This window comes from Homarus americanus, unplaced genomic scaffold (assembly GCF_018991925.1).
Source record: "Homarus americanus isolate GMGI-L3 unplaced genomic scaffold, GMGI_Hamer_2.0 scaffold18703, whole genome shotgun sequence".
NCBI classification, from domain to species: Eukaryota; Metazoa; Arthropoda; class Malacostraca; order Decapoda; family Nephropidae; genus Homarus; species Homarus americanus.
The window spans coordinates 1319292-1391380 of record NW_024749779.1 but is presented as its reverse complement, the minus strand read 5'-3'; the positions used below and the strand labels follow the sequence as shown (position 1 = coordinate 1391380).

Genomic DNA, 72089 nt, shown 5'->3' with positions numbered 1-72089 from the left:
ATCATTCATAATTTGGCATAGTAAAAACAAATGAATGCCTGAGCCTTGGTTTGTCTGGAAGCATACTTTTTTATTGCATGTATTTTACTTACACTGTTGGCCGAGCAGTACTAGAAATCTCGCTGTGAAACGTCGGGTACTGAGATAAGTCAATGTTCGTTGTAATGTTAACTATAAGGTTAGGTTAGCTTAGGATAAAATTGTTTAGATTTAATTAAAAGTATAACTAACCTTAAATTTCGTTTATGGTGATACTATAGTGATTAGTTTTTCAGGTGGATAGAAGGTTTATTTGTGGGTTTTTCCTGGTTCAGATGCATTTTTTTTCTTTAAGGTGGAGATAGTGTACATATATTTTTTTTCTTTTCTGTTTAACTTAAATGGAAAGTTTATTTCTGGTGAAGGCGAGAGTCATGCGGGGTTTTTTCAACGTTATACATTATTTAGTTTTTTCGTCTGTTAACAGATAATGCGGATGTAATTTTTGTTTAACGCGCCATATTGTTAACAATATAATGTTTTAACATCCCAATTTTCGGCTTCCTTCTAAAGAAAATTCTGAGTTTTGTCATTTTATTACAAAATCTATATAATAAGATTATTAAAGTATGTATAAACTTTGTTTTGGGGGCTGTTTGTTTAAGCACAGGGTATAAACCCCAACTGAGCTAGGAAAGGCTAATTAGTAAGGCTGATATATGGTGATGTTTTCCATTAGTGACGTCATGTTAAACTAAATCAAGTTTTAACCGAGTCCTTTTGCTGTCGACTGTATGATCACATATAAAAGGACTTGATGCCTGCAAGCAGTTTATATACAGATGAATGTAGGAAAGAAAAGCCACAGCCTGAGAAGTTTTTCATGGTCATCACCAAGGTAAAGCCCTACGCAGACCTAACGTAACGTGCTTATGGCTCGGCCCTTGATATTTAAGGGACCCGATGAGAGATGTGTCGAAAGGGGAAGACGGGACACACACAAAAAAATAAGTGGTTCAAAAACTTACATTGTACCTCATATTTGTTAATATTTTGTTTTGGAAAAAAGAAAACTTGAAAGTTAAATAATCATTTTTGATGAAGTGATCGGAGCACAACTCTGATTTTGTCAAGATTTTCTTGAAGTTTTCATTAAGTTTGACAACCCAACACGGGCGCTGCGTCACAAGTATTCTTCACCCTCTTGACAATCAGTGCTGTCGTTTAATATTGGTAATATTGCCTTAAGGCATTTTCTTCCTTCCTTTACCAGGTCGGGTGTGATATCCATTCTTGTTAAGATAACTTTGTTTTCTAAATTCGAGATAGATGTTAAGAGTGTACCTTAAACAACAGACGGGTGTGTGGTGCCTCAGTTAATAGTGACAGCTGATATTAACTAGTTATGGACTTGGTAGTGTTCTGCAATGCTTTCAACAAATCTAATTATGATAATTTCGTCATTAGATATTCCTCTATCACACTCAGTGCATTCATAATTCACGAAAAATATTATAAGAAAAGAATATTAAGAAATTCTGTTGAAGACGCCATTGGCATTCCACCCAAGGCTCCTCATCTCAGGGGTTCCCGACACCACCACTCCAAAGGTAAGAAGCTCCCTTCTGGGTCCATTCAGGAGAGTGTTCCCTCATTCACGCCTCACACCCTCCCCCCTCCTCCTCCCTCTATTCTTAGGTAGTCGTAGGCTCAATACAAGGCGCTCACCACCTCGTTTTCCGCTCTTCCGTCTTCCACTCGCCTCCTCAAAGGACCTCTGGCTGCTATGCTACTCCTGCCTCCTCGTCCAGGTGAGGGCTGCTATTCATACTTGCTAGGGGAGGGAGGGTGGGCGGCGCCTCACCTCAGGTACAGGAGCACCCAGCGTCGAGAATTCCTTTTCGTTTATTAACCCTCGCCCAGAGAGTGAAGGGATTATTGAAGTCTCTTTATCTGTATCTATACATAAATAAAAATATTCCAAAAAGCGGTTCATCTTTTCTAATGAAACTCGGTTGATTGTTGGAGGAAGTATGAATTGGCAAAAATATCTTTCCCAAATATTGTATAAACACACGAATACTTTCCAGTGTCCTCTAGTAATGCGCTATATCCAGTGGCAAATCGTAAAGTATAAATAAAATAACAATATAAACGCCATAAAAGAAAGAAGTAGTTCAATCTCTCACTAACTAACGCAATACTATGAAATAAAGCATCACGCCGTCGGCAGATGTTCATTTGTTTGTTTATGTGATGCCATTTCCTGGTGTTATGACGAGAATATACGAATAACCTTCTAAAGCTTTGACAATCAGGAAAAAGGATTAGATTTCCTTTGTAGATAGATGACGCTGTTTACTCACACCGTTTATAGTGTCACCGTGCCATTTGTAGCTTCACACTCCACATTGTTTACCCTCTTCTTCATTTATTTATTTCACACTTTTTCACACTTTCACATCTTCACTCTCTCTCTCTCTCTCTCTCTCTCTCTCACACACATACATTCACTTCTCAATCAACCTTGCATCCACACACTTGGTTACAGTCTCTTAAAGCTTCCCTCTCTTTTCACACATTACCTCCACGTACCTCTCATACTGCCTTACAAATTATCACACTAATTTACGTGCTCAGACTTTCTTCACAAGGTCTTAACTATGAGAATTCTCCAATTTCCTCATTTAAGCTCGTGATCCACTCAATTCTTTGACTTCCTCATACTTAACAAACTTCTTCACACTTTTTATACATACCTCTCGTACTTCCTCATACCCCCTCACGTTTCCTCACACTTTCTTATACTACCTCACACTCCCTCATACTCCCTCATACTCCCTCATACTCCCTCACGTTTCCTCACACTTTCTTATACTCCTTAACATTCCCTCATACTCCCTCATACTCCCTCACGCTTCCCCACACTTATTTATTCTACTTTACGGTTTCTTATACTCCATCACACTTTCTCATATTTCCTCACAATTCCTCATACTACCTCACACTTCCTCATACTACCTCACACTTCTTTATACTACCTCACACTTTCTTTCACTTTCTTACTCACTTTCCTCACACTTCCTTATCCTCCTTTTTCATTCTGATACTCCCTCATACTCCCTCACACTTCATCATACTTCATCACACTTCCTCATACTCCCTCACGCTTCCCCACACCTCCTTATCCTCCTTTACGTTTTCTTATACTCCCTCATACTCCATCACACTTCCTCATACTCCCTCACACTTCCTCATATTACCTCACACTTCCTTATATTGCCTCACACTTCCTTATCCTCCTTTTTCATTTCTGATACTCCCTCATACTCCCTCATACTCCCTCACACTCCCTCATACTCCATCACACTTCCTCATACTCCCTCACACTTCCTCATATTACCTCACACTTCCTTATATTGCCTCACACTTCCTTACACTTTCACAGCATCAATATAGTCCCTCACTCATCAAGTCAGCTGAGCGTCAGATTCGAGTTGAACACAAAACCATTTCTAAGTGATAAAATTACCCTCGGGGAAAAGTCTACTTTGATTTAAAACATCCATTCCCACCAAGAAGTTCTCCATTTTGTTTTGAAAGTAAAAGTTTGGAGAGTTTTTTATTACGAAAGTTCCTCGCCGTGTTTGAACTGACAGATGAACCCTTCAATGTCGGAGGAGAGGGAAGCTATTTTTTTCTTCTTCATCCCGAACACATTTTTACGAACTCAGAGTTTATTACGAAAATTTCAGTCGCATTGTGTATAGGAACTTATGATACGTTAGTTATCGTATGTTAGAGAGGCGTTGATTGGATCAAGGTATCATCACTGGTGCGTAAGTGCGCCGTTCATTGGCTGTATGCAATTAGTGTATGTATGATTGGAGATGATAAGCGGAAAGTGTGTGGATTGGCATGTAAGCTCGACTTTAATTGGCATATGCACTCGTGTTTCCGATTATATCTAAGTAGGGCGGTAATTAGTTGACCTTAGTATATTTTATCTCACTCTTGTGGCTAACCTAACCTGACCTGTAGATCTATATTTGTTTCTTCTTTGTAGCCTTACTTGTTCTATCACAACTAAAGGGGAGGCTACTGGCCATCGAAACTAAATTTTTCTAATAAAATTTTTCTTTTTTTTTGTGGGTTTCGTTTCCAGTGATGACATTATCGTTATTATGGAGACGTAGATGCTGAAGTACTCCTGACTGGTCATAAGTCAGCCAGATTATGAGTCAAGGTCCCAGTCAACGTCCCAGTCATGAGTCAAGGCCCCCGTCATGAGTCAAGGTCCCAGTCATGAGTCAAGGTCCCAGTCAAGGTCCCAGTCATGAGTCAAGGAGGTCCCAGTCAAGGTCCTAGTCATGAGTCAAGGTCCCAGTCAAGGTCCCAGTCATGAGTTAAGGTCCCAGTCAAGGTCCCAGTCATGAAGGATATTGTTAGACACGGGCAATTAACACGCTGGTGTACACCTGAGGGCGATGGAGAGTCGCAGGTAACAACATGAGGGGAGCGGCACACCTGTAATAATGATAACTACAATATTTATGTTACATATTTAGTCATTTGTTGTATATGTGGACAGATACATACACAGATACATACAAGTATAAGTCTGTCTGCAGGTCACATGGTCTTAGTACAGTAATGAATTAGTTCTTATAATTTTTAGCAGAGTTGAAATTAATTTATTGGGGCCTCCTAGTACTGAGGTCCGGAACGTTCAAGGGTGACACTGTTTTCGTCTCTTACATAAAGACCAATTTGTCATTTGAGTGTCATCGAGATTCGCCCTTGTTGTGTTTCTACGCCTCAAGTGTTTACATGTAGAGGTGTTAATTAACCCGAGTCCATACAATTACGGGGATTGTAGTAGGCAAATAATTCATCTAATCCTGTCTCACAATGATGCAGAGTGACGCAGTTGGGAACTCGCTAATTATCCAAGAGACACAAGGAAAGGGAATACAATAGCAATGGCACGTGTGAAGGCTACCCGACACCACCACCCACCTCCACACCTAACATGGACGACCCCAGCACCCAACTCTACACTTGATGCAGACGACCCCAGCACTTACATGAACATTCCCAACCCTCAGAATAGATCACCACAGCGTCGTCCAAAAAAATATTTTCTGTCGAATAACGAACTAAATGAAATGAAACATGATAAGAACACGACAATCAAACGACTTATGACCTCGTAACGAAAGAGAAAAATACTAATGCAAAGTAATAAATTTACTAGATGAAATCTCCATATACAGTTGAAAACTATTTAAACCTTAGCCTGATAGACATGTCGTTTTGAAATCATTTCACCATTTTGTTTTCGTTAATCGTCTGCCAGAGGTTCGAAACCCTTTAATCCTGTTGATAAAGGATCCAATTCCCTAGACCCACCCTTCAAAGCTCTCTACACAGACGCCAAAAACACGCTTCTCATTCATAATAATCGTATGTAAATGAGACCAGATCCTACAAACACCTCAGCCTTTGGTATACACAAGGAGGATCCCCCCCCCCCACGATCGTCGTTTGTTTTTGCCGAGCCATCCAACAAGATCCTCGCTCCCTCCCGTCACAGCCAGGCGCGTCACCACCACCACCTGGACCACTCTACCAGATTTCAATTAATTGTATGAATTCTTGATAAATGGCAGTCGTAATGACAATCAGAAATCTAATTTGTCGTCCAAGTTAGGTTTTGTTCTTCTTAATGTTCCTAGAAGTTGAATAGAACAACTTGTGACTGTTTTATTGTGTTAGAGGTTCATTATTTCATAACCAGTGGTAGGTATTGTAAAACATAAATATATAATATATCACTGGAAATGACAATACAATTATTTATAGTATATTATTAGGCAAGTGTAGTAGCGTGCAGTTGGTTGTCAAGTTGTTTTAGTTTAGACTTCTCTGTGCAGGTAAACGATAGCAATTATGATATTGGACTGTGATATATTGCTTCAGGTGACAGTGATTGGTCATAATGATTGGTGGGGGGAGGGGGGAGGCTTGGTCAAGAGGATAAGGCACTTGGACCTTCTCAGAACTTGCTGGAATAATAAATGTGGGATGAACTTTTCACCAGGTGGACAAGGGCACTTATGTCTTTGTCCACCTGATCAGGAAGCTCTGTTATGGCGACGTCATCACTTTTATAATTTTTGTTGGGGACTTCGATCCGTACTTTCAGCTATTGTCACAGGTAGCAGATATTTTTTTCTGGTTTTCCAATAATTGACCGTGGTGGACCTTAGGAATCGATAAATTCCACGACAGGGGTGTGTTTAGCCGACGCAACTTCGTAATCAAGCAAAGTCTTAACAGGAAGAGCGGCGTCGTTAACCAGCTCCTTTTTTTTTTTTACTCCGATACGGACAGGCACATCCTTCGACCCTTATGCTTCTCTTGGATGCCTTTCACGGTGGAGCCCCCTGGACCAATCACAACACCTAACAGGTTGTTAGGGGTGTTGACGATGACCTGCGTCGTTTCCTCAACCCATTGGGCCCTCATGTGGGCGACCGATGGGACAAGTTGGCGAGTCTTCCGACGCTGATCCTTCCTGAGACTCACCGTTTGGCTCGTCTCTTTATTCTCAGGCCGATTTACCCTCCTCCCCCTCCCCCTCTCTCAGCTCCCCTCTCTCCTATCCCAATTCTCTCTTGGCTCTCTCTCTTATAGCCCCTCTCTCTATCTTTTTGCCACAAGTTATCTTCAATCATATGGCAGCCACGAGTCTTTTAAATCACTTTCAAATATAATTCCCGTGACCGTTTAAGTTGAGTTAAGGACAAGGGGGGACATGTGTGTGTCTTCTGTATTATGTATGTCAGTCTGTTTGTATATGTATATGTGTGTGTAGGTGGTGCGGATATAAGCAGTGGGAGGTGGGAGGCAGTAGGTGGTGTAGAGGTGGGAGGCAGTAGGTGGTGTAGAGGTGGGAGGAAGTAGGGTAGTGTGGAGGTGGGAGGCAGTAGATGGTGTGGAGGTGGGAGGCAGTAGATGGTGTGGAGGTGGGAGGCAGTAGATGGTGGAGGTGGGAGGCAGAAGATGTGTGTGGAGGTGGGAGGGTGGTGTGGAGGTGGGAGGCAGTAGGTGGTGTGGAGGTGGGAGGCAGGTGGAGGCAGGTGTGGAGGTGGGAGGCAGTAGATGGTGTGAGGTGGGAGGCAGTAGATGGTGTGGAGGTGGGAGGCAGTAGGTGGTGGAGGTGGGAGGCAGTAGGTAGAGGTGGGAGGAAGTGGGGTGGGAGGGGAGGCAGTAGATGGGTGGAGGAGGCAGGTGGTGTGGAGGTGGGAGGCAGTAGGTGGTGTGGAGGTGGGAGGCAGTAGGTGGTGTAGAGGTGGGAGGCAGTAGGTGGTGTAGAGGTGGGAGGCAGTAGGTGGTGTGGAGGTGGGAGGCAGTAGATGGTGTGGAGGTGGGAGGAAGTAGGGTAGTGTGGAGGTGGGAGGCAGTAGGTAGTGTGGAGGTGGGAGGCAGTAAATGGTGTGGAGGTCGGGGAAAATGTACAGTACATGAGTGTGGGTGTGTAAACAAGAGCGTCTGCTGTAAATTATTCGGGTAGGGACACAAAGTACCTCTACTTACTGCAGTGTGTTGGTGTTACGAGCCGCCTCCCCGTGATGCTGTGATGCGGTGTGGTGCTGGGAGTGAGGAAGGTTACACTGTTGTATGTGTGTGGCGTATAATATCTTGTCTCATTATTTCCACAGGTAATTTTTATAATGGCGACTCCTGAGGTTTCTGGTGCCTCTTTCGGAGTGTCATATCCCCCACCCCTTACGTAGAGACCGGCAACATTACCTTCTACTACACCATCCCCACCTCTCCCTCACTCTCCCAGTACCTCTCACACACTCTTCTTTCATTAATCTATTAGACCCGACGTCAACATCGCGCTCGGGCCCCTCCACGCCAGATTTACCTATTTGCTTTATCAATCCTCGGGTTTGCCCTCAGCCATCGGTAATGGATCAACTTCAAACATCACCATGCCCCCCTCTCTCCCTCCCTCCCTCCCGTGGCTCTGCTCTCCGGCGTCTCCCGTGTGTGTGTTTGGATCTCCCGCTCCTTGCATGTGACGACTCAGACACCTCGACAGAGGGAGCGGAGACGTGGGGTGACAGGGTTGGGCCCCGCGCTGGGACCTCCTCGCCCCCTCTGGCTTCCTACCACATTTTCCTTTATTGCCAAACACTCGTGTGGCGTTGCTCAAACACATTGCCAATCACTCTGATGTTTGGCCAATTTGGCGGAGCATGCCCTGGCGGGGAGGGCTGAGAATCAAGAGCCAAGTGGGTGTGGTTCCTGTCATATATTATGTCTCTTATTATATTATTGTAACACATCTTCTTTGACCTTTAGTATAGAGTGAGTTTCTAAACACATAATATGATGCTCGCCGTACATTTAGGTTTATACCATAACACACTGTGTGGTGACTGTTTTAGAATTTGTGTTAATGTTTGTTGGATAAAAGCTATATTGACCTAAATAACTTAGTGGCCACTGCACCTAGATGTAGCCTGTGGAGCATCCCTCTCTTGCTCCTGATAGTCTTGTAAAGGCATATTTTTAAGAGATCTTCAGACAAATTTACACATCCTTTGAGAAAGTTTTTCTTACAACATTGACGCGTTAAGGCTCCAACATAAAAGTTCTGTTGACGAAGCACTAAGAAATCCCTTATTCTGTGAGCGTTGTCTGGGAACGTAAGCCCTCCAGGTTTTGAAAAACTTCTCTTTAAACGTCAGCCAGAGAAGATGAGGTGGCGGCCGTGGGTTATAAATGGCTGCAAGAAGAGGGGGACAGCAGACCAGGAGAAGAACACACAAAGATTTACTGGACACACATGTTAGTCGGGAGGGGGGGCACCTGCGTCACACACACACACACACACACACACACACACACACACACACACACACACACACACACACACACACACACACACACACACACACACTGTTGTAAGGTTTGAGAGAATGTGGTCGTTGCCCATTATTATCTTCAAGAAAATATGTCACTATATCCAATTCGGGCTGATATATACCTTGAGTTTTCTTCACTCCCAAATGAAGTAAATTCTGTGTGACTTAATATGTACAAGTATGTTGAGTTAACTGAAAACTTTATTGCTTTGGTCTTTGGGTAACTTTTTTTTATCAAAAGCTTGTGGGTTGATTGTACAGTTATTTTAAAAAAATTGGGTGACAGTGTTTATGAGTCGTGAAGGCCAAGATATTGTAATAATTTGCTTTAACTACATTCAACACTTTATCTAAAAACCAACTGGGGTGTTCTAATTTTCCCAACTAAAGTCTTGACGCAACACTTCTTTTTATTTACTCCGTGTGGTGTTAAACATCTTGATATATGTCACTGAACTCTCACTGTAGAAGAAGATAAAACATAGAAAACAAGAGCAACTTAACAGTAACTTACTGTAGTGACGACCTGGGGATGACGGTGCTCAAGGGTGAATTTAAATTTGTTGAATAAGAAATTTAAGTTGATAATATTAATCCACGATAAAGTGTTCTGTCTCCCTATTTTTAAAACATGATTACAAATACTTCAATCTCTTCTCATGATAACTGTTAAGTTGCTTGTGTAGCTCCGACGCACAAGTTGACTACCAGCCAAGAGCGACTGGGAATCTCACATCAACTGTGTTGTGTGTGTGGCCAGCCGGTATGAGGTCCTCACCGCCAGCGTTTAAAGACTTAGTTAAATAGTGTTTTATATTTTATAAAATATATTTAAAGCTCTATGAAATCTGTTTTCCTTGTGTTGGGACTAATCGTCCTGGGTAAGCCTAGAGCCTCATTTAGAGCTACCCCCACCCTACAGTGTCATTCCCTGACCGACTCCCCCGTCTTGGATGACCTGCTGCACGACATCCTCACCAGCAGCACGCGCGCACACTCATATCTCCTCAGCATTCGGAAGGACGTCACCGACGCCGCCTTTCCTGAAGGTCTAAGTTACGAGGAGTCTGAGGATATGATGGAAGGATAAGACCTCCTTGCCTTCTCCAGCGTGCCCACCCTACAGTCTGGGGACATTAGAGCCTCCCTGCAATTAGCTCTGGTGTGGCTGGAGCGGCTGCAGAAGGCAGTATAAGTCCTGTGGCCAGAGTGGGTAGAGGACAACGCCTTCTGCTATCTGGGTGACATTGACGTGTACCTAAAGGACGTTCAGTGCTCCTTGGCTCACTTCCTTCAGGCCTCTGCCTCTTACTCTACCTCGCCCACCAGAGAGGATTCCCTCGTGCAAGACGATGAGATACAAGGGCCCGAGGAAAGTGATGAGGGCGTCATGAGCGCTGAGGAGGAGACGAGCCTGAGGACTGAGAGTGGCTCCGGACGCCGGTTAAGGGACTGGATGTTCCTCCGTCACTACACTCAGTTCCTTGTCGTCCTCAACTACAAACTAAAAGCTCTTATCTCTTCCACAGAGTTTTCCGCGAGCTCTTGACAGACTCTCACGATTTTTATTTTAGCGTATCCTGTTATCCGATGTTTCGAACACTTCCGCTTTGTACATAACCTACTTTAAAGTTTTTTCCTTAATTTCACTTTCCTCACGAACGTACGTAGTAATGATTATTTTCACTTCGTTCTTCTGAGGATTATGAAACTTAAAAACAAATGGAACTGTTATCACTGTATAGTTTTCAAAGTGCAGTTTAAATTTTTTTTTTTCATGCTCCTAATAAGTACTGTATATATGGGTGCATGTTCACTTGGAACTGACTGTATTAAGTAAAAGTATCAAGGAAGAGGACTGAGATATTGTAAGATTCTTTCTATGCAAAATTGAACTACTGTTACTGGAAGCTCTCTCTCTCTCTCTCTCTCTTTCTCTCCAAACATCTTCCTTCCCTCCCAATATTCCTCCATTAACACTCTCCCTCTTGTTCACGTTCTATATGCTTTACTCCTTCCCTTTACTTCTCATCCATCTCTCTCCAAACATATTTTTATTTCATTCTCTCTTTACACTTCTTCACCCTCCCTTCCTCCTTTCCCCTCTCCTTCTTCTTTACCTCCTTCTCCCCCTTCCTACTTGCCTTCCCTCCCTTCCTCCTTCCTTCCCCTCTCCTTCCTCTTTACATCCTCTCCCTTCTCTTCCTTCCTACCCCCCTTCCCTCCCTTCCTCCTTTCTTTCATTCTCTTTCCTCCTACTTTCCCTCCCTACTTCCCTCCCTTTCTCCTTCCCTCCCTTCCTCACCCCTTCCTTCTTCACTAAACTCCTCCACAATTCTTTTACCCGAAAAGTTTTTCTGCAAGACATCGATCCATCCTTATTTACACTGCCTGTTTTTTCCAACGCATCTCTCTCTCTCTCTCTCTCTCTCTCTCTCTCTCTCTCTCTCTCTCTCTCTCCAGTGTATTATTTTATCTCTAATACCAATATAAAGAAAGTCATTGTCTTGTAAATTTCAACACTGAGATGGCTGTTACCTTAATGCATCACTGTATTTCGTTACATAGGATTACGTGGTTCGTGTTACGTTGTCCACCCATCAAAAAAGGTTTCGGAATGAACAAGTACGTACAGTCACAGATGTAGTAGCTGTTGGGTTGGTACCTCTGATTATATAAGTCTAATATCCTGTATCGCGCCATGTTCTGTGATTTAGACTACTGATATAATACTAAGCCTAATATTTCCATTAAAATCAGTGGTTAAGAATTCTATAGTACTTTAATAATGAATCGTTTGGGATGTATTTGAACAGATAAATTGCCATTTCCTAAATAATATGTATTTAAGAGAGAAAACTAACATATAGCAACAGGGCTGACTGAAGGAATTGGAGATTATGTGGTATTTCTCCTCTGCTCTTTGGTCGCGTCAATTTAACTCAAGGCTTTATGGATATCTATGCTTATTCTCCTTTAGTTAGAGGATTTCGAAGTATGAATGATTGTCTCGGTTCATGGGATTCGATATGGATTCGACTCTATTATTATGCAATCGAGACCGATGTGGTATATAAGTGTTATAGCCAATTTAATCTCAAGCAATCATCTAAAAGGAATGGAAGACAGAGATGAACCATTGAAGGAAACCCACTAAATGACTTGTATCTCCAACATAAGGACAGCAGGCATACCCACACATTATCATACTCGGATTTATATGTCGCAATAATTTATCCTGTGTTCCAAATGGTAAAATACAACTCGGGTCACGATACTTTTTTTGCTGAGTGTATGTCCTTATACAGCATACATGCCACTGTATACGAACACATAGATGGACTGTATTTTTATCTAGTATTTTATTATTTTTATACAGGGATTTGTGATTTTTTTTTCGACATATATCACGTGCTGGTTCTCGTGTCAACTCCCACCACCTGGTTGACGCCGCTCGACCAGTTGAAAATTTCCTCCAATATATTTTCCTGTTCACATTTTTTTTGTTTTTTCGTGCTATTATTTATTACATCCCCAAACATCTCATAACCATTCCAGTAGCGTAAGCAGGAGGTATGGTGGTGGTGGTGGTGGTGAGAATGATGACCTTCTGCCATTAAAATCTATATTTCAATAACCAATTTTACACCTCTCTCTCTAATTATCTATCTACCTGTCTCTATACACGTTTTATCTATATTTTATCTATAGTTTTTATTCATCAACAATTCTCAAACATACAACTTCAGGTAGTTCTCCCCGTTCAGCCTTATTTTATTCCATTACCTCTTATTCCTCTTGTTTTATCGTCTTCCTCACCCACCTTTGTGTGCCACGTGTGAGTGTTCGTTCTCTTGTTCCGTCTTCATTTCAAAAGTCTTCCTCCGCTCCCACCTTTCCCCCTTCACTGCTACACACCTCCTACCTCCGAAGTCTAAATAAATATTATAGCTATGAGCATCTCCCTACTCAACTCACTCCATCTTAAACACAACACAACACGAAACACACACACACACACACTGACCAAATACGACAAATATACTTGGTTATTATTTTCACCTCGGGTTAATTTACACACACTGGGGATTTCACTCTGTCTTCTAACTTAACCTCATCTAACCTAACCTAACCTACTCGTGTGTATGGAATAGTTTTAATTACTACTGTCTCTAGTATACTCTCACTAGTTCACATCGGTACTGTACTCCCTCTGTGGTAATTAAAATATGTCCTTGGATTATTCCTCGCATCCCTGTCTCTTTATTTCATCATCCTCTCCCTTCGCAATTATCCTTCATTTCAACTCCTATAAACGTAAGTAATGTAAGTGTTGCTATTCGTTTTGTAGTTGTTAATGCATTTATACCTGAAGGATGTTTGCATTAATAGCTATTCTCTCTCTCTCTCTCTCTCTCTCTCTCTCTCTCTCTCTCTCTCTCTCTCTCTCGCTGGTCCATATGCGTCTTTATCCAGTTCGATCGAGTGTTTCAAGCGTCCCCTTTCTCTGCGTTCGGATATGCCATTTTTCTTTCAGTCTCCTTTCTATTCCCTTCTCTCTTTTGTTTATTGTTCGCTGTTGCCTTCCCTTTTTCACCATTACCAACACACCATCAATACCAACATGCCATCAATGCACCATCGTCATTATCACCAAATATACACAATAATCACTATCACTAGTAGATCATTGTCACCATCATAAACAGCAGACCATTATCACAGTCATCAACACACCATCTTCGTCATCACAAACAACAAATCATCATTACTAATAGCATACCCTCACCATCATCACTACCGACACCCCATCATCACCGATACACCATCACCACCATCGTCATTAACACTACCAACACACCACCACCACCACCACCACACAATATACTGGCGCGGGCCTCACCTCCGCCACACCCCTGCACCATTAACATTCCTCCAGCACAACACTATTAACTGAGAAAGTCATTTTGGCGGAATGTGTGTGCGTCTCCCCTCAACCATCCCTCACACTATCTATCTCCTCAGTTTTAATCCTTCTCTCACCGTCATCCAATAACACGTACTGTCCCTCTCCTCTCCTCCCTCGTGTTATTGTAGAGGATTCATCACTTGCTTGGCACACCCACGCCAACACCTACGTTGTCAATACCTATAACAATGCCTATACCAACAGCAACGTTAGCACATACACCCACAGTGGTTGCTCCGATTATTTGCCTTCACGTTACTCAGTTGCTTGTTCTGGCAATATTTCAGGTACTTTTTAAGCTAGGAAGCTGAAAACTGGAGTTGCTGGACACAATATTGACTAAATGCTTTGGCAAAAATAGATATATATTTCAAGTTTGTAACGCGTTTTGCTCATGGCAAGTCATTGGAGGGGGGGGGGGGTTATATTCATGCGCCACCCCTTGTTAGCAGAAAACCTCCCCAAGGGCAGCCACCGAATCCCAATTACCTGTACTGTACTTGGAAGAAAGGCTAAACTTTCAAATAACAAGGTTTAGATTTGTCCTCATAGTCAAAGTAGAGTTAACAATGGTCAATTACTGCAGTTGCTTGGCAATATCCTGTTCATCGTGCAAGTTAATGGCAACATTGTGTTTCAGACATTCACAAGATTTAAACCCACTTTAAGAGTTACACAGTATAGAATTAAAAAAAAATTGCGCAGAATTTATCCAACGCGGCCTAACTACATACATAGAGTAAATAGTTTTCCTAGTGTCGTGGTATTTTCCTCAGTACATAAGGCGCGTGGGTCAAGCAGAGATTGCTAGGCTTTTGGCACAGTCACAGACGTTGCCAATACCATAAAACGTCGGCATAACAATGGGGCTAACACTCACGCCACTACTAGGACATCAAAGTTATAACCCTCATAGTGAATAGTTAAACAATATGTATAAAAATTAAACACTACTGGTATCAATATTCCCCTCGTGTAATGCCACAACATACGAACACTTCTGTAGACACTATTTCCTTCTTTTTTTATTTTGGGAGCTGTACCAAGATGCTGAAGCTCCAGTAAGGTACTTTGACACTTGATGGTACTATGTATAAGTAATATTTTATGCTTTACTAATATGTTTAAAAAGCAAACTGAAACCGTGTAATAAATGATAAAAAATTCTCTAGTTTTTAAATAATAAAAAAATGTCAATAACAAGGAGAAAACACTATTAAAATCTCTTAGAACAATGTAACAAAATTCTAACAGCATTAATTACAAAACTTGGAAATAGGGATTCTGAAATAAAGAGGCGGCAAGATAGCGTCTGGGCTTGAGTAAATGTTTGAACGTAATGATAGATTCATGTTGACTCGTTAATCCTCGACTCCAGACGGAAAAATTGCCTCTACCCAATATGTGCGGCTCACGGGGCGCCGATCACCAGCCCTGGGCCAAAATGTAAATGTGCCGAGGGGGAAGGTTAGCGGCACTCTTCTCTCTCTTTCTCTATCTTTCTCCCTGCTTCAGTATTTTGCCCACATATTACTTCAGCTGATGCTTATCATGCTAATTTATACTAGTTAACATTGTTGGGTCACAGTGATATTGGCTACATCCCACCAGAGAGGCTCGCATGATCGTCTAAAATAGTGTGATCCTTGATGTTAGTGTAATCTTGAATAACAGTGTGATCCTTGCAAGAGTAAATTCCTTCATGGTCCATAAGTATACAGTGGAATCCTTCCGTGGGAGTGGATTACATCCCACTTGGACGATTCCTACCTGGACGGGCGTTTGTATTCTACGATTTAACCAAATCTATCCCAATCGTCAAAGCGAGATAGCAAAAATTCGCATAAAACAAACAATGGTTTAGACTCGTCCAATTGGGGTGAAGGTGTGGGGTACGAGGGGAAGAGGTTTTTAACGTGGTATGGGCAGCGGGAAGATATATGGGCCTCCTTCATCCACCCCCTAACCTGAACCGTCCTCCTTTTCGTTATCGATTTAAATAATTTATTTATATTTACTGTGTGTTCTTCATCTCTTAACGGTGGCGACGATCGGCATATTTCTGCTGATTGAAGATTTTTATACCTTTTAGTGCCTTTTCTTGTCTCATATAAACGGTGACATCGTGTAAATAAATTGTATCTGACGGTGTCGGACGTATGTGGATTTGTTTTTTATATTTGTCTTTGGTAAGCACGATAAGTCCTTTGTCGTACATTTAATTTTTTTTAAATAGCAGGGATATGCTTCTAAGCATTATTTCGAACTTATGTGGTCATTGACCTTATAAAGTCTTTTTGGAGTGACCAAATATTAAGAATATTACATCCTTTAAGAGCTAATCGTTGTGGATACGATGAATCGATCAATTAATTTTTAATGGCCTAAAGTATACTGTATGCCAGGGGTGTCAAACTCATGGCCCGCGGGCCAAATGTGGCCCTTGGGATGGTCAGGTGTGGCCCGCGGGATGACGGTCAAATTTATCATCCCGTGAAATTATGAAAAAAAATAGATATAATTATGTTTATTTAGTAAAATGAATTTTACATACTTAAGATCAGACAAGCCCAAATGAGGTATTCCTGGTAAGCCAAGTAAGGCAATGTGTGAAGCTGTAAACTTCAATCCTACAAATATGTGATATAGCACTTGTGTTGGCCCTGAAGAGGGTAACTAAAATAAGAATTAGCCCTCGAAAGGTTTTGAGTTTGACACCACTGCTGTATGCTAAAGGCCTTTGGTTCACAAGGAGGCAGTGTGGGTGAGCTGAGGGTGCCTTGGGTGCGGACCAGCGATCCTAGGACAGGAGGAAAGCAATGTATCTACTCTGCCTCTGTACCCTATTTCTATCTCTTGAGTTATGGCGGAAACACAAATCTTCTCAAATTATTTTTATGGTTTCACTATATAGCAAAAATGTATGTAGTAGACCATAACATCAGTAGGGACGTTTTTAATTTATAATTTCACCACTAATCAGCTTACACGCTATTCAGGTGGTTGGTCTGTTCTTTGTTGTGACATTCATTATCCAGTGTTAGCGCAGGATGAAACCAGAATACCAAGAAAAAACCTGCGGTGCTTCGATAGGGTCACACTGGATAACACCCCTTTCATATGTAACCCAGCCCAGGAATTTAACCTAGGACACAGTAACGAGAGGCAAGTGCGTTACCACATTACCATCATATTAATTACCTGGCGTTTTACACACACAGTATGATTTTCTAACTGATTTCCATGTTTTCTTAATTTCAATTTTAACTGCATTACTTTGATTAATTTCATAAACTACCCAAGTATGTATCTCGGGTAAACTTTGGCGTTCAAATAGGTTTTATCTGCCGTCTCCAATACTAATCTAACTTCAAAATCCTCTTGAACTTATCTCACGAAACTTTTTACCGACACACAAATGTAGCTACCGAGGGTGTGAAGCTGGGCGTTTTGCGTCGTGTGGGTGTACCTGCTGATGCTCTTATGGCCACACTCCTTGTAGCTATGAATTATCGCCAGAATATTACCCTTATAACTATATAGTAATGAAATAAACCTTAGTTTCCTCAGCGTGTATAAGTAGCATAATTAAAGCTTCTGTACTCACCTGCTGGGCACGTCTGGGTGTCATAGTCACAATAGCATAGCTAGTCTATTTAATACCACATAATAATTCATATTATGCTCCACGCCCACAAAACATGTGTGAAACTGATGCGTTACCCCTAAAGAGAGACGTGTTTTCTCTAGCTTAGGTGCCGTCCATTTTCTGTGGCATCCAGAAACCAACCTCAACAAAGTAAATTTGAATTTAAGAGATAACGCGTAGGAATAGCCTTATAACAGTATCTTAATAGGTCTGTTCAACAACGTTTAATGTTCTCCACAATATGTATCAACTTCCTGTAATGATTGCAGGCAGAGTATTCCCCAGTTTATATTTTTACTCATATATGTTGTAAGTACTATGTGAGTACTGGCATATAATACTGAAGAATACTGTATTTATTTATTTACTAAACCACTAGACATCATTGTAATTCCAGACAAAGTAATATAAGGAAGAGGTCTAGACAATGATCCGGGTGTTCTCTGGCACCGATATATTTTCCCTGATGCATTACATTAGGGAAGGTACAACTTGCCTAGCCTATATTACAGATGGGCAAGGGGTGACCTAGTTGACGTGTTTAAGCATCTCAGGGGGCACTACTCAGTCGAGTGTCCTTACTTGGAGCTGGCGGACGCTCGCCCAACAAGGGGTCACAGCTCAAGATTGAAGAAGCTGCAAGTCCAGAAAACTGTGAGGGCAAACTTTTTCGGAGTGAGGGTTGTAAACTCTTGGAACAATCTACCAGAAAGTGTTGAGACGGCACCAAGTGCGAGCTCTTTCAAGGCAAGACTTGACCAACACTGGAGCGGGTTCAGGTATAATCAGGAGCCAGTGCATGCCAACAGCGTGTGACAGAGACGAGACCAATCGCCCAGGCGGCTAGCGAGCCGATCTTTTGGTGAAGAGGATAAATGAAAAGGAAAAGTAATCAGAGACGTGACCGATCGCCCAAGCGGCTAATGAGCCGATCAGTGGCGAAGAGGATAAAAGTAAAAAGTAAAAAAGCATGTGTGTGAACCTGAGCCTAGTGTAAATAAAATTTTGGGTACTAAAGAGTAGACTGTGTTTGTGGAAATCCATTTTTTTGTGTTTTTTTGCAGAGCTGTCAGTACTTAATCACCTGATTTATCAGCATTCATATTCTTATTACTTATATTCCTTTTGAATATTTTGGACGAAGGCAACAGGTCTGTGCGTCCAGATTTTCATACAACTGAGAAACAATACTATACTCAATATTAAGTCAGGTAGGATAGTGACACAACTATTATACTTAGGGTTCTGTTATTGTACACAACATCTACATCTATTCAATGCTTGTCTAGTAATCTTTGGAGGGTCAACACATTTTGAGACTTTACCACATGAAGTCCAAAACACACACCGAGAAGGTGTTTTGCCTCAGCCTAATTTGAGTACATACTGTACATGTCTTGAACAGCATCGCAGTGTGACTTCTGGAATTGCCATTTGTGGTCTCATCTCTGGAATGCTTCATTGTGGATATTCCTTCCATAACCTTGAATATCTTGACCATATATCCATATATTGTGTGGTGTACTGTTTATGAAATCTTATAACTTTCTCAGATGGTCTTGAAAAATATAGTTCCTCAACCAGGGTTCCAATTTTGGTCCTCGAAACACTTATGATGGTAGGGATGCCTTTCATTTTGTTGGTATGTTATACAGTACTGTAACTACCTTAACATACTCTTTGGCTTTATGTAATCACCTGAAGTTTTCTGCATCCAGGTGCATGAATAGTCATTCTTCCACTAGTTCATCTTGTTGACATAACATGTACTGTACTGTAGTCTTCAAATGACAATTTGCTGTCAACTGCCACATTCATATCCTTTCCCTGGTCCATTCTCTTTCTTCTTACTTGAAATACATTAAATGGTCTTTTTCTCTATTCCTGCCTATAATCATTACCTTATTACCCTAATGTTCAGTAAAACACACTTATTTCATCTGCCAAAAAATAAAGAAAGCCAAAGATGAACTATACGTACTGTAAAGAATAAAAAATACCATATAGCATAACTTGCTAGGGAGAAGACAAAATGTGATTGGGACAACTATCAAGTACTGTATTTAATTAAAAAGATAGGTCTGAAGAGTAATGATATTAGCTGGAAATTTCAATTTCATCCTGAAGTAATCTAACATTTTAAAAGATCAGAACCATTGAAATATTTACACGGCCGTCAGCAGAGGTGGGAAATTTGAAGTTGTTACCCGGTAGCAGTCGCATTTCCCGCCTCTGCTGACGGCCGTGTAAATATTTCAATGTGATTCTGATCTTTTAAAATGTTAGTTTTTGTATAATGTAGTATTACTGATATGTAATTTGTCTTAGTATGCCTTATTGTTGGCAAAAATAAGTTTACTATATTAAATGCATCCTCCGAAAGCGTGAATTTGCTACCAGAGTTTAACGGTTAATTCATGTATAATACTTCTGATAAACTTCCTATGTACTTATGTTTAAAATAATGAATGTATGTATCTTTATATAATTTAGCTAAATATCTTTCTCGTCAGAAATGGTCTTTCCAACGATTATGAATAAACTCCTTTAGAAATACTGTACAGTACATCATTACTTCAGGATGAAATCGGACAGGTTGGAAACTGCCAATCAGCTGTAATTTTTGAGAAAGGGGTGGGGCATCTTTTCTCAGCTGAGAAAAAATGCACTATAGACAACTGTAACTCCTAAATGATCTGCTGTGATTGTATCTGTGTCAACACCTCGGTTGGTTAATACACAAAGTTCAATTCAAGAATACAGATACACAACAATTTATTTGACAAATGAAGTAGATACTGTACAAAAAATTCTAACACTGTACTGTATACCCATAAATACTGTACTGAGATATTTAGGATAACCTCTCATACAAGTCGTTATACAGTACTATATATTCACACATTAAGTCACAAAGATAGTCATGCAAGAACAGACAGATACCTGTACTGTACAACACTATTATTGGAAAGGGCTACCCGGTACACTGTACTGTATTGGGAAAAAAAAATTTGGTAACCCTATCTACTACAAAAAATGGTACAGTACAGTACCGTATCTTTTTCAAAACACACAAGCTACCCTAATAAAAAAAAGGTACCATACACAACACTAATCTAGTTTTCCAAGAATCTCGCATTAACTGGTTATTTTCCATAACACAGCTGATTTGTCTTCCAATAACTCCACTTCGAATTGGTCAGATGACATTGCAGTATATGGAAGCCCAAGATGATATGTCACATAAATGAATTTAAAAATACAGACAATTTCACCTGAGAAAAAAGTTTTGACATCATTTAAGGTTACCATGTAAACTGTAACCACCTGTTACAATTAAACTAACCTTATGGCTATCATGAACCCTGTTGTATGACCAACTAAAAGTAACTGTACTTACAGAAAACTGATTGAAGTTCTAACAATTAATCCAGGGCTTGGTGAATCTGTATATATGGGGTAGTCCTTAAATGACAGTGAATCACAGGATTTTTAAGTTGAGGCCAACCCATTGCTATTATCTAATGACTTAATGAGATCCAATTTGTAACACTGCCTGTCTTATTTATAAACTATGAAATGGACCTCTTAGAACCAAGGAGGATTCATACTCAGATAATATACAAAAACATGTTCAAAATGAAAACTAAACTGATGTGCCTTTTAAAGTTGAGATTCTCTTATTCAGTATGAACAAAGTCAAGGCCACATTGTGTGGCTGAATAGGGAAGGTAGGAGGCTATAGTTTCCTTTCTGTCAATATGCAGTGTCACCCGACTGTGTTACTTGTACTTGCCAGGTAATATGGTCCAGATTACTGTAACCTGTTGGTAAGACCTTAGCTGATCTTGTGATTAACATTTCTTCATTCAGGGGAAAAGAAAGCAATCTATCACATTAATTTTTTTTACGCTGAGTTCAATAGCAATTTTCAAGATGTTACATGGTCTTGCAACTTGATATGATAGATGTACTGTATCTGAACATATTATACTTTTTTCCACAATAATATGGCAATAATTGTCAGTGCAAGCCTAAGTGGTCCATTAAGCAAAATGCTATCAAGCACTAACCAAGCAAGGATACTTGGCAATTGAAAAACAACGGTGGCCAACATACTGACTGTCAACCAGCGCCCACACCGGTACCTGGTTGAGTCAAAGCTGCAAAGACAAAGAAATATACAGAGTAACTAAATTATTTTTTCTAAATGTTCATTTAGTGCATTTTGCCATAATGAGAGATATAATTAATACAAGTCTAGTGGTTTTATAGTAAAAATATAAATACTAAAGCACTAATCTCTTCTCACACACATGCTTGTTATTAACGGTTTTCACCCTTGAAGATTTAATAATGTTTGATGAAACATATCTTGAGAAATATGAGGTTAACCCTAAAATCTTGTTTTATGAACAGGGATCCTCCATTGTGTTAAAACCTGCCATGTTCATGCTGTCCACTACACCATGTCCGAATAAAGCAGCTAAACTACTAACCTTAGTTATATTCCCAACACAACTCTCGACCCTTTAATTCTAAAAGAAAAGGTTTTCCATATGATAAAGGATGAAGGATGTTGCCAACTTGCCATTCAAGGCAGAAAGATCATTGGCTATTGATGGTTTCCTCTTAAGAAAAACCCATTCTTTTCTTTATCTAACCATAGAAAACATACCCCTAATCCTTGCAGTTGGCGAAAGGATTGCATCTATGAATTTTGGTATTGTATGCAGGGGTTTCTGGAACTATTCATCACACATAACTAGGGATGGGTGTAGGTAGTTCCATTTGTAAGCACAGGTGCTCCTCTACTTATGAACAACCGACTTGCAAACAAACCTGTCCATATGTACTGTCTGTCTGTGAGTTATTTACGGTGAACTATAACTACCCAATACACATGCAAAGTAAGCTAACCTTGCCAGTAACCTCCTTTATCCTGAGCTTGCCTACCATATCCCTAGATTCTTTCTTCATGTTGCTACAAGAAGAGCAGAACTTCATTCACTATACAGTACTGTTTTGTAAAGGAATATGCTGCTTTAAATCTACAAATACCTGATGCAATTGGAGATTTACAAATACTGTACTGCAATTTTCTTTTTGTTTGCATCTGTTAACATTACTAGTGGCATTGTTGCCAAATTAGACTCATCACTGTAGTTACATTGCCTAGCCTTCTCGCTACCAGGCAATTATGTGAGGACCCTTCTTCTGGCCTAAATAATAATAACATTCAGTGTAAAAATCTGAAAGTTTATGCTTGTCTCTGTAACAAGGAAGGTGGTGGTGAGTGTCAGTGAATCTTTCAATGCCAGTTAAAGCTGGTTTGCAAAGTTTATGAAGCACCACAGGCCCCATTGTGGGTTGATGACTTGTGCCTGGGTGAACTACTCCCCATTAAAATATATAATAATAATAACAACTTGTGTACATTAAATGCAATCAAAACTATGCATCACTGAAATGCCAAGGAGAAATGGGGGTTACTTTTGTGCTTGGCTGCTTCAACTACTATAAGGCTCTCTTACAGTGATCTTCTGTTCCACACAACAAAAAAAGTATGCAATTGCCCCTCAAAAGTGAATTCTACATCCAGGCCCTAGCAATTCCCATACAGGAATCATAAGGAGTAACTGCCTATGCCAGTGAATACAGTATCTTGTCACACCCCCCAGATTATGCCATAGTTTCAGGTTTTCTGGGAGAAAGCCCGAGAAACAATTTATCGAAACTTCTTAAATAAAAGTAGCACTGGGTTACACACAGTCCACAGCATGCTGATGTTAGTAAATGATTCTCTTAACTGTCACACTTGATTAGGTTGTTAACACACAAACATCTGTAAAATGGATATTAAATTCCAGTCTTACCTTAAAAACAAAGTCTACAACTGTGTATCCCATCCAAAAAAGCCCAAATTCATTGAGAGGCTCATACTCATTATTCTTTATGAGCAGAGATTGAAGGCCTTTTTACTTTGGTGGCAGGTAAGGACACTGGTTGGCTGTGTGGTTGCAGTTTGTAGAAGGGCTAGAATTAAATGAATCACACATTTCTTCCCCAAATTTAAATTTCTTACTTACCCCTTTTGAAAGGTTAGAGTTGTTTGTGGAAGACAAAACTGAATCCTCCAGTAGGCTGTATTACGGCCCAAGCCCGCCATTAGTTCAGGGTTTAACTGGGTTCTAGGTCTCTTAAGCTTCAGGAGGAACATTTTGGTTAACCTAGATAATCTTAATTTATAAAAACAATCCAGAATTACTAAATACAGTACAGTATTGAAATTTACCTACCTTATCATTTTTTTTACAAAGATGATAAAAAAAATGGGCATCTGTAGAGTGAGCCACTGAAATGTAAGAGACATGTTGGTCAATAATGTATGAGATGTGCTGATCGGTAACAAAAACGGAAATGTTTGAAACTCTGTTTCTAGGGAAGACATACTGTATATTGATAAATCTTTCATCATATATTCCCTCAAACTACCTCTCAAATTCAAGAAAAATTAATATTATAAAAAAGAGAGAAGGAACAAGGATTAAAATTACAAAATCATAACAGCTTACCAAGAAAAAAGCATCAGGATATGTTAGTTCTCCTGGTAGCATAGAAGAATCAACAAAGATGCCCCACATAAACACAACACCAAGCTTGTCTTTGGCAAGATTTCCAACATACCAGGGACCTAAGATGAGAAATGATGTCATGTAAGCGCATTAACCAACAGAATACTGTATCCACATAATGCAACACTGTGTAGAGAAAGATATAATACTGTACAATACAAGAAAAATCATGAAAACTTGTCTGACACCCACAGGTTGGGTTAAGTGAGGAAGTCAAGGACGAGTTCTGGATTGAGTTGCTGCATGTAACAACAGAGCTTGGTAAAAGGGAAATTATAGTAGTGGGTGGTGACTTAAATGGTCATGTTGGTGAATATATATTGACTTATAAAGGTGTGCATGGTAGAAAAGGCTTTGGAACAAGAGCTGCCGTACTGAAGGTGAAAGAATAATTGATGTAAAGGTGAGAGCAGGGTTAAGAATGTGCCTTGCAGCAAAGACTGCTTGTGAGAGATATTACTTAAAAGGAGCAAGGAAAGGAAGAAGGTATATGTTCCAAGAAGGAGTGTGTGAAAATTGAAGGAGCAAAGTTGAAGGGAAGCATTTTATGATGAGTTAAGAGGAGTGGAAATGACCAGTGATACAGTGTGAGGACTGTAGTGAGATGCTGGGCCAAATTACAGGATGTTCTGTTAAGTCAGGCATGGTGGAAGGATGATGAAGTGGAAAGAGTGATAAAGGAAAGAAAAAAATTGTATAAAGCCTGGTAGAAGGGTGGCAACACAGGAGAGTACCAAGGGGTCAAGCACAGGGATAGAAGAGAGGTTTAAATTGCTAAAAAGCAGGAACAGGATGCACTGATAGATAAGCCGAATGGTGCTGATGCTAAAAATGAGGATATACAGAATAGCAAGGTAAACTATATGTACAGTAATAACATGAATGCAGTTGGTGAATGTTGCGTGAGAAATGACTTCAAAGATGGTTGGAGTAACTACTATGATTGTGTGCTGAATGAGGAGTTTGAATGGGGCCTCTGTGTGTGGAATAAAACTGTCTGACATTAGCCAATTAAAATGTTAAAAGTAGGGAACCCATTGAGAAGGAATTATATAAAAATTTTAAGTAAAATGAAAACTAGAATAAACATCGAGTTATCTGAAGATCAAAGTAGGTTTAGAAAAGGAAACAGAGAAGCTATATTTGGTTTGATAATTTTGACTGAGAGGACTTTAGAGGCCCCCCAAAAAACTTAAATTGGTTTTGTTAAATTTAAAAATATTCTGATAGTGTAAAATTCAATAAAATTATAGCTGTCTTCAGGAAAACAGGCATTAATGAAGGAGATATTAGTATTTTAAAAAATACGTATATATTACTGGCAACAGGAGGCTGCAGTGTTAGTAAATATTGAATTTACTAGTTGATTCAAGGTTAGGCAGGGAGTAAGAAAAGGCTGTGTTTTATCTCCAATATTATATAATATCTACAGAAAGTATTCAGAATTTTTAATTGAAGAAGGTCAAAATAACATTGAAGGAAACAAATAATGGTAAAGTAATACATTATACAGATGATACTGTTCTTATCACAGACAGTGATGGAAAAAAGAGTTGAAATTTATAGAATAAGTCGAATGAGATAGACAGTACATTGGCCATATACAATAGGGATGAGGGGAAAATAACAGAGTTGAAGGTAGGAGGGCCAGGGAATGGTAGAGGCTGGGATGGATGAATTAAATTAAAAGTTGGGTCCCTTGGGAGGAATGGTAAAAACAACCTAAAAACAAGTAGAGTAGAAGATTGTGGTTGCCAAACATCAGCCATGAGGACAGCACTTTGATTGATTGATTGTATGTGAACTTCCTTTAATAGCTAAGAGGAGTTTGATGCACTGGAGGTGCTGAGAAGGTGTGATTCCTGACTAGCTCCAGTAGGATTGATTGGATCCTGATCTAACTTGGAAAGAAGTGCTGCTTGCAGCAGAAAACATTACAGTATCTAACAATACATAGCATATCCCTCTATTAAACATACCAATCCCTTTGGCAAAAGTCAAGCTCAGCCAGGGGATGGAGATGTTTTGTGGTATGGATCTCACATATGTCCATGCAATACATACATGTTCTTAGACTCAATTATCGAGACTTTTTTAGGCTGATGAAAACATTTGTCTTACCTATGAGAGGGTAGAGGAGAAACACCATCATCAGGACAAATACAGTGTAGTTCTGACCCAGACTTATGGAAGCTGCACCCACCCGCTTCGGTATTAAAGGCTCAAGTCGCACTGGTTTAACACAAAGGACACATTCAGAACATTCTTAATAATGCCATACATAAATAGGCAATCTAAGCTTATTTACATTTCATAGATTAGGTGTTATAAACATTACAGAGTATAGTACTGATGTCTTGGCAATATTCTATGATAGTTCCAAAAGTCTTGTAAAAAATAATACAGAAGCAAGATATAACAGTGCAATTAACAAATATACATATTGCTTTATGGGAAAGTTGTGTACTGTAAAATAAGTGAGAGAGAGATATTATCCATAATTTTATACTGTTATTACAACAAAAAATATATACCGTGTACTGGAGTGCAGTGGTCCCCAACCTTTTGTAGGCTCTGGGCCACATTTGTCATTGTAAATACGTATAGTGGAGGGCGCCAAAACTTTGGATCTACATTCAAGAAAATAAATCTCATATATTCAGTTATTTGCAGTTTACACAAGTCTAAATGTTACCAGTTACATACTTTTTATGTTCACTGTTGGATCAGTATTTACCTTTAGTGAGAAGTCTCTCTCTCAAGTTATTATATATTTTCATTATTTTCATTTTGACAAAGAATCCCAAAAATGTTTCAAAATTTTCTAGCTAACCCCTGAGGGCTCCCTAATATGGTTTTGCAGGTGCCATGCCGCCCACAAACTACAGGTTGGGGACCACTGCTGTAGAGTAATCTCCCTATTAGCCAGAATTTCTGGTCTCCAGAACTCTCCAATAATTGGAACGAATTTTGAGCCTTCTAGGAAAACTCTCTCCATTTCGAGCATTTGAAGGCGTTTTCGAAGATGAAATCATGCACATTTTCCGGAATTTTTTTTAGAAAATCTCTCTGTTCCGGGCATGGGAACAAGTTTTTCAGGAGTCCGAGATATTGCATCATGCTCCTATGTGTCCACAAGTGCCGAGTGCATGGGTGGGCTAGCTGCTTGGGCTGTAGGCTCACATGCTTAGTTCATATTCTTCTGCCATTGTACTGTACAGTACAATGTTGTTCTCTCACTCACTGCTGTTTTGCATACAATTTGTGTTGTGCAGTAATGTACTGTACATTGCTATACCAGGAGAAGGACCTAGGTGTGTATGTTGACAATGAGCTGAAGTTCTTGGGCCATTGTGAGAAGAAGGTAAATCAGGTAAATAAATTATTGGGTCTTATAAGTTGGCCATTCAAATATCTAGACAGTCCGCCCTCGTAATGATCTTCAAGAGTGAAGTGCTTCCCCATCTGGAGTACTGTCACCCCGTCTGGTCCCCAAGATATGCTAAAGACTGTCAGTTGGTTGAAAATGTTCAAAGGAGGGCCACCAGACTAGTGCCTGCACTTCGGCACCTCAGCTACCCTGAGAGATTGGAGCACCTGAACTTGCCTAGCTTATACTACAGACGGGAAAGGGGTAACCAAATTTAGGTGTATAAGCATCTCAAGGGGCACTACTCAGTCGAGTGTCCTTACTTGGAGCTGGCGGACGCTCGCCCCACAAGGGGTCACAGCTCAAGATTGAAGAAGCCGCAAGTCCAGAAAACTGTGAGGGCAAACTTTTTCGGAGTGAGAGTTGTGAACTCTTGGAAGAATCTACCAGAAAGTGTTGTGATGGCACCGTGTGTGAGCTCTTTCAAGACCAGACTTGACCAACACTGGAGCAGGTTCAAGTACATTCAGGAGCCGGTGCATGCCCAGTACTTGCCAACAGTGTGTAACAGAGACGTGACCAATCGCCCAAGCGGCTAACGAGCCGATTAGTGGCGAAGAGGATAAAAGTAAAAAAGGATACAATCAGCTAAGAATACAGTGTTAACCCCTAGGCTTTGGGGTCATGTTCTATGATTGTTAATACAATAGTGTAAATAGTAATAACATAGTAAAACAAGTGTCCTGTACCTCATAATGCCTACAAATTAGTGTAGTTTACCTTGTTACTACTGAGTACTGTCACACACAAGGCACTTCACGAACATTCTCGACTCTTAATAGCCCATGTTGCCAACCTGTGGTAAGGACATGTATTTATTTCCTCTTTATATCATGCATGGCCAGTTTATAAGATTAGAATTGTTTTTTATTTGTTTTTTTAAATGTTCCCGGCCATAGCCTAAAGCCCAGGGGTTAAAACAACGTTAAGAGATAAAAAGTTATTACATTTAAGTATACTCTACCTGTACTGTACATTCAGTAAATGTGAAAGTTCTGTACATAGCAGTGGTCAGTGTATGCCTAGTGTAGAGGAGAGGAGAGTAACAGTTAGTAACACCTGCTACAGTAGATGGTACAGGACAAAGGCAGGCCATCCTGTACTGTATTATTGCTAGGTGGCTCGGTATTTCCAAGCACACCGTAGCCTTATGGATAAAGTGCCACGATGATACAGGACAGACCCTGCATCAGCCTCGCTGCACAATGCCTGCACAAGATTGAGCATTAGCAGCTATCATCAAAAACAAATCATTTACCACTGCCCCCAGCATCACACAAGAACTTAGACTGGCCTGCACACCACAGACAAGCAGACAATGACCTCCATGCCCATATACCGGCAAAGAAGCCACACCTGACTGAGGTAGACATGGAAAGGCGCCTGGAGTATGCTTGTTTCTGGGAAGACGTGTACTGCAACGAGAAGACTTTCGGCAAGGATAGAGGACTACTACCAGAGCTTGGCGCAGACACAACGAACAGTAACAATCTCCCCCTCTCTTTCTCACTGTATTAGAAATATATACCGCTTAGTTATAGGTTTAAGTAGTTAATTGGAGATATGTAGGAGATACTGTACTAATGACTGAATGGAACCTTTATGTTACACATGTCACGCATCTGTAGTCGGCAGTATTTAGGAAATCCAAGGTAATGTCATGCATGTGGAATCTTCTACCACACAGTCAATACCAGGATGGCAACACATAATTATGTTCTCTCATCAATTCCTTTTATTCATTTTCCCAGATGTGAAGCTGGACATGTGGTTGGAACCCGGAGAAGTGGCAGAGTCAGTGCTGGTGTATTCTGATGGATTCACGCAAGCGGTATAGGGGAGCTGGCAGATGTCGGTCCAGGCCGGTTTACAGGGAGGAAATATGTTGAGATATTGGAGGAAGTCCTGCTTCCTTCAGTGGAATGCTTGCTCTACCCTGAAGGAACCCCATTCTACCTCTTGTAAGACAACTCTCCCATACACATGAGTAATGTTGTCAAGAATTGGTTTCACATCCACCCACATGTTAGGCTTCTGCCACATCCTCCAAAATCGCCAGACCTCAACCCCATAGAAAACATATAGGCAGAAATGGTCAAGACAGGTCGGCTCAACAACAGCCCCAGCCGTAGCCGATATCGAGTAATTGCTAATGCAAACATGGTATGGGAGGATATGAGAGGCACGGCTGACCAGGCCTTGATCCAGAACTTGTGAGCCTCCATGCCTAACAGGCTAAAGTGTGTCATTGACATAGAGGGTGCCTACACTAAATATTGGTAGAAATAAAATGACAATCACAATTACAGGTGTTTACCTATCGTAGGTTAGGTTAGGATATTTGAACATATATTATGTAATATACAGTATACAGTACCTAATCTTCCATCTGCCATGAATATCAACCTCGTTTTGCACACCAAAAACATGTTGATGTTAAAATAACATTCGATCATACCAGCCGCGACCCTTCTACTGCATATCATTAACCCATGCTAGAATCTTATTAGCTTGTCTAAGACGTGACTGGGTGTTTACGTCTGTTACACTAATATAATGATAAGCATTCACTCATAGACCTTTATGTTGCCAATACCGATCGGCAATGACAATTGCTTTTGATATTAATTTGATTATTTTATAAATATAGTCATATGATGTTAACTGCTGTATTAATATCTTGTAACACATTGTGCACACAGACACACTGAAACACCTTATGGTAAATACTATCTACAGAGTAACTGGCAACACAGGAAGCCAGAGCTACCAACATCCGCTTTGACTCACGAGTGTTTTCAGAATTCTTGGTCCGGTGTGTCATACTGTAGAAGCCCATAAAGGTGCAGAATAATATTTTGCTGATTGTACATTCCAGGGATGAGCAGTAGTGTCTGTCCATGCAAGATGTGTAGTTTAAACTCCTGGAAAACTTACCCTAGTACTAAACCCAGAAAAATTCCGGGAATGTGCGATTTTCTCTGGGATGAGAAATTTGTCTCTTTACCCAGGAATATCTCACTTCCGGAAGAGCTCTGCACCAATTATTCTGGCTACCGGGGATATCACTTATATACCAAATACAGCCTGAGATAGATAGTTTCTTACCTTGATACTTTCCCATTAAGACAAGGAGACAACTCATTCCAATGCCAGTCAAATAGATCATCAAGAACTAAAGCAAAGAAAACAACACATTACAGAAGCTTGACACACAGGAAGAAAATTAATCGTATCCCCTTATTGTACCAACGACAAGAGAAATCATCCATCAGAAGCATTACCGAGAAATTAACGTTAACATGTCAATCAACAAGAGTTAAAGCATTTTATAACATACTGTACAGAGTAATCAAGAGTGATATAATCTATTTAAAACATTAGCAAACCATTACACGATTCATAACACCGAATAATTTTTTTTTTACCATATCATGAAGATTAATGGAAAGAATGAATGACCCAAAGTAAGAAGGTTGAGGTCGCACAAACCCTGCTCCTTCCTTCCCAACTCGAAGAAGAGATTTGCTGCCAGACGAATTCCCAACCAATACCTGCAACATATGTCTTTATGGTAGTAATTTCTGTATTAAAACTCAGAATATTACTGGGTAAGAAATATCTGGCCCTCTTGTTATCTTAAATATATTCACACAACCAAAGAATTTTGATCAGAATATGTACAGTATACTGTATGTAAATCAATCTTTCACAAGCAGTGTCATTGTGATTATTTTTTACCATATAGAGCAACTCAAATCTTTTGTGTTCAACCTGCAATTACATGTCATCAAAATTAGGCAAAATAAAACTAATTTAAAGTTCCCTGTAAATAAAAACATATGCAAAGCAATAATGTCCAGCAGAAGAATAACTAAGTAAACACTCTATTCGTACATGCCAATTCAGTACACCAGAGTTAATATACAGTACCTGAAGATTGTCCACACCCCCCTTAGCTTAACCCACCAAAATTTTAACCACCCTGACATTATTTAAGGCTAATCTTCAGGTGATGGTGGAACTCTGCAGTCACCTGAAGATTGGCTACCCAGTGTATCCCAAGTGAAGTTTAACAACCCCAATGCTACCTGAGGGACTAATACTCAGGTGATCGGTAAATGCTAAAATTATGAATGTTCTCAGTCTCAACTTGTAAAGGTCTCGGGATTTGGGAGGCAGATCTAGGACTTGGTCTTCGTCTTGGGTCTTGGGAGGCAGGTCTTGGTCTGGTCTAGGTTTCAACTTGTAAAGGTCTAAAATAAAATAAATAAATAAAAATTCACCTGTACATCACGTGCCAGGATTCGAATCAGGACCACCAAGGTTCAGGTCCACAGTTGTGGGTGTAGGACCTTAAACTGCAAGTGAGCAGCTAATGAGAGTAGCTTTTACCCCACAGTGGTCCAGTGGATAGTTGCCTGACTACCAACCTTGGTGGTTTGGGTTTGAATCCCAGCACGCACAGGTGAAAATTGTTTACATTGATTTATCTGTGTACATTACAGGTCCTCATATTGTAATGGTCTTTGAAGTAATGTCTTGGTCTCAACTTATAAAGGTATATAATGTATCAAAATAAAAAGTGATGGGTATGTATTGCTGATGTGGTGCTTTTACTTGTTTAATTTCTACATTAATTAGCAACTTTTGCATCTGAATGAACCCTTTCAGGGCTCTCAGTGCAGAAAGAAGATGAAATTAAATATATGATCCATCTCATTCTTTATTTAAGGGATTAAATGGGTTTTAACCCCTGAGAATTAGCTATTACACAAGTGAAGTACAGTACAGGAAGGCCATTTTAATGTAAAATTATTTCTATGGAAAAACATATTCACACGCACCTGTAGCTTCCTTATAAACTCCTCTTCAGTCACTTGTGGTTCCCATTCATCTGTCTGTACATCAACAGTGGCAGTGTAAAGTGGGCCATGTCTGTGCTTGCAGGTGATCCAGTGTCCAAGATTGTTATCAACTCGCACTGAAACTGCTGAAATCTCCTCATTTGTAAACACAAGTAACCTAAAATGAACAATGAACAATAAATACATTCAACACCATTGAAAGGCTTTAACTAAGATAATAAAATGATTATCACAAGACAAGAACAGCAATGCATAAAGCTGTTGACTGATGGAGGGATAAAGTAAAAATATAAAGGTGTACACATGGGGACTTCCACAATAAGATCATTATGTACATTATTTACAAGAGGAGGTGGCAGGCAGGTTCTCTGCTCTGCTATATTGACACCAATGGCAGATCCACCAAACCAAAAAGGGGGGGGGGGGGATCCATGAAAAAGGGGCACACCTTGTTTTTTGTTTTTCACACATATCTATGCTACACTTTAGTGGCCTTGGACAATAAATTATTACTTATACAGGCATACGTATGTGAAAAAATGTGTACATTTGTGTGATATATAAGTACTGTATACTTCAGATACTAAAAACTCTGGCACGGACACTGGGTTACAAGTATATGGGATGGGAAATCTACAATACAGAACCAGTCAAAAATATTAATATTTTGCATTTCACATTATCACTTTGAGGCATAATATAGTCTTTCCTCTCCAACCTCGTGGGTTTGATTCCTGAAAACCCCATGGTTGGCAAAACCGTGAATGGAAATGGCTCAGCCCGATGGAAAATAAGGTACTAGGTTAACAGACCACGAGAGAGACATGCAGTGAGTCCTATAACTGCTCAGTTATTTCAGAGTCATTCTGAATTCATATTGTTTAATTCATTAAAAAAAACAACATAAGAATTAAGCCAAAATCCAAATAATAACGATATGAATTAATGAGGGCACTGTACAGTGTACCTCTAACTTTATTGAAAGCATTCTTTCCATACTTATCTCTTGTGTTATCCTTGTAAAAGTTTTATAAATATTTCAGTGCATTAGATTCAATAATGAATTTTATCCCACTTACATTTATGACCCATAATGAGAAAGATATACTATAGGTGCCATCCATTGACAAAATTTACCAGCACCATCGAGAAATTGTGAGAATTGGAGCCACGAGAGAGGAAGTCGGTATACCTGTATTTTAATATAATGTACTGAGAAAACTGGAAACTGTAATTGAGGATGCTGCAAATGAGGATGGGCACATGTATTTCAAAAGTACCCTTTACACCTGTACTATGATTTTCATAGAAATGAAGAAACAGTATTATGAACACAGTGAAATTAAGATGCCTGTATCTAATCGGCAAGTCTCACCTGACAATATATCTAACAAAGGCCTGTCCTTTTGGGTAGCGTCCAACACTTGATACAATCACTACTGGCCAAGACGGATGTTCAACATCTATCCATGTAACTCGTCCATTGTCAATAGCCAATATGCGATACCTGCAAAGATCTCGATCAGTAATTCCCAATGACGTAAATTGCTCTGAAGTCATTATGGATTCCTTCAATGAAAATTGAGTAATTTATCTGATGTCTCCATTTTATCACCAAGTATGGATCAAATGACTCATGCATAGTCTACAAATATACTGTACTGTATATCTATAAGTTTGGTAGTGCAGGGTTTTATATATATATATATATATATATATATATATATATATATATATATATATATATATATATATATATATATATATATATATATATATATATATATATATATATATATATATACCTGTGTATATATATACAGTATATAAATATATATACATACATATACCAATACAGTGCTGTACTGTATTTGTATTTAAAAAGTATTTCTCACACTTAATACCAAATTATTTTTAGAAGTCATCATAATAATAATGATTTCTGATGGAATATTTACAGAAACATTTGATAAGGGAGAAGGTGAAAAAAGCAGCATACAATAAACTCACAGGAACAGTGGATATATGAAACAACATTGTCTCAGGAAGCACTAGTGTCACACAGTGGATTTTGGAAATAACAGGTATGAACACTGAAGCTCACCAACTTATCCACAAATTTAAAATCAGAAAAATGCTGAGGTGTCTGAGGCTCTCAGATGTGTGGAAACAGAATTAGTGAGAGTGTACAGTACTGTAAGATGAATTTGCTTATCTTCTTGTTACCTGTGATTAAAAAACCAGTCAGCTAGTTCCACTTCCAAAAGTCCAGAAGTATGTTTGGTCCACATGGTGTCAACAAACCCAAAACCAGTGTGAAGATGCCCACACAGATATGCTGCTCCCATGGCCAGCAACTTCCGTACATCCTTTGAGGATATGATGGTGCTTGTTGGGTAATGGCCGTAGAAAACAACAATGTCACCCCTGGTTCGTGCCTCTGGTGAATATCAAATAATCCATTAATTTAATTTCAAATATGTATTGCTCTCATGATGAGTGAAGGACTTAACATGAAATCTCATTTTATGGCTGAGCCTGAAAATAAACAGCACAAGTATATGCATGTACTACACCATCAGCCAGGACACCTTGACATTAGAGGCCAGGACTAATCTATATAATTATTAATCCTCTCCTACAGCAACTATAACTTAAGAAGGGATATATGGATGTTTAAGCTTTTTTCTTGTGAACAATAAAAGGATAAGGTTGGGTGAGTACTGACATCATAGAGCTATTGTGCAGTGGGTCAGATTTACACATTAACACCTTGCCAGTCACCTTGTTGTGGGCTAAGTCAAAGAGGGATTTCAGGATCAATCTCCCATTTATGACCAGCTGCCCTTCAATTGGCAGCTTGATAGAAGCCCAGCATGAAATAGGAAGAGGTTATAGAAAAAGTTCCAACAGCTAATACAACAATGCACCTCACTGGAAAGTTGACCCTATTTTAAAATAACTTTTTATTATATCTGAGATGAATAGATTCAACCACCTGAGATTAAGACCGACTCTTTGACCTCTTAAGAGTGTTGGTACGCTCATTCCTGATCTATGAATTATGTTCTTACCTTACATTTCAGAAACATTATTTATTAGAAACTGCAATCATGTTGGTCCATGTCATATTAATGAATAAAGTTTACCTTGGGCTGCTCCCTGTAACTCTTTAAATTCTTCTTCTGGAAGATATCCTAAGAAATTGTAAGCCCTGATTCCTGGCTTTAGAGATGCATCCAAAGGAAGCAGGGTAATATTTTGTCCATCACTGCCTCGAATAACTGTAGCTTTTGCAGTTTGAGTAGCACTGAAATCCACTTGCATGGCATGTGCTTTGAAGTGAGCCTGTTGCACCTCATTAAAGTTATCTGTAAAGAAACAAACATGCATTGGCCTTTATTCTGACATGTGTATACTACAGTATATAATATGCTGAGTTTATAAGGGTGAGGAAGATAAGCTACTCTAGAGCCAAAATACTGAGGCAGTAAAAGCAAATCAACACCATCAATTTTATAGTACCTCTTAATTTGATAACAAAAGTAACAGAATTACTGTATCTAAGTAGTGTTGTTGCGGGTCGTGCGGGTGTGTCATGTTGCATCTCTGCAACAAAACGTGGAGTGAATTCATAAGAACATCAAGATCGTATTGGAGATGTGAATGTGTCAAACAATGCAACATTTTTTTTTTATTAGCAATTTAAGATTGAAATATTTTTTCTGCTTGATTAGAGCTTAACTGTTTGAGCACAACCATAAAATCAATGTCATATCCCAAGACATTTCATCTTATCTCCACAATTCCTGAGTTTACCACATGCACCACTTACCAAGATGTTTAAATGCTCAGCAGCTGCTTCTCCTTCCAGTTTAAGTGAAAAATTAAAGAGGAAGAAGTTTAATTTAGAATAGAAAGTTAAAATTTGCGTATGAAAACCCCAAACGTGTTAAACATTGTTTGGTGAAATTTTCATATGCCAAATCTGTGGGATGCTTGGTCAGTTAGAGGCAGCAGGCTGTGATGTATTTTTGATTTTGCTAATTTTCTTTGTTTTTGCAAAATTTTATGTATTTTCCCAAGGTGTACTAGAATTCTGTACATTTCTTGTGAGTCATTTTGTATGTAAATAAACCCATTAAGCATTGTTTTCTGTTATGCCATCACTCCTCTTTATCAAGATTCTGCCACTAGTCAAAATAAGAGATGAGGCTTGATCATGATAGCATAGAGAAACACACCCCTGCCACTAGTGGTCACATCTATAAGCAGGGTAAACCTTATAACAATTTGTTACTTCCCCCAGGTTCTTAATAATAAGCCTCATTAACTCAAACTAAATGGGTTTCATAGTAAGGAGAAATCATACAGTGCATAAATTAGTATAATAAAATTAAAGAACGTATATACAAGGAACATGTAAAGGAAAAACAATGAGATATTGAGAGCCGCAGCCTAAATCAACCTAAGCCCTAACATCAGCCTTAATATGCACTTGAACAGTACAAAAAGTATACACCACTTATCTCCACAATAATATCCTGAGTCCAGACCAACTGAACTACAACCTCACACCAGCCAGGCACGTCTACTTCTTTCTCACAAAGATACATACGACATCAGGATGTACACCACTTAAGTACTGTTCAAGGCCAATAAGCTCACTTAATTACAGTAGTCAAAATCACTAACTCTACTAGAAGAAAACCATCCATTTTTAAGCTTAGTATTCAAGTGGGCATATTCAATATACGTCTGGCTGGGGTCTTTCTTAGCATTTCTAAATAAAATTCTATATTACTCTGCAGTTACTTGATAACATTTCAGGATTGACTCCTTAACTTCGTTATAGTTTGATTGTTGTGTGGAAGACAAAGACAAATAAGTAGAACGACCTTTACCCATTAAGACTGTTTGTTTTAGTAATTGCAAATATTCTCTGGGCCAATTTAAACAATTTACAACATTCTCAAATTGTAGGAAGAATTCTTCAGGATCAAGTTTCTTGAAAATGAGGTACAAGTTTCACATGCTGTGTAATATTAAAAGTTTCCCTAATATTTCTTCTATCCTCCTCCTCAGTACTTAAATTAAGCTGAGCTTTCCTTTCAAGCAATGTTAACTGAAATTCTCTCTCTTTCTCTTTATCTTTTAACTTTTCCCTTTCTAACTACAGTCCCTAACCCCCTTATTTTGTATTGAATTACTGGTATATTTAGTACAAGTCTTTTTATTGCAATTTTTCATTTCACAAACATTCTCGGTCCCTATCACATGAAATAACACAAAACTACTGTATCAGTTACAAATATAGTTTTCAAAAGAAAACTGAATTCACACAGGTTACCAAAATATGAAGTAGAGTAACTTGGAAACTGTGAAGAAACATGTTGCAGGTCTCCCTTAAATGAATCTCAGCAATTATCATACACATGACTACAAACGTACCGTACAGTACTTTCCCATCCACCATTATGCTCTGATAACCCTTTGCATCTCATTCATGTAAAAAAATCAAAAATACATTTGTGCTCAGTGTAAATCACCAAGGTTGCCTCTTTTTCTCACCATGGTTGCCAGCAATATCCAGCCAGAGCGTTGAACTGTTAACAGTGAGTCTGTCCTTCACTGATCGCTGATAAATGGACCATTCCTGAGGAAGTTGTGCCAGCTTAACGCCATGAGTCTTGCTATTAGTCAAATCACCTGAGTAAAGAGAAAAGATTGAAATACAGTATTTTCACAACCTGAAACTATTCAAATATACTCAACAAATGTATTCAAAACATGTCTGTAAGACTGAGACTTTAATAATGGGTTATTTTGAAATTCTGACAGTTCTCTACAAGAGGGGGGGGGGATGTTGCCAGATAATTTGACTCACACAAAAACCATAGGTGTGAACGAATACCTATGGGCGACTGTACATAATATAAGTTGCTTGTATGATGAGTGCATTCTATATTTAATTAGCTATCTTTTGGTGTATGGAGAACAAAGAAATGTTATGTACTTATTTGCTGTACAATACACAAGATGGTGGCGACTGCCCAAGCGGCTAACGAACCGATTAGTGGCGAAGAGGATAAAAGTAAAAGTGTGATGGTGAGTGTAAATGGGTATACAGTGGGGTATGCTATAACGAACGGATCCTACTACGAATATTCCTATAACGAACGGTTTTACCTATAAAATTGAGAATGCTATAACGAACGAAACTCCTACAACGAACATTATTTAATTTTTTTTTTTCTAATTTATTGTTTTTTTATTACAAATATTAATGATATTCTTTATTTCAGGGGTTTAGATGCATATTTATGCACTTTTTTACAATTTTTACAATTTTATATTATATTTTTCAGTGTTAAGTGGTTGTATTTGGGGGCCTGGAACGGATTAACCCTATAACGAACGAATGCTATAACGAACAAGGTTCTAGAACCAATTAGATTCGTTATAGCATACCCCACTGTACCTGTAACAAGAACAGCTGCTGGCCTCAAGATGGAAATAGCATCATCGACAAACTCTTGGAAGTGCTGCACCTCATCTACTTCGCCCATATGTAGGTGAAGGTCCGAAATCTGCAGTGACAAAATTATCAGTAACGTAAATTTTCCATCTGTAATGAGAAATATAATATCAGCAATTTAAACAATGTTATTCAATGGCCACCCATCAAAAATTTATAAAACATTTAACATTACTCACATCTGCATTTTTTTAATTCATATACAGTACTGTAACAGGTTTTACCTGCAGATTCAAGATTCATGGTATAGTATTGTACTGCACTGTACATCATATATCACACACATTGTTCTGTATCAGGCCTGAACTCCACCACAGAATCTAATGAACTTGTAGCAACATTTGAAAGGCCTGAGAACACAAGTCTGCACATGACAAATATACAAACTATAGGTTACAATATACTGTACTGCATACATCTTAGTACAGTACTAAAACACTGTGTCAATTGCTTCACTCACCTGAACCAACCAAGTAAGTCCTCTTTGACTATCTTTATTGACTTTTTCTTCCCATTCCTTGCGAGAATACTGCAGGTAGCTCGACTCTGAGTACTGATGGGCGCGGTATAATCCATCATTATACTCAAAGTGTTTAAGATGTAATTTTCCACCAAGTGACCTAATGACCAGTAATGACATGGACAGCAGGAAGAGAGCAGTGGCCACCACCAAGTAAATCTTTCGTCCTCTTGGTGATATGGCCCTTAACCATATACTAGCCATCTGCAGGTACAACAGTTAACAGACTAAATTATAAATATAAACAGTTTTCCCAGTCCCAAAAAGTTTACCATGTCCTTTCAATTATGAGTACTGTAACTATTACAGACACTTTGCTAACTAGAAATACACACACACCTTATTATCTCAAGGACCACTAGACACTGAACAGCTCTAAATTATATACTACATTCATTAGCTGACCCACCACAAAATAGAAGTGCAAACCCATATAATGAAACAATATATGACTTATATGAGATAACATGGACCAACCTCACCTACCTGACAATGATACCTGTAGTACTGTAGTATATTTCATCTTATCATAAATCAAATGGTGTAGCAAATAATTGGAGCATTCATACATAAAATAACCACTGGAAATAAACATCTCATGGCTTTATCGACTATTAGTGGTTCAAATTGACTTAATATCATATAATTTTTATAAACCAGGAGGCCACAAGCTCACCAAGACATAGACAACTACAATAAATATATCATCACTTTACTAACAACACTTGCACAGTACCTCAGATTTTGTGTTTGTAGGATGTCCGTGTAATAGAGGAAGCTGAGATAGTGGGTGTAGATAATATACTACATGTTGGCAAATATTACTGTCAGTCTGTCAGTCACCACAGCTGATGGTGACGTCTTCTGCACACTTGACGTACGATTAATTTACTTAATTTTATATCATATTATATTTTACTTCATTTTTTAAAAGATATGTATTTGCTTTTAAAGTGATAATTAAAAACCAGTTACATGAAAATTACAAATATCTATGTTTTAGTTGATAATGTTGAGTATATTAGATATGTTTTACGAAATTCAATATTTTATGGCAACCACAATAAACATGGATGGTGTTCTGTAATATATTCGGGAATTATATCTTGTTACTTTTGTCGGGATTATATTCTTCAATTAAGGTCTAGATAAGTTCTAGATTTATTTAAATATATAGTCATTCATATCTGAGAACAGTTTTGAATTCTTCAGACTAAAGCGTATGAAAGATGTACAAGCAATGTAGTGTAAAGTAAAAAGAAAATCAGTGTCAGTGATTCAAATATTAAATGTTAAACAAAACCTTTTGATCTATTGCAACTGTTTCAGAGATTATGAGCATTTTAATTTCCCCACCAATGACTGGGCTCAAACTTCTCCAGCTTTACCTATATTTCCCAGCTTTTAACTTAGGTTTACTAATTACTAATTATGATATAATTTTTTTATTTCAAATTATGCAGAACAAATCATGTTATTGTATCCCACCCCCACACCCACACCCTCATCTGTGGGTAATATCCTGGTAATGGTGATGGCGGTCGGTGGGTGGCAGCAGTCAGCCTCTGGACAATGGTGGGCAAGTAGTGACCGGAATGGTAGAGAGATGAATGACTTAGCCCGTAAGGTAGACGCCTCATTCTCGCCTAAATCCTCCCCCAGGGGCTCGAGATCACCCATGGCCAACCAAATGCTGTCAAGAAATGATTCCACTGGTACTCTGAAAATGACCATCTCGGCCGGGAAGCACCCTGCAGTTGTTCACTCTGGGCCTTTCTATCTCATGAAAGTAAGTATATAATGGCTCTTGAGGACGAGTATATCACTATTTTGTTAATGGAAATGGTGAATGAGGCCGCTACTTTATTGCTTTGATTTTTTTTTTGACGGGACTACTGTAATTTTGCTATTCACTTTTGTACCTTTGTTAATTTATTCTTTGTCATAGAAAATTGGTTGTATTTATCAAGACTCAATCTTGTAATACTTTACGATGCCGACTCGTGAGACTGAACAATTTTAGGAATATTTTCTGTAGATTAATTTTTGTTAACTTCAATATAAAAATAAAACATAAAAGTGGAGAAATTTCATATTTCTTGAGTTTTCCCTAGTCTGTGTACAGGGTCCTCTCTGTGCTGAATACAATTGTCTGGTGTTAGCTAAATAAGGTGTGGTTAACGTGTAGATTAATGCTGCCAACGATTCTAGCAAGAACACACTGCTTTTCCACCATAATTTTTTTTAATTGCTTGTGAGTGTTCTCTTTTGGAGAAGTTTCTTTTTTATAATTTATAACCACTCGGGGGGGGGGGGTCACGCCCCACTAAGGGGTAAGGTTAAATTAGGATAAGTTAAATACTGACATTATATAATACTCCTGGGGGGATCGAGGGGGGTGAAGCCCCACCCCACTAGGGAGTTAGGTCAGGATGTTAGGTTAAGTTAAACAAGGATAAGTTAAATACTGACTACATTACATATCCACTCGAAGGGGGAGGGGTCAGGTTAGTGCTTCTTTTGTGTACATAAAAGCAGCAAAAACATTTTTTCCTGCATAAATTTAGCTGTTTTATTTACTGGAGGATGTTGATTTCTTCAAAAAAGCTGAAAAAACTAAAGATATCATCTTTAAGATAATGTGTTCATCACTTTATTCAGTTTTCTGGCTTTGACCTCTATAGTAGTGATTTATTTTAGTGGAGTCAGTTTGCACATTATGAGTTTTCCAAAATATTACAACAAACAAAATTAATTTTGACATATATGAATATTTCAGAATCAAAATCCTTACCAAGAGTCCCTTTCTGTTCACTCATTGGCAGATGTAAGTACAGTACAATACAGTATCCCCACTATTACCAACTAGACCACAATACTGTACTTACTTGCACAGTATACCCCCGTGTAACAGGAATTCTGGTTACGGAAATTCACCTTCATGGACATTGTAAATCACTTCAGTACCACTAAAATCAGGATACGGAATTTAGCTAAATCTGCCATTACGGAACTTTAGAAAATAAATTACAGTACTGTATTTTTTTTTAATCTCCAAATGCGAAAAAAAGTTTACCCAAATTTTTTTTTTATTTTAAGAAATTAAGATCGCATTTGTGTGCATTGATGGTGTTGGTGGCAGGCTTTGTTTTGAATCTGGGAGCGCATTGGTTACAGTCTTACCTCCACGTCTACCTATTGGTCTTTCAAGATTTTTCCATGCTCTGAATGTAAAACCTGATGTTTTACGAATATTGGATACTGGAGGCGCCATTCCTGAAACTTATGTAATTACTATTATTTGTGGTAAGTAAATTACAAAATGTCTAAACTGTACTATAATTAATATATGTGTTTAAGAGATGTATAGTATATTTCCATTTAAAAGCGTGTTTTTATTACTTGTGTTTAAAAAAAAAATGTGCCAACGCATCTTCACTTTTAACATGGGCGTATATGGGGGAAAATGGTTAACGTTATGGTCACTTTTTCAAGAACACATCCATTCCATAACACTGGGGTCCAGTATAATTAGTAGCTGCCACCTACTTATCAATGCTACCAGTAATATTTTGTGAAATATCACTAACTGAATCCCCTCTGCATCTTGTTGTGTCATCTTTGTTTAGTTCAGAACTTGATTATACTGTTCCTGTATAAAGTGTGATAATTTGTACTAAATATAGTGTAACTACCCTACAGGACACAAATACAGAAAGTAAACTATGATTCTTCGCAGTGACTATACCGATAGTTTGACCCCTACAGGACCCAGCCACAGAAAATGAGCTGACTGGTGCAACAAACTTGATGGCCCACTTCAACCTTGAACATTCCTACAACAAGTTCACAGGCAAAAAGGTGAGTTCTAATTTTCATAAATGGGCAACAGATTTGTAAAGTTCCAGTGTACAAGTGAAGGCAGCCTTGTAGAGAAGTGACAGCGGACAGTGACCCCCACACCACCCCCACACTCCCCACACTAGTCTTAATACACATCATCTCATGGGCAAATGAAGTTGAGCAGCAATTCCTACACCACACTTGTCCTGGTTGTAGGTACAGTATTATGTAACCATATAGATAAGTGAAGGTGGACAGCAATCTACACTCGTAACAGAACTAGTGATGTATAATACACTGTATGCACTTTGTCACATATTTATAGTGTAATAGTACCTGCATGGTTGACATTTATGGTCATGATGTGAAAACATTAGAATACTTGTACTGTACGTGTGTGACACAGAGGCATAAAATCTGCAGTATCCCAAGCCAGGATGAGAGATAGCAGTGAGGAAATGCAATCAAAGTTTTCAAGGGAATGAAAGGTCTTCCCAGCCTCAACCCAAGTATACATCAAATAGAATCACATAACACAATACAATACTATGGTAAATGTATAAGTGGGTCTCCAGCATAACAAGTACATTAACAACTTTTATTACCATAACAGTACGGTACTTATCACAGCATAACAGAATACCAGAGGCAGTCTGCAGTACAACAACTATGAATTAGTCTTAAAGCTTTTATAACTGATGGCAATGATACTTGCCTCTTAAGCTTGATAATAGTCATATGTTGACAGCTCAGTTTCTGTGGTTATGACTGAAGGTAAAAATGAATAATCTTTGAATGAGATTATAGAGTAATAGAATCTGAGAGGGCAGGAGCATGGACTTCTCTTTTGGTCTATAAGTGTTTGGATCATATACAGTACTGTAATGTATATACTGTTGGCTCTGACACCTGACAATAAACCTTATTAGTTTAGGACACAACCACAAGATCAGTTGGGATTGAATCTTTGACATAGATTTGGCTTTGTAGGAAGTCCATCTGGACAGTGTGTCCTTCCATCAGACATGTCAAAGACTACTGGTAATAAATGGGTTCTACCAAAGTATAGTTTTGCAGTAGCTGCAGTATTACAATAAGTGTTACTCATATCATTACCTCAATTGTAAATTGGGATTTCAAGGTTCAATCCTTTATTTGTCTATATGAAACAGTGAGACTCCAACAAATGTTCATCTGGTGTCATCCAAACATCTAGCTTTAAATATAAATTTTGTAAGTATTATAAGTTGTATGTTTTAAATTCATAATAATCATAAGGCTTTGTATGAATGGTCATCAAAGTATAATTCTAGAACACTCGTGATCATTGACCTTGAATGATTTGAATAGATTGCTTAGGGTGTTGAAAATATAAGATCATTATCAAACGTAAAAACTTTTTATTTTTATTACGTCTTGTTACCAAGGTGATGTAACTCGCAGTCTCCTTTCCCTCAGGTACGAGATTCATTGTCATCCTTTCTGCCTACTCTTCCTGGCATCATCGACACACCTGCACACCTCACAAATTCATCACTCCGATCACTCATTGAAAAGCCACCGGTCTTCAAAGAATTTACCTTACTTAATCATCACCAGGTGAGCATAATGTTTGATTGAAAGTTTTGTCTATATACTGTACTGTACTTTCATAGTTCTTAAGTTGAAATGATTAGAATATTGTTTAATTAATATTGTACTGTATTGTCATTATAGTTTCCAAGAAAACTTATCTTAGTAACCCCGACATGGGCTTTTAAGTATTAGGCGAAGTGTAATGGATTTTTGTCTCTTTGATCTTTGCACCTTTAAACTGTTTACATAACCCCCAAATTTGGCATGACTTTACCAGAAGAGTGTCTCCCTATTTTTGTATGGGAAGTACAATGATATCTCCGTTAGCCGGAACAATTGGTGCAGAGCACTTCCGGGAATGAGAGATTTCCGGGTAACAGAATAATGTTCTCAGAAGTTCCAGAAATTGCCCATTTGTATCTCTCGAACCCGGAAAAATATCCCCCATTCCCGGAAGCTTCTGGGCACCGCAAAATTTTTCTCAGAATTTGTGGAAAATGCACTTGATTTTCATCCATCAAACCTGGAAAAAAACTCCGCCATGCTTGGAATTTTTCAGGATTTTGCAGGTATCTAGAAAATTTTCTCAGAATTTTCCGGTAAATGTACCCCTCGGAAAATCGTTCACATAGCCGGAAAATTACGGCTTTGGGAAAATTTTTTTTTAGAAAATTTCAGTTCCGACTATCGGAGAGTTCTGGGTTTGAGGGATTCTGGCTTACGGATGTACAGTATTACCCATTGGTGTAATAAAAATCAGTAGCCTGCTTTGTTCCAACATTCCTGAAGGCATCCAGGACACCAGAGCTATGTTCTTCCCCTGGTTCTGGCATGGGCTGGCATGCTACCTGTACAGAGGGTATAGTTGGCCATATAAGTTTGCAGAGACCCAGCAAATATAGGGTAGAGCAATGTATCTGGTGTCGGTGTAAAAATCTCGCTTCCAAACTCACGATATACCCATACCTGTAACTCAAACGAGGCCTCCCCTATTCTCTCCTGCCCACCCTTTACTTGTTCGGTCTCTGCGAATTTATTTGGCTGTACCAGATGAGCATTTCACAGACTGGGCTTCCACTTAACAGCACAGGACGTCCTTTCTATATGTTGTACCGGTTTATGTCATTTTACATATACGTACATCTCTAACATACATAAGTCTGTGTATACTCAATTATGATGCATAAACAGTGTTAAAAGCCTCTTAATATAATGTAAAAATAACCTAAGTAAGTAATATAAATGCTCTATAAGCACACCAAAATAAGTCAGTAACCTCTGACATGACTACACGCTAATGCCATTGTTATGTGTAAGGAACCACAGAATTTTCAGAAAAGTAATTTTGGTGTGGTAGTGTGACCTATGAATAAAGAAATACTGTATACTGTGCAGTAATATAATGATATAAAATGGTTGTAGGAGTATATTCTGTGTGGGTGAATGTCAAGACTGGAAATCACCAAGTGCCATTGTTGCATAAAACCATGAAAGGTGTGGAAACAACATTTCAATACTCTACTGTGACTTAGAAATAATTAAAGTCACCTATTATATAAAGAAAAATGAAGAGTGGGAAGTGATTTCTCGGTGGGAGGTATGGTGGGTGAATGGCTGGAGGACCGTGACAACTCCCTCCCTAGACCCTCTGCTTCAGCAAGCTCGCAACCTCTTTAAGACAACAGTACGGGCAGTCCCTGAGTTATGACCCTCCAACTTATTATCATCTGCACTTATGACTGGGATCCCAATTTATTCATCGCAAAAATTTTAATTACAATCCAATTTTTACATAATTTTTAAATTGTGTGTACTGTTTAACATCACTTTATTTAAAGTATTTACACTATTTGTTATGTATGGGATATTATGGATGTTTTGTGTGGGCAGGGTTGTGACTTATGAACAAATTGACTATTGATCAGGGTCCAGGAATGTATCCCCGTTTTAAGTCAGGGACTGCCTGTATGCAATTTTACCGTAATTCCCGTATTATTTAGGTTTATAGTATTTGGTGCCAGGTTAATAAAACATTATCGTAAAATAATAAATTTTCGTGAAAAAATCCCACATTCAACCCGATGAGTTTTGTGTCTTATTAAATTGCCAGTGTCTTGTTTACATAGCACAAACAGCTGATCACTCTCACTCTCCTTTTCCATGTTGCCAACACTCTCCATCTCTCTTGCTTACCACAACATCTGTACATTTTGTAAATAATATTGTACTGTAGTGTATTATGCATCTGTATATATCCTTGTTTATTCATTAATCAGTTGTCTAACTGTACAAGTAGTCAAATTGAGCCATCATGTATCACTCAAAGGTATTAAATGCTGTAATGTTGTTTGGAATGCATCTCCATATCAAATACTTTACAGTACTGTATGTTATGACCAATGAAAGCTGATTTGATGAAAGCACTCCCTCCAGGAACATATCCTGATATTTCAAGGGGTATTACTGTACATGTTTAAATGCGTATATAGGTATCCCTCATTTAACGATCATTCACTTAGCAGTATAAATTTTTAGCACCCTTTCTTGTTCAACAATGGTCAATTTTCGGTTTAGCAATGTTCAGACTCAAGGTGACTCATGTTGTGAGAGAACAGCGCAGTGTTGGGCCTAAGAGCTGGTGTTGGCAAATGACATACCCACTCATGCTGCCATCTATTGAGGTCAGGGGAACTATGTTTTCATCAACTGATCGACTGTCTTCATTTGATATTTATTTATTAAAATTTTAAAAACATGTTTAATTAAACATAGCTGCGGTATTAAAAAGTAGTGTCGTCAAACATACCTGGGTTATGTAAATGATACTTCTTTTTAGGTATACAAGCATCACTGACACTTGATGGTGAAATTGGTGATTCAAGCTCTGGAAAGTTATTGGTGATTGTAATTGTTTGTTTTTTCTCTTTTATTGAAGGTGTACCTCCAATTACATTTTCTAACATTATATTTATTGGATTTGTACATCTTATGCAGTCTGCAAAATGCAGAATAACAAAGGACTGGAACCTATTCCCCTTTACTCCATGTTAAATCTACCTCTGACACCAACGTTTCTGAGAATGAAGAGTATGTTGTGAACATAACCACTTCATTGCCAGAGGTCTACCTGTACTGTGTGGTGACTTAATCAGTTATATTGGTGTACCCTCTGAGGGTTTTGAAGGTGTTTATAGTAGAAAAAGCTATGGTACAAGGATTATGGAAGGTGAAAGAATACTTAAATTCGGGGATGTGTTGAATATGGTTCTCTGCAACACATTGTTTAAGAAGAGGGCTAGGAGGCTAATTACATAGAGTCAGATGGTACATTATATTTGTCAGGAAATCAGATAGGAACCTCTTTAGGATATAAAGGTTATAGCACATTATTTTTGTTTGACATGTTGCTTAAAAGATGCAGGCAAAGGAAGATGTATGTTCTGATGAGAGTGGAAATTGAAGGTACAAAATGTAAGGGCAGCATTTTTATTCTGTGTTGAGAAGAGTGGAATCAGCCAGCGACTGTGTAAAGGGTAGTAGCGAGATACTGGGTCAAAATAAAGGATGTTATGCTAAACACGGCTGACATGATGTATGTGTAGATTAAGGTCCCAGCCAGATATGAGGTAATGTGGCAGAATGATGGAGTGGATATAATATTAAAGGAGAAAAGAAGAGTGTATAAGGCCTGGGAGATGGGTGGCAACATAGAGGAGTGCCTGAAGGCCAAGTACAGGGTCAGAAGAGGTTTATATGACTTGAGACCAGGATGCATTTGTGGATATGCTGAATAATCCCAGTAAAGAGGCAATGTATAAAGAATAGCAAGGTAAATACAGTAGTGGGTAGAAGACAGATACAGGTATTGTTGGTGAGCAGTGCAAGAGGGGGTGACCTTGGTAATATGGTTGTTGTTGTTAAGAAATTCAAGGATACTTGGAGAAAATACTACTGTCAACTGTTGTATGTGGAGCATGAATGGGACAATGGCAGCCTAGGGACAGCACAGCCAGTTTAGGGACCATACCTAGGGATTAAAAGAGAGTGGGTGAAGAAAGCAAGTGACAAAATGAAAAATGGACTGGCAGCTGGAAGCACTGAAATAATTGCTGAAGTGCTGAAAGCATCATATGATGTCATATAGTCAATGGTGGATAGCATCATCATAATGGTTTCATCGCCATTTTTCATGCTTGCATGGGTCAGCCACAGTTATGGCAGCTCTCCATGCTGCATAGTCTCTTGCAGTCTCTCTTGTCAGGTTTCTAACTCTTAATGTCATTTCTTACAACCTCTCCTCATGTCATTCTTGACTTACCCTTGACTCTCTTCCCTTCCACATCTAGGCTCATGCTACTTCTTAACCCACTTGGCCTCATCCATTCTTTCCACATGCCCAAACTATCTGAGCCTGCCTCTACACAGAATTTTGCTAATATACTCTCAATACCTAGCTGCCCTCTTAGCTCTGAACAGCACCTCCTGTCTTTCAGTATCACATTATACATCCACCTCACCATTCTCATTTCAGCTCACTCCAGTCTACCTATGTCATCCTCTTAAACTGCCCATGTTTTTCTACCATACAACATCATACTTTTCACACCAGCCGTATTCATTCTTCCATTCACTTGGAGGGCAGGTCCTCTTGCCTTCGGTAAAGACAGCAACTCCCTAAACTTCCTCCATCCATTCTGCTCTTGCCAACTAAGCAGGCTTCAGCACCCCACTGGCACTGATCATGTCACCCAAGTAGCAGAACGAGTCGACGCAGTTCACGGACATAAAATATCCCCAAAGTTGAGTGTTTTGAGCCTTGCTGTAGGCACATGGTTACCTTTACATACAGAACACTTAGTAACATTCTCCATTGCACCTCTTGCTTACCCACCTTCCACATGTTACACATTATATTGAGTTGCTGCCCACACCTTTCTTGTATACAGCACATGGCCATTTTCCACTTTCCACCATGGGTCCCTCACCCACATCAATACTTTAGTTTTTGCCCCATTCTCCACTGCATTTTTGATACTATCTGTAAACTGCACTAAGTCATCAGCATACAACAACTCCCAGGGCCGGCCAGTCATAAAGTCCCATGATATTGCCTCCAGCAGACTCCTGATGGACCCCGATTTTCATATCAAATTCCTCACATTCCTCACTTTCACTCTGACAGAGGTTTTTGAGCCCTCGTATAATACGATGACCATTTGGACAAGGTACTCCTCGACTCCTAGTTTTCTCATAGCCTACTTTATTACTTCATGTGGTAGCATATCAAATGCCTTCTTTAAGTTTACAAATATGAAGTGCCTGTACAATTATCCCTCCTTCCCAAGACATTTCTCTTGTTGCCTAGCCATAAATATTACCTCTGTAGTTTCCCGACCTGTCATAAATCCAAACTGCATTTCGTTTGTCTACTCTTCCCCTTATCAATTTATCAAGTCACTTTCTACAACTTTCATAACCTTATCTAACAACTTCAGGCATCTTTAGATCCTGCATTCAAGTGCATCATCTTTACTTAATTGCTTTCTCCACCCATTCTCTTTCAATCCTTGGGCATGGGCTGCCCCTGTCCTATTCGTACTCCTCATCCAGTAATCGATAGTAGTATTTTCTCCAGGTATCCTTGATTTCTCGTTATCAACAATTACATCACCATGGTCATTTGTCATTGCTCTTGCATCTTCACTATTCAAAATACAATATCTGCAAATGTATCCTTATAAGCTTGCCCTTGCTTGGCCTCCAGGTACTCCTCCTTGTCATTACCCATCTTCCAGGCCTTATGCAATCTTTTCTCCTTTATCACTCTTTCTACTACAGAACAGTGATATCCCCGTTAGCTGGAACAACTGTTGCAGAGCACTTCTGGGAATGAAAGATTTCTGGGTAACGAGACGACTCTCAAAGCCGGAAAAAAAAAATCCCTCATCCCTGGAATTTTCCAGGTAACAGAAAAATGTTCTCAGAAGTTCCAGAAATTACCCATTGCATCTTCTCTCGAACCCGGAAAAAATTCCCTCATCCCCGTAATTTTCCGGGTAGTGTAACGGAAAAATGTTTTCGGAAGTTACAGAAATTACCCATTACATCATCTCTCGAACTGGAAAAGAAATCCCTCATCCCCGGAATTTTCCGTGTAACGGAAAAATTTTCTCGCAATTTCGAGAAAATGCGCCTGTTTTTCATCTCTCAAGCCTAGAAAAAAAAAATATCCCATCCATGGAATTTTCTTGAAAATGTGCCCCTCGGAAAATCTTTCCCTTTGGGAATGATTTTCCGAAAAATTTCAATTCCGCCTATCGGAGAGTTCCGGGTTTGAGGGATTCAGGCTAACGGAGATATCACTGTACAGTATATCATTCCAACACCATGTTACTGCATGCCTGGCTGAGCTCTTCATCCAGCCACACTTCTTACCAGCTGTGCTCAGCAGAACACCCTTTATTTTGTCTCAGCTTCTCGCTACACTATCCCTCCCACTGTTACTGGATGTTTCCAGTTTTCTCGACTCATTAAAAAATTCTTCTCATGTATTCTGTTCCCTCAACTTCCACACTCCTTGGAACATACATCATCTTTAAAACAATGTGTCGCACCCAAGCAATCTGTGCTGCACGGCAGCACATTATTCCACTTCTATAGCCTTCACATCCCTAACAAGCTTCCTATATAATTACCAACCAAGAAAGTAATCAATCTGTGTTTTTGTTCCACCTGACTCATATGTAATTAGTGTACTCACCCTTATTTCTTAATTAATAAATCTCTCCGCATGTTGTGGGACTCCTGTACTATGTCAACAAGGTTATGGGTTAATATCATAGGGTTTCCATGGCTCCTAACTTATGTGACTAGGACTACATAACAAAAATCCAGCTATAACCAAAGTTCGAAGATAGTACCTCTTCTAAGTAAACAGTAGGCCCTAAACCCTAAACAGGGTGTTACTTGGAGGATTCTTCTGTCATTTATTCTGACACCTAAGAGTCCTTGTCTGCTATACTAACATGCACATTGCATGTGCTCATACTCGGTTGGAAAACAGGTAACAGCTATGAGACACCTCAGTTGCCAGTCCTCTCTTATTATGACTGGATTTCTTGCAGTTTGCTCTGTTACTGTTAGCTAAATGCTTCCTATATCATTTTTGGGACACATATATCATATGTAGGTAGTAGGTTTTAGGCAGCTACCAAACGGAGGTACAAGTACTACTGCCTGGGAAGATATTGGAAGCATAATGTGTTGTCTATGGTAGGCCCTGATGTGGGTCAGTGACCTGTGCCCCCGGTTGGCTAATCCCATAAAAAAAAAAGCATTCATAAGCATAGTATCATATTTCAGATGTGTTTATCATGTTACAAGGCTTAGTATACAATGCACTGTTTCGACAGTTCACACTGTCTGTAATGGACAGTTTCTACCTATGGAACCCACTTTCAGGTTCCCATATCCCATGTTACATTTAGCAACTTAAAAATTTTCTCTCCATTTCCCTTTTCTTTCCTTACCATATCACATGTTTCATTCATAACTACCATTTACATTTGTTTACTTGGTTTGTAACCCCATGTAGGACTATCCAGAACTGTTTCTTGTTCTTCATAAAGCATTATAAAATCTTTCCCAAGCTTCATCTACTTGTCTTGCATTATATATTTATTCCTTTTGCATTTCTCTTAACATCCCTGTACTTCTCATTTCTTTCACCACTTCCTTGATAAGATGAATTGTAAGATCATGTAATAACTTTGATGTTTGTCTTTGTTCAACATATATTTACTTACACCTCATTATTGAGTCTACTGTACAGTATGTATGTGGATATCTTCACTTCTTTTTTCATGTGATTTTTTTTTAAATGTAGTGGATTAAATGTTTGCTATGACAGATACTGTTGCTTTATTGCCAGCTTGCTGCCTTTCGCCTTCACCCTGGCCCTCTGCCTGAACAATACCGTTTCATGAATCAACCTCCTGGCCAGCGGAAACACAGGAAGCACAAGAAACACAAGTACCGACCAGGTGAGACCCCAACACAGGATGGCTCTGCAGATGGAGCAGACATGCATGAGAAGAAACACAAAAAGAAAAAGAATGATGATGATAAGGAAAGGAAGAAAAAGAAGAAAGAAAAGAAAAAGAAGAAGCAAAAGCACAGTCCAGAGCACCCAGGAGTTTCTGGAAGTGATCCTAATAGAATTACTCTATGAGTATATAACATTGGAACTGTCAGGAGTTACCATCAATACATATACGTACTGTACTCTTATATTAGAGAAACATATTTGAGAGTTCATTGCCAGAAGATCTTCCTAAAGTGATGTTATCCAGTTTTAAGATCCAGTAGGGAAGTTGGAAATATTTTACTGAAAGAAGATTGGCCTTTTCTCATTTTTGGGTATAAATTATATATTTATATGTATAGTTTCATACCACATCTCATTTATAACTTTAATATTGTAATACTGCTTGATAGCTCTGTATTGGAAATATGCAATTGATTGAAGAATATTGTATGAAAAAATACTGAAGGAACTTCTTAATAATAGATGAAATAAGAATGGAAATGCAGAATATTGTTGAAATTTTATACCTTTGTGTTTTATTTGTTATGCATCTTAATACACTTCTTTTTCTCCCATCTGGAAACAGGTATATTTTGCATGGCTGTGGAATAATATAGAGGAAATATTAAAGACAGGGATATTTGAAATTATGAAACACAGCAAACTGGAAAGTTCCACGAGCAAAACCTAGTTCCCAAGACACATTAAATGCTTAAGAAATAGTACTGTCTGCACACCCACATCTTTCAGTTGTTTGTGGATACAGTACAGTACAGTATATGTAAACTGATTGTTATTCAATGTAGCAAGTCTAGTATAATACAGTAATTCGAGAAGGTTTACCTTTGAAGTACAAAAAATTGCTTTTTACAAAATTATCCTTGAATCACAACTATCCCTGGCCAAACATTAGAATACCACATTCTGATACAGTATGTAATGCTAGTTCAGGTTGACCCTCTCTTATTTGCAATTCCAGTGACTGGCAACTCCCAATTAATGGCACTATCACCCACTATGTAGATGTCCAGGTGACCGCAGAGCCAGTTCCACCATTATAAAACAAAGTAATAATAATACGATAAAACATTATATCAAATAAGACTCATGTTCAGTGGCAGTGTGTCTATTTGGGCTGAAGCCAAAGCTACACTGCAATGGTAGATGTACAATACAGTATTTTGATTCTAATCTTGAAAAGAGCTGTGTCAACTCATACACAAATTATTTTATATTGTTCCCAACAAAATACAGGGTACAGATATTTAAAATAAAAAGATGAAAACACACTTTAAACTTTACATAAGGAGGCCCATATGGGTGACCTTACAGCTGCAGCATGGTGCTGCCAGTTATGGCAATTATATAGTACCACATCTGACAGCTAGACATTTGTTTTTTAATTTGTAATATCCACCATTTGTCAACTTAACTGGTACTAGCCATTTGGGCAGTCAGTCTGTTTTTTGTTATAACTTCAGTTGTGCATAATGAGTACAAAAAAGACACCAAACACACATTTTGTCAAGAAATGGTGTAACAAGGTAATTTTTATAGGTGAAAGTAGACATTATTAAATAAAGTGGGCATGGTGAAGGAGCAATAGTTGATGAATGGCAGTGAAATGGAAAATATAATGCACACACTTCTCAATAAATTATTCCTCGCCATAGATTAAATAATTATTTTATACATTTTGCAGTTATTATATGCTTGTGGTCTTAATATCAAAAGTGGTAAAAGTGATTGTAAATGGATATGCTGGCTAGCTGATGTAGGCTGGTCATGGTGGTGGTTGGTCAGTTGATGAATGGCTGTGAGATCAAGATTATACACCTTTCCTTTGTACATTATTACATTCACCAGGAAATGTTTATTCATCTTAAGTGTGCAGTATCTGTACAATAATTTTTGGGGGATACATGGTTGAGAGAATAACACTAGTGTGTTTGATGACAGGATCATGAGTGTTTTACAAGTGCCCAACTATGATATAGTGTAGCCTGGGATGCAAGGATTTTACACACTATTCTTTAAATATTTTATTATTCTATTTACTATACATTTATTAAATATTATTATCACTTTACATGTTGATTGATTAAATTTATTCACTTAGATGTTTGTACAAAGAAATCCATAATGTTACGGCGCATTAGGGTAAGTGTAGCCTAGGCTAATGCACCATTAATTATCAACCATTTATTATTTTAATAAGGATTTTCATCATTCAGCAAACCCCTGGTCCTAGGGTTGCCAAATAAGAGAGTCAGCCTGTATTTGCTGGTGTCCACAATACTGTACAGGTACAGTACTAACAATAGAAATACAGTAAAGTCTCCTTTCATGGGATTAATTGGTGTGCAGGTAATCTGATTATGAGAGAATTCTAAATGCTCCTTTAACCAGACAAATTTCTCCCTTAACTGGTTATTTTCCAGTTAATCATACAGTGGCCTCAGAGGCACCAAATCCTAATGTGCCCCAATCTTATTTGCACCCAAGCTTTGGGTTCAATCTCCATTTTCCATCAAATTGTGTCTTAATTTGATGTGGAGCTCATTGAGCTCCAAGTCTTAATGGGTCCCAAACTTAGTGCCACTGTTAAATATTTAATTGTTTTATACAGGTTGAATCCCTCTAATCTGGCACCTCAGGACCTGACAGGTGCCAGACCATACAAATTTCCTAACCACAGACCAGTTAAAGTCTACTTTACCGATAGCCTGTACGTTAAGAAGATAAATTAGATCATTGTTTGGAAGGTTCTCAAATAATCTATTAGTATAACTCATGTGGTTCTCCCAACAGATAAATGATTGAGAGCACAGCTACAAAATTATGATTTTCTCCTGAATATAAACACAATATTAATGAGTTTCATTAACTAAAATTTATTTACCGGTAGTTTATTATAGAACATAATAAATCACCACAAAATGTTATTCAATATTTAAATCACATGATATCACATAACACATTCAGAATACTCATGGCTGGTAAGTTATAGTAATACTTTACAATATAAAAAAAAAAATCTAATACGTACTCACATTATGATAATGGTGCATTTTATTAATTATTTTCATATTAGGAGATTTGTTTATTGTATGCAAACTACAACTACTGTATCTAATTTGGGTCCAACTAGTTTGTCAGCTGCTGACTGGAACTACGGTATCAGCTCTGTATCGTGGTATGAATTGATATATTGGGCCGACCAGGGGTGGTTAACCCTGGAGTTAGGAGGAATTCTTTGGTGTTCCTTGAAGCAGGATTACATAAATTTCTACTTTAATGATGGTTTTGGGGTCTTACTGGGTTTTCTGCTCATTTATTAAATGGATCTGCATGTAATATTCTTTTCAAAGTGAATATAAAACGATCTTCTTTATTTGTTAATTCTCAGGATTACCAACCATCAGTGACCCACACACTGCTGGGGTATAAGTATACGTTCAGCAACCCATAGAAAATTGTTAGGCTTTTTGACCGTAGAAAACATATTAATTTAGGTAGGACTACTATTTTTTCACCCCAAATAATCTTGAAATATTTTCCTTTTATCCTCTTCGCCATTGTTTCCAATACTTATATGCAGGAACTGTATGTACTGTGCAGTATGGGACAATTTATCTGGTATGCTTGGGACCTGGGGGTTGCCACGTAGAGGGTTTTTCCATTATTTAGAGTGCCAGGCCTCAAAAGGCATTACTCGGTCAAATATACATACTATCTGGAATTAGCAGATGGCCACTCTACTAGAGGTCACAACCTCAATTTAAAGAAGTTACCAGAACATGTACAGAAAACTGTCCTAGCTAACTTCTTTTGGGCTGGTGGTGTTGGATGGAATCATTTTGTGTGAAATTATTAACCTTTGACTTTTCCTCAAAATTGGAGTACATATGGCCTCTGTCACACTGAGTGGGACTCCCCATATTCTGTACAGTGTACTCTATAAGGTGACTCAAATGCCTTGATTCCCAGTCTTGCACCCCAGGGACAGTTTGATTAAGGTTGAGTAATCTCTTCTATTTCTATTACAGTAAAATCTTGATGATACTATTAGATATATTCCTTGGAGTCTGTTCGTATAGCAAAAACTTGTATAACGGAGGAATAATACATTGGTTAAACAGGGATGCGTTCCTGAGCACAGTATTCTCATTGTGTTATAATAAGCCATTTGATACTACTGTATGAATATCATGAATTGATGATGCTATGAGATAAATATAACTATAGAAGACCCCGATATAATGTGAAAGTGGGACTGGGAATTGTTGTGAAATACAGTACTATATCATGAACTGATAATATTAAAATGAGTACTGTATGTCTATTGATTCTCTGCATATTAGCATTACACTTGGGTTTGGATTGTACTACAAATACATACAATGGGTTGGGTTTGGTGTAAGTAAGCCCTATATTGTCTTGTTGTGAGGTTAGCTTTTTATGTTTGGAACCATGTGTTCTCTTCAGATTGCTGTATATTATATAATAGTGGTTGGGGTAGAATTAGTCATAGATAACTGGTATTTAGAATTAAGAGATGGGGATTTGTTTGTTATGACTCCAACACAAGGTGTTTTTGCCTAATATCTGTCCCTCATTTTGACATATCAGGAGTTAATGAAGATTAAAGTAGCAGAGATACTGCAGCCAAAGGAGCAAGTGGGTAAAATTCTAAGTACTTAACCCCTTGACTATAGGGATGCCATATTTAATACAGTGCTTTATTTGGCTAATGCCGGACAATTTATTCAGCAGAGACTCCGGAGAGGGGACCCCATACTCAAGTGGTTAGTAGACTATCTCCCCCTAACTCACTCACTATGGGGATGCCTTTATTAATACAGTGCAGTACTTTATTTGGCTAATGCCAGATGATTTTATTCAACAGAGTGAACCCTGTACATAAGTGGTTAAGGGACTATGCTTCTTCGTATGTAGTAAGAATCTGTCTAAAATGGAGTGTTTATATCCAACAATGATTCACAAGCTAATTTTGCAAGCACTTGTAAAGATATTCGTCCTCCTCCTCTCAGTAATTGAGAGGACAATTCAAGGCATACATGAAAGTAGGTTCAGAGGCTTGTATCCCTTGTCATCTGCTGTTGTTTGGAGAAACAGGCTAACACTTTTAATAAGCATTTTGGCTGTATTATGTGGCAAATTCTTTCTAAATATTTGGACAGTGTCATCTGAATCAACTGACACCAGTTGTAGGTGAGATTAGGAAGTGGATATATTGGTGTGCTACTTTTCCACTTCTGAAGTATTGTAATGTATTACTTTACTTTTACTTTTATCCTCTTCACCACTGATCGGCTCATTAGCCGCTTGGGCGATCGGTCACGTCTCTGATTACTTTTCCTTTTCTTTTATCCTCTTCACCAAAAGATCGGCTCATCAGCTGCTTGGGCAATCGGTCACGTCTCTGTTACGCACTGTTGGCAAGTGCTGGGCATGCACCGGCCCCATGAAATGAGAATTTGTAAGTCCACTGTTACAAGCACTACACTTCATGTTCAAGGTATTTTGGCAAAGTAAAGTTTTGTTTGAGGGCCCTAATTTTGTTCCCATCACAGATTTTAACAAAAAAACTGCCACAATAATTATTGATTATAATTTCACCACATCAGTTTACAAGATTTTCAGCCGATTGGTCTAGTATTTATTACTTTGTAATGTACTTATTGTCCAATGTTGGTACAGGAGAAAACTGGAGTACCCAGAGGAAACCTGCAATGTTTGGTAGAGTCACACTGGATAACACCCTTCCTTATGTGTCATGGGCTGGGATGCAAACCTTGGAAACAATGGTGAGAGATACCAGTACTGTACTTGCATACTGCTGTACAGTACCACCACTACTGTAATAAAGTGTATGTAGCGTTGATTTTGGTGGGCAATTTCGAGGCTCCAGCCAGAGTCTTGACCCAGCAGCAATACATTTTTGAGATATCAGGGAGTCAATTCTTTTGTGTTCAAAACTCAGAATAAACCCTCTGGGTTCCTGGTCTAAAAAGGGCTGTCTATATTTGCACAAATTACAGCACATGCAAACATGTACTCTAAGGAGAGTACAGTATAGGAAGTAGGTATCATAAATTGATTGCCAAACACGGGTGATGCGGCAGTCACTATAATACAGTATATTGGTAGAATTGTGCAAAGTTGTTAAAAGTAAAATATATGCCTGGTATACTGTATATCATCAATAAGGTAAATTAAAAGAAACCAATTTGATTATTTTGGGAAAACAAAAAAAAACATTATTAGTTATGACCGACTGATACGGAGTACTGTCCTGGACTGTATTAGCATGATTCCCCTTTTTAGTTGCAAATACTGTATTAAAATAATATATACATACAGGTACAGTATACAGTACATATCCAGAATGTAGAAATCTCCCACGGCACATTTTAAAGTCCTCGTGTTAGGCTTATATTTCAATTGCAGTAAGCACCAGAGGTGGTACTGATGAAAAAGAGCTCCCAGTTTCATTTTCCTAATGTGTTTCCAAGTGGGTCATAGCTCGCCATTCCTGTGTTGGCGGCAAATACAGTACAGTTTTATCCTTCACTTCCCAGGGGAGCTGCTACTCTGACAGTAACTCTGGTAATCACAATTCAAAATTAGGATCGGAAATTTAAAAATTTGGGAGATGGGTGATTTTACTTACATATGAGAGAGGAGGAACCAATTTTGTGTTCTACACTTGGGGTTTATATATATATATATATATATATATATATATATATATATATATATATATATATATATATATATATATATATATATATATATATATATATATATATATATATATATATATATATATATATATATATATATATATATATATATATATATATATATATATATATATATATATATATATATATATATATATATATATATATATATATATATATATATATATATATATATATATATATATATATATATATATATATATATATATACAACACAACCACACAAGATCTCCAATGAACTCAACTGCTCCAGAAGTGTCGTTCGTTAACCAAAAAGTTCAAGTTAATCCAAACCATTGTTTCAATGGGTTTTTGGGTAATTGGTTCCAGCTCACCAAAATTTCCTAAATTCAACAAAAATGGTAGAAAAGTTCACTTACTTTGAGGTGTGTATGTAGAAGGCTCCTGGATGATGATGATGATGATGGGATTTAGAATGGGGGTGGAGGAGAAGGAAAAAGAGAAGGCATTGGGGTGGAAGAGAAGTCACCCCATGGTGCCATTTCACCCATAAAATTTTAGCTCTCTTGGTGTAATTCAAGATTATTTTCTTTAAATCAACACTGCACTGCATTATATATTGTCAGTATGTAAAATATATTTCAAAATGACCAATAATTTGCTTGGAAACACAGAAAAAAAGCGTTTAGTTGAAGAGAGTCTCAAGCAAGATGTTACCTCCAGTGAAAACAGAGAGAGACTAACTCCTGTTTGCTGTGTTAAGAGGCTGGATGCCGCGCATTAAACTAGTCACTTTACCTTCAGTTATGTTCAATAATTGTTAAAATGACTAAAAAATTGAATATTAAACTTAAAATTATTGAATAGTATAAACTTCTTGATATTTACTAAAATAGTAAGGAATTTAAGCCCTAGAACCGATTAATGTATTGGCGGACTGATACTAAAGCTGGTTGCCCAGTCAGTGCAAGCGAAAACATGTTGAGGTCGGTTCGTGGTAACGAATTTTTTTTTCGCTAACCCAATTGAAGATCTCTTATGGAAGGCAGTTCGTTAATCGAAATTACGCTAACCGAGGTGCTCATAAACGAGGGGCTGTATATATAGCTGTATATATATATATATATATATATATATATATATATATATATATATATATATATATATATATATATATATATATATATATAATATATATGTTATATATATATATATATATATATATATATATATATATATATATATATATATATATAATATATATATATATATAATATATATATATATATATATATATATATATATAATATATATATATATATATATATATATATATATATATATATATATATATATATATATATATATATATATATATATATATATATATATATATATACTGTACACACATTAACAATTCTAGAAAAATTTTCAATAAATAAGAAATTCGCATAAATTCATATAAAATTTTAGCAGTGTGTGGCGAAGGGCTACATCAAGGCTTACCTCAAAGACGTACCACCAAGCACTCTGCCAACTAGAGTCACTTGCATAAAGCTGAGGACGTATGTGTTGGATGTAAAAGGTGGTCTTGAAGGGGATGGGTTGACTAGTATCCTATTGTGTGTTGATGGCGACTCATCAGATGAGCTCCTACGAGACCCAATCCTACTAGTTACATAAAGGAGGTTAGATGAAATTAGGGCATTTTAGAACTAGGGCCCATTTGACGTACAAACGCTTCAAATTTTTACAATAAAAGTCTACAGGCATGAGGATGAAGGGAGATAGATAGATAGTAAAGATTATGATAACCAGATAAATGATTAGGCTTTTTTATAAACTTGGTGGGGGGGGGAGGGGTTCAAAGGAATGATGGTGCCTTCTTCAGAGTGCTTTTCAGTATCTTTGCATTTTCTTCGTGTTCAGGACTGTTCAGCAGCTCAAGTGACACCGTCTCGAGATAGTTTTTATTGCCATAGTAGCGCTGTTATTTATTTTTGGTTGTCTATAAGTGTTTGGCAGCACACAGACACTTTCTGGGTATCAAGATAAAAGGTAAATTTGGTGTACTCCATGATTGGGAGAAAGGTGAGATTAGGTTAGGTGCAAACAGTTTCTTTTTTAGTGTTAAATCTTGTGACATTCTTTGTTCTTCACAAGTGTTCAGCAGTTCACATATACTGTACTCTCTAGCTATACAGAATTAAAGGTAGTTTTGTTGCATTTAGGGTAATAATAAGGGGTTTTGTATGTCTATTTTTAACCTGCAGGAAATTGGATACAGCACTGTGTGGGTACCATGAGGCTTTTTTTATGTAGTTTTGTATAGTCTCGTTTCAGCACTTGTTGCATTATTGAATTGTTTGTTCATTTTATCGTTTCCTTCATTTTCTCTCATCCTTCGCAACTCCATCTGGAAATTTATTTCTTCACCTCTTCACTTTTATCGGCTAACGGTCTGCGTGAGACAGACGCTTTGCTAAACCAACAAAGGGTATTTTTTTTTTTTAGTTCCCACAGTATACATGAGAGAATATCCTTAACTGTAGTAGATTCTCAATTTAAATTCTATGCCACATTGGGAAATATTTTCGTGCACAACAATGAATGAAGCGATTCGAGTAGGAAGGAAATAAGAGAGGAGAGACAGAGACAAAACTTTGAGAGCCCGGCACCAGCGCATTGAGTCCCGTGTTTGCGCCACATCAACGTCAGCGCCCTGGTTTGCTCTTGCGTGATGGAGCACCTCAGCCCGTGTCGTTAACAACACGTATAAATCCTGACGGTCATTTCATCAGCGCGAGCATAAGTTATTTAACAAGTGGGATACGAGAGAGCAGGCATAAGTCTTCGGAGAGTGGGAGGTTGAAGGAGGAGTGTGGGGTTGAACCGTTGAAGGAAGTGTGAGGTAGGAGGAGTGTGGGGTTGAAGGAAGAGTGAGGTAGGAGGCGTGTGGGGATAAAGGAGGAGGTAACTTTTTCGGAGTGAGAGTTGTGAACTCCTGGAACAATCTGCCAGATGAAGGAGGAGTGTGGGGGTTGAAGGAGAAGTGTGTGGTTGAAGGAAGGGTGTGGGCTTGAAGGAAGAGTGTGTCTAACTGAAAGAAGGTGTGTGGGGATAATGGAGGAGTGCGGGGCTGTAGGAGGAATGTGGGGTTGAAGAAGTGGGAGGTTGGAGGAGAGGTGTGGGGTTGTAGGAGGAGTGTGGGAATGAAGGAGGAGTGTGGCATTGGGGGAGTGGGATTAGACGAGGAGTTGTGGTTTGGGGGAAGAATTTGAGGTTGGAGGAGTATGGTGTTAGAGGAATGTGGGGTTTGGGGAGGAGTGTGGAGTTAGAGAGTGGGATTGAAGTGAGAACGTATGTTTGGAGGCGGAGTGTGAGGTTGTAAGAGTTGAGATGGATGGGTGAGGCTCAATGGAGGGAGTGAGAGGAGGGAGGTGTACGGGCATAGAGAGGGAGCGGAGGTGTATGGATGATGATCCAGGGAGGGAGTGTGGCTATAGAGGGGAGCGGGGTGGATGGGTGAGGATCCAGGGAGGAGTGAGGAGAGGAGGTGTATGGTTATGAGAGGGAGCAGGGTGGATAGGTGAGGATCCAGGGAGTGAGTGAGAGGAGGGAGGTGTACGGCTATAGAGAGGGAGCGGAGGTGGATGGATGAGGATCCAGGGAGGGAGTGAGTGAGAGGAGGGAGGTGCTGGCTATAGAGAGGGAGCAGAGGTGGATAGGTGAGGATCCAGGGAGGAAGGGAGGTGGTTGGAGGCGTAAGAACAGCACTTAGCTTCGAGCAATAAAGACTGGGGAGCTTTTAACCAAAAATTTTATGTGCCAGAAGCAACACCTTAAGCGACGAGAAGAGTGGAGGTAAAATAAACATAAGGCTCGTGCCTCACCTTCAATGTTTCCTCACTACGTTCAGCTATATGCTTCACTCTACTTCGTTGGTATAATTCTTCAATTCATTTGACCGTGTTATAGGAATCCCGCCGTGTGCTGGAAACGCGGTATTCTTCGCTAAATCTGACACAAGTCATTGACAATTCGACAATAATGACCGCAATTAAAGCAATATACCGTTTAAAATAATGGAATGTGTTTTGCTATTAATTAATGTAAAATAAAATTTACTGCAATAAACTCTAGTTTCCAATATTTATGAAAACAAACTGCTCTCTCTCTCTCTCTCTCTCTCTCTCTCTCTCTCTCCTTGTTTGCGTCACGACATTCTGTTTGTTATCCACTTTTGGAACGCTTCCATAGTTTCCCCATTATCTTCCTACTATATATTGTTACAGCTACTATTGTACTACTACTCAAAATAATGTAACTGTAGATTTTGTAAATATTACAAGATTACAGTAAAGGAGGCTTAATAAGACAGGTATACTAGTCTGAAAAGGTAAAATAAAAATAGGCACCATGAAATTGTGGATGGCAATCGTGGCTGCGATACCGACATGGCTGGGGGCAGTGCTGGAGTATTGAATCCTAATGTTTTCATCTCATTTTGACAACCTGGATGAAAAATACAGGCATCATTGTTATGAAAATTGGTGACGGTGTAACCCTAAGGCTGATCCATATGCGGTTTTCAAGGAATAAGTGATTCTGGAAAAAGATACACACCGGAAATCGAATATTCATGATTACGTTCGAGTTAGCACAAAGGAGATGTAGAAAGTCTATGGTTTTCCAAATTTAAGCAAAATTATTAATCGCAAAAAAATAGGGTTGGCTTACAGATATGAAGTTTTTTCTTTCATTTACAGCCAGAGGTAATTAGAGCTGTGAGAATGTATTACAGTAACTATTTTATAGTTTTGTAAGGTAGTAGGGAGCATGCAGCTACCAAATAGGGAGGTACTACCACCTGGGAAGATATCGGAAGCATCATGTATTGTCAAATGGTAGACCCTGCTGCCATATGGCATAAAAAAAAATCGCTCTCCCCCCAGATATCAATTAAAAAAGGCAAAGAAACAAAATTTGGGTAAAACTGGGGCTGAGACGTGACTGAATGTGTTGACTCATCTACAGTTCAGAAAAATAAATCTAGAGCGTGGATCTCTCAGAACCCGGGTCCGTGTATCCTGCCAAGGAGTTGTGACCACCGGGAGCCTCACCACCTTCTCATGTAAGTCAGGAAATTACTTGGTGGTGATGCTAAGAACGCTCACTCACGCGGTAATGGCAGTCATGAATCTTGAGCCACACAGTTAACTGCCGCTGGACTATCCCTCCTCTCTCCTCATAATAAATACGAAACCTTTTTACATATTTTATCGTCGAGGTGTGACCCTTGAGAGTACTCCTTCACTGTCCAGTATTTCAGCATCTCAGTCAGGACAGGTTAATTGGCGTCAACCTTGATTATATACATATTTTACATCACAGTAGATCCCGATGATGAATATAGCGTGGAGACTGACAGCTACAAACACCATAATATCTCTGACCTCAGCTTGAATATCATTTGTGTTTTTTTTATTTATCCACCGTGATATGTCTCTCTCTGTGCACCATTCATCGAAGATTTTAAGATGAAATGTTTTACTCAAGCAAGTGGAATTAAAATTAGCAAAATTTGTGTGGAATACTGTGGAGAAGGTGTATTAAAAAATCGAAGAAATCTGAAGGAAGTTGGGAAAGAGCACATCGATAATAACGGGAAAATATTATCACTGTCACTTTTTGGTATAACCAGTTTTACTATCGTTGTTTCAAAAGTAAATGACCAAAAGATGTACGAGGAAACCTGAGAACTAGCTGAGCCAGACGTGCGTAGGGAAGTAGTGACTGACAGTGAGGTGTGTGTGTGTACGTACTATTATTCATCGATATTCATTGAACTACACAATTTTATATGCAAGAACTATAGAAAAAAACAGAAACTTAAAAGAGTAAAGCTTCAACTTGGTGAGGCGGGCTGGTCGTAATGAGGCTCCCTGGGTCGGGCACATCAGCTGCCAGTCTGTCTTTTCTGTTCACCGCCGTAAGCAAACTTGCCAACTTTTGGAGAAAATTTATGCGTGTGAGATGCAGCCAGGCGAGGTGGGGGTCCGGGGACCGTCAGAGGGTCCTCGGTTAGAGGATACAGGCCTTGTGGAGAACGGGGAGTAATGCCTAACGCGATTATTTATTGAATAGTGTTTCTGGAATCTAAAATCTATTTTACTATGTCATTTTTATCAAGATAAGAACAATAACAATCTCAATTGAGAGAGAAAGAAAGGTTATAAAGATGTTTACATCTATGTCTGGCCATTTCCCTGTATTATTCATAACACAATACAGTGAAGGTCAACAATAACCGATAATTAAAAAACAAAACAGAGCATGTTCCATCAGGCATAGGGTGTCACTGGCAGACAACAAGCGGCGGTGATACCAAGCGTCATCAGGTGGCGAAATAGGTCAATGTCGTGAGGTCAAGGCAATGTTGTCACCTGGAGTCATTTGTAGAACAGCGACTATTGTGGCTGACGACACAGAAATGATCTCTGGAGTACCTTAACAGACCTGCCTCTGTAAACGTTGAAATGAAACACTTCACATACAGGGCCTGTATTAGCGAGTACCATCACTGAAGGCGTCACAGCTAGAGCATATTAGAAAACCAAGTGACCAGATCACCATCAGTTAGTGATGTAAGGAGCTACGGAAGAACGAAACTGTAAGCGGAGGATAAGGCCGTGTTGGCCACCACTCGGCGTGTGGGAGACGAATATAAACGGATATAATGCCCCACCAGGCTCATCGGAAGTGAAAAATAGATATCATTATCGTAAATATAATCTCCAAAGTACTTTTTAATGTCTTCTTTTTTGGAACGGTCAATAAATTTCGCCAGAAAAGAAAGTGAGAAAATATAATCCTTTCTCATATGCCCTCAATATTACACCTTTTGTAAAATAGTTTGTTTTTAAAAGAGAGAAAGGACCTGGCAGGTGGGAATACTCTTCATAAATCATCGTTTCCTCAAGCTTGGACGAATTTTATCTTCAACATATTGTACCGGTCGACGGAAGCCTTTGTCCATAATCATAACTACGACGATAATGCGATTAAAACCAAGAAATTATCCTGTGTTAATTTTCTTTACAATGATGGCATAAATTCATAATGTGGAGGGGGGGAGGTGGTGGTGGTATTATTATTATTATTATTATTATTATTATTATTATTATTGTTATTGTTATTGTTATTGTTATTGTTATTGTTATTGTTATTATTATTATTATTATTATTATTATTATTATTATTATTATTCAAAAGGCCTGTAAACACTAAACCATAACATTGCCTCATGCAAGAAATAGCTATACACTTGATGGTGGCAACCCAATACCCAAGGCCTACAAGCTATTTACCCAGCTCGGGGGAAAGTTCTCTTAGTGAATGAATGAATGGTGAGTCAGGATTGGTATTCATGGTGATAGATGACGCAGCTGAAAAAATAAGATAAGAAAAGAGAACACTAGAACACAACAAGAGAGGAAAACCAGCGAATATAAGTTACTAAAGAAAACGAAAAAAATACTTAAGGAAATGAGAAATAAGTAGGATAGCCATGTGCAGAATGAGATGATAAATATTTGTAAAAATGAGGAATAAAATGAAAAATATGGGAATTACTTAAGAAAATTAGAAATAGTATACTTTTAAACACAGACACTTGTAACAAACCAGACACACACACACACACACACACACACACACACAAGGTAATCAAGCTCAAAAGAGAATGAAACTCGGCGGAGGTAAAACTTGAGAGAAACGCAGGAATTAAAGGCCAGGGAACAGAGGTTTTATACCACAACTTTGGGCCAGAGTTTCTTCAGTAGAGCTGTGGCGTCGACGGCGATAAATGATGGTGATGTGAAAGACAAAGAGAGACCGCGATGACGATGAGAGAGAGAGAGAGAGAGAGAGAGAGAGAGAGCTATAAAAGGAACCCTTCCCTTACAGTATACAAGCATATACACCAGTTAGTGTCACTAAAACTCATGTCCCTCAAGCACCTGGCAGTCGTGATGAAGCTGGGAAAATATACTCGTAGTTTGAAGCCCAAATATATGAGAATAAACACAAGGGGGAGGACGAATCACTTTCACCAAAAAGAAAAAAAATGATAAGAAGGATCCATGTTAAATTGACGATCCCTAGTTGATAGAAATATGTTAAACAAATTTACTAAGGGAATACTAATTTCTTCCTTACATTCCTTTAATACTCTGGCAAATATTTAATATGTTAGCAGAATAAAAAAAACGCAAATAACAATCCGTACCAAACTCACTCTCTCTCTCTCTCTCTCTCTCTCTCTCTCTCTCCGATTTCTCACCGTCTTCAGTTATTTGTTACTCCTATCTTCTTCATTATTACAAACTTCTCTCTATAATTTCCCCTTATATTTCCGTCACACCTCTTTCTATATGCACTCCTCTTCCCCTCTCTCACCCTCTTTACTGTCACTTATTACATCCGCAATTACTCTCCTCCCTCTCTTAGTGTCATCGCTTTATTCTCACCTCTCACACATTTCCCGTCTATTGTCCTCCTGACAGCCGCTCACTCATTTTATTATTTCCTCCTCTCATTCAGGCACTTTTTTTTATTTCCTTCTTCTCTCGATCTCATTGTCAAAAGCATCCTCGGTTTTCCCCAACACAGCGTGAAGCCTGCAAAATACGAGCCCGGTTTCCCTTGTGATGATCGTCCGCCACTTTGATGCTCCCGCGCCGTGCAGCTGACACGAGAGAGCGCAAACAAACGTCGACGGTGTTGGATGTCAAACACAGGGCTCAATCTTGCCTGAAGTGTGGAATGTTTGGGTAGTGTGTGTGTGAAGTGTGTAGATGGAGTGAGGGGTAGTGTGTGGAGCAAGAGTATGCAATGTGTGGGTATTGTGTAACGTGTGTGTGTGTCTACGTAAGTCATGCGTAAAACTATCCTTTCTTTATGCCAACGTTATGACTCGTAATGGTTTAACTAACACTTGTTTATGAACTGGAGGTAATAACATAGATCTGAGTATTGTAATTGTCTGATTTTAACCGTCAAGATTAATGCGTTTTATCTTGTACCTGATGATACCTGACCAATCACACCACAGCCTCGAGTGATTTATACGCCCCACAAACATCTGATCTCACCCATACATCAACTCCTGATACTCAAACAATAGGAAGATAAATTATTATTATTTTTTTTTATCCTAAGTGGGGTTGAGAATGCTTATCTAGTTACAGTCGAGTCTTCTTGCAATTTCAACACCATTTTAGGGAATGTCACCGAGTTGAAAGTTTATTCTCATATTTCATGTTGGAAGGAAAATTCTTGATAAATATGTTGGAGAATTCGGGACTGGTCTTGTGATGCAATAAATGAGATGGTTACGTCTCTTTAGTTCAATTAGACTTCGCTTAAAACACCGACTCGTGTTAGCCACCAACTTCAAAGACATTTTAAATAGAGGAAAACTTTCCTTACTTCTACAATATCCCAACAAAGGTTTCCTCATAAAACTCAATTATTTTTCCATTGCTCCCTTACTGGATTGGAGCTTTGAATTAAAACTTACGCTGTAATAAATATCCCAAAGAGAAGAAATCATGAATATATCCGCGAAATCATTGTACTTATACCAGATCTGTAAATACAGTATTAATAACACATTTAATATTTGTTTTCTCCACTGTGTCGCCGGCAATACGGAACCACTGCCATAAAATATCATGCAAACGATATCTTGCCACGAGAAAACACAGTCTACACACAGATTACCATGAAGAGTGTAAATAATTGCAGCGTCCTTTCTTGTGCCGTCTGCCCACACACCACTATGTAAGAGTAAACACGGAGCTGAGTCGTTGCGGTGACACAAGCAGGGACTCACAGTCAAGGTAGTGCTTGGTTTGTTTACTCCTGTGTGTGTGTGTGTGTATAGTTCCCTGGGCAAGTAGTGTGTGGGACGTTTTACACCAAGTTACTGTTGTAGTGTCTACGATAGGATTCATAAAAGGGGCGGCAGAGATTCGGACACACACACACACACTTGACTCGCTTATCTTAGTTTTGATAAAAAAAATCCCTTTTCCCCTAAATCTTAAAATCATCACGTTGTAACATACTGATTAAAATAAGGACTATTGAGTGATGGGAGAAATTACTTTGAGGGTCATTAACATGACTAATTCCTCGTAATTCAGCTTTTTGAAGACAAATATTTAATTAACCATCATGTTGTATAATGATACCGAGATATATCGAGGAAAACTATTATTTATTCTCGAGTGTTGGGTGTAGTTAATTAGTTCATCTTATTTACCGTAAGGAGACTGTGAATGAAATCGATTTAACTTAAAAAAAATTGCTTAATTATTGATTTTCTTCCAAATCCCAGAATAAATATATTTATAAATCCTGATGAAGAATCCAGACTCAATATACTGAGTGTCTGATAATGAGACCTGATAATGGCCATTGCATGATGGGTGAAATTAATTTGAGGGTATTAGCACGCATAATTACACGACAATAATTTTGTTTAAAGTCGCATTCTTAATTAGTTGGAGAGTACTAAGCGAGTGTCGGGTGGTGGTCGTGGGGTTACCCGTCTCCCTTTGAATGGTCTAACTTTAAGGTGGTAGGTACAGTACCTTACCTTTGAATTGTCGAAGAGGAAGGCCACCATCCCTCTGAATAGTCGAAAAATAAAAGTCTTTGTCGAATGTTGGTTAACGACCAACATCGGGCCACAGGAGTTCAACATCGGGTCACAATAGAGGTCAATAATGGGTCGCACGGGATCACAACCTCTGAAAGGGTGATCCATTTTAAAGAGAGAGAGCGGCATTTAAAGATAAAGTTCAACATTAATCTACAGAAAGTTAAGGAAATTTTATAGAAACGGGAAATTTAAAGAGTTTTTGGCATTTATAGAAAACGCGGAACATTTAAAGAGAGACTGGGACATTAAAGATAGGGGAAGTCATTCAGATGGGGAGTGGCGACGTCTTTGTGAAATGTTTTGATGGCGTGTTAGCTGCATTAGGGAGAACTATACAAAAGTTCTCCAGGTTGGGGTAACTTAATCAATGCCGCGACGACAAGTATCTAGGGTATGTTGGCGAGGAGGTGACTGACTGATCAACATGGTGACACAGATTGGATAAGAATAAGGGAAATAAGATAGAACAAGAGGAAATAGGAGTGGGAAAGAATAAAATAGTAATAGGTAAAGTCGTGTAAGAGGAAAAGCAGGAGGAGGAAGAGGAAAATGTATTAATACTGACCCTGTCTTTCCTCTCTGTTGATCAGGCTTTTATGTAAGTTCTTAAGTAACACAAATTCACCTGGGATGTAATCATAAAGGAGAGGTCACAGGTCACTGGGAGTTTAGTTGTGCGGGAAGGTCAAACTAGACCACCTTGGGTTATGTTCTTGAGAAAGAGGTCACATTAAGGTTGACTGTGAGAGTGGTTATGCAGGAAGTCAGTAAACCACCAGACACCCTTTGACCTGTTTTCTAATGCAATCGTTCAAGGATGTATTGAGGTCAACACAAACGGTTCTTCTTCCCCCTGAGAGAGAGAGAGAGAGAGAGAGAGAGAGAGAGAGAGAGAGAGAGAGACGCCCCTGCCTGAGATGACCTTTGATTCCCTTTATGTAAATGGACCTGAAGCCACTGTAACTCACAGGCATTTAGGGGGTGGGGGGGAAGAGTTCCATTTTCCATTCCAATAATTTTATAGAATTTCCTCTCATATTTCCTTTACATAAAATGGATTTAGAAGAAAATCTGACCATTATTAATCCATTTTAGAGTTTCCTTTAGGCGCAGTAAAGCTATTACCCTTAAATTTGTCTCACCAGCGTTCGTTTCACTTAGAATTGACTTTGGTTTTGTTAAATGGGAATCAGAGAATACATTCGATGATTTTTGTTCCAGTAGATGATATCACTTTAAAACAGACTCCGACATTATTATCCACATGAAAAAAATAATCAACTGAAGGATACAGACGTAAAAATAAAAGCATACACTGACCAACATCAACCATTTATGTACTAACGTTGGTAAGACTATTAATCCCCTCTAAACGCGTTCCTATTTCTATGATACAATTTAATTCGTTATGCGATTAGTATTACCTATTCAAATTTGGTGAATATTTCAACATTTATACTAAAATCAGATTCCCTTAAACTGCACAACAACAGAGACTTGCTGTGTACACGAGATGCGCAGAAAGGATGCGCAATGTAGCAGCTTCGCGCCAGTGTGTTACACCCTTA

At 38.6% G+C, this 72089-nt stretch overlaps 2 protein-coding genes across 3 annotated transcripts; one reads left to right on the top strand and one right to left on the bottom strand.

Annotated features, from left to right (window-relative positions):
• Window positions 1-20158: 20158 nt before the first annotated feature.
• On the bottom strand, window positions 20159-40404 carry LOC121853759 (transmembrane protein 62-like). 2 transcript variants are annotated; one of them, XM_042348114.1, is made up of 15 exons: window positions 40270-40404; window positions 39474-39737; window positions 38957-39065; window positions 38047-38184; window positions 36034-36084; window positions 35625-35846; window positions 34702-34915; window positions 33851-33982; window positions 32455-32632; window positions 31036-31161; window positions 30716-30782; window positions 26299-26409; window positions 24118-24236; window positions 23842-23897; window positions 20159-21705 (listed from the first exon to the last, which is right to left on the bottom strand). In XM_042348114.1, the coding sequence occupies exons 2-15, from the start codon at window positions 39735-39737 to the stop codon at window positions 21531-21533; spliced, it is 1962 nt and encodes a 653-aa protein (XP_042204048.1). In that variant the 5' UTR covers window positions 40270-40404; the 3' UTR covers window positions 20159-21530. The 2 variants fall into 2 exon arrangements, with proteins under 2 accessions (XP_042204048.1, XP_042204049.1); XM_042348115.1 differs by lacking the exon at window positions 36034-36084.
• A 648-nt stretch (window positions 40405-41052) lies between these two features.
• LOC121853756 (mediator of RNA polymerase II transcription subunit 19-like) lies at window positions 41053-53561 on the top strand. Its single transcript, XM_042348112.1, has 4 exons — window positions 41053-41322; window positions 43302-43394; window positions 44835-44975; window positions 52882-53561. Exons 1-4 carry the CDS (start codon window positions 41062-41064, stop codon window positions 53179-53181), a joined length of 795 nt encoding a protein of 264 aa, XP_042204046.1. The 5' UTR covers window positions 41053-41061; the 3' UTR covers window positions 53182-53561.
• The last annotated feature ends 18528 nt before the right edge of the window (window positions 53562-72089 follow it).

Coding starts and splice junctions, on each gene's coding strand:
- LOC121853759 (XM_042348114.1), bottom strand. CDS start 39,737: ATGGCTAGTATATGGTTAAGGGCCATATCACCAAGAGGACGAAAGATT. Junction 36,085..38,046: donor GGATATTGCTGGCAACCATG/GTGAGAAAAAGA, acceptor GTTTTGTTGCAG/AGATGCAACATGACACACCC. Junction 31,162..32,454: donor AGTTTATAAGGAAGCTACAG/GTGCGTGTGAAT, acceptor CATATGTTGCAG/GTATTGGTTGGGAATTCGTC.
- LOC121853756 (XM_042348112.1), top strand. CDS start 41,062: ATGGTGATGGCGGTCGGTGGGTGGCAGCAGTCAGCCTCTGGACAATGG. Junction 41,323..43,301: donor GGCCTTTCTATCTCATGAAA/GTAAGTATATAA, acceptor TGACCCCTACAG/GACCCAGCCACAGAAAATGA. Junction 44,976..52,881: donor CCTTACTTAATCATCACCAG/GTGAGCATAATG, acceptor CTTTATTGCCAG/CTTGCTGCCTTTCGCCTTCA.